We start from the raw sequence: 72,089 nt of genomic DNA, 5'->3' as shown, positions 1-72,089 counted from the left end.
TGTTCCATTACATATATGAATACATATGCAGCATATACAAATGTGTATATAGAAATGTCCACAATTATACCTATATATGTATGTGCATGTACTCGTGTACATGCTCCCACACCTATATAGATACATATCTATCTATGTAATTAACCACTCATAAATTTTTGGTTGTTATAGAGTTATGTATGTTATAGCATTTACTGTAGTTGTCCTTTATTCTTGTGTACCTCTTAATGGTTTCATTTACCTTGGCCACGTCTTGCTGACGTAAAACATACTCTTGATAGATATTTGTATACTAAAATTTTTGGCAGTACAGTATTATGTCTTGCATATTCTTAACATTTATGCCGATGTGCATTTTCATGAGTTTCTCTGGAGAATTTCTGTATTATGAGGAAAACATTGTCCACTTTATTTGAAAATGATGAAGTATTTTCTAAAGTAATTCTGAAAATTACACTACCTTTAGCAATGGGAAACGCTGGTGGTGTAGTGGTTAAGTGCTACAGCTGCTAACCAAGAGGTCAGCAGTTCAAATCCACCAGGCGCTCCTTGGAAACTTTATGGGGCAGTTCTACTCTGTCCTATATGGTCAGTATGAGTCAGAATCGACTCAATGGCAGTGGGTTTGGTTTTTTTTTTGTTTTTTTTTGGCTTTAGCAATGTGTGAAAGTTCCACATGCTGAGTAATGAATGATTTCTTTTTATTGTGGTAAGTATATTTATATATAAAACAAAACATGTACCATTTCATCATTTTTTACGTGTATAATTCCTTGACAAGTAATGGATGACTTTGACATCTACTTGTAGCAACATTTTATTGCAATTTTAATTTGTATTCCCTTAATTTTTAAAGTGATTGAGCTTTTGTTTATAGGCTATTTGTGTTTCTTTTGTGAAGCCTTATCAAGTCATTTGCCTGTCTTCATATTGGAATGTTTGTATAAATTTTAGGAGTTCTTTATATATTTTTGATATGAGTCCCTGTTAGCAATGCTACATTTCATTTTTCTGATTTTCAGTTTCCTCCTTTTGCTTTTTTATTTAATTATTTTAATGATATTTTCAATCCTAATGTAACCAAAATCATCAGTGATTCTTTTATTATTTCTATATTGGGTCAAAAGGATTCCCCCCCAGTTGTAAAAGCTGTATTGTTTGCCTTAACAAATTTAGTTACAACACTGTTGGAATTGATTTAGTGTTGTATGTAGTAAGAGATTAATGTTATTATTATTTTAATTTAATTTTTTCCTTGTTGATCCGGTTGTCCAAGAACAATTTATTGAAAAAATATTTTCCCATGATCTCTCATGCCACTTCTGTCTTAAATCATTTATCCATATGTGCACAGGATATGTTTTTATGCTCTTACTTCTGTTCTATTTTGTCTGTTTGTCCAACCCTATACCAACACCACGTTGTTTTCATTGCATGGAGGAAAATAATAAACAGACATTTGTAAATATACTTAGCCTTGTTTTTGATGTAGTTGTGTGCCACTGAGTTGATTCTAACTGAGAATGACCCTATAAGACAAAGTAGAAGTCCCTGATTGGGTTTTGTATGCTGAAATCTTTGCGAGAGAGGATTGCCTGGTCTTTTCTCCCATGGACTGGATAGTGGGTTCAAACTGCCCACCTTCCAGTTAGCAGCCAAGTGCTTAACCACTGCACCACTAGGGCTCCTTACAGTTAGCCTTAGGAGTGATAAAAAATGAATATAAAAATCAGTTAGGTGTCAATTGCTTATGAAAAAAGCCTTTAAAACCTTTTAATATGTTAATACATAATGCTGGTAAAATTGGCCCTCACAAGCACGGCTGACCATAAAGTAAATAATTTGACAATAATCTCCTAAGCCACAATATTCATGGTTTCTGCTATAGTATTGGTAAGTTAGGTGAACTTATTGTTTCATTGGTAAGTTAGGTGAACTTATTGTTAATAAGTCTTAAATATGGACTATTTCCCTGAGATAATCTTTAACCCTTAAATCAAAAATATTCCCTGAAGTCTTTTTAAACTGAACAGTAGTTTAGCTTAACTAGTAGAAAAATGTTTGCCTAGAGCATTATGCTCTTTTAAGAACTATTTGTATGGGATCAAATTGACAACAGCAACTGAAAAGATTAGATAGGAACCTTAGGGGGAAAGTAAGTTTATGTTAATGAGGGAGTAACAACTCAGAGAAGGAGGGTGAGAACGGTCAAACAACTAGAAGAATGTAATCAATGTCACTAAATTATACATGTAGAAAGTGATGAATTGTATGTTTTGCTGAGTATATTCTAAACAACCACAAATTTTTTTTTTAAGGTGTTAACTCAAGTGTTCCACATTTCTAGGGTGTGAGGTGTAGGGACAATTCTCTTTCAAGTTGTTTGGGAAGCTGCTACAGACCGGCTACTCTTACAGCAGAATTGTTGCCAAATACTAAGCTGAGCAAAGTTAGTAGGAGGTATTTCTTAGGAGTCCTAGCAGGATCACATAGAAGGGAACGAGTGGACTGAGCCACTGGCTCAAAAAGACTTTTCAGATAAGCCCAGCCTTTCTGTTTTTTTGATATGCCAAAATAGTATATATTTTCTGCTTCACACAGTCTATACTTGCTCCAACTTCGTTTTCATTGATTGCTATTAAACTGAAAGTTTTCCTGCATCCTCTCCCTCTCTCTCTCCCTCCTTTCCTTCCTTCCTTCCTTCCTTCCTTCCTTCCTTCCTTCCTTCCTTCCTTCCTTCCTTCCTTCCTTCCTTCCTTCCTTCCTTCCTTCCTCCCTCCCTCCCTCCCTCCCTCCCTCCCTCCCTCCCTCCCTCCCTCCCTCCCTTCCTCCCTCCGTCCCTCCCTCCTTTTCTTTCTAAATTTATGCTATATGCTATTAGTCTCTCTCTGGCCGTTCAGTGAATCTAAGTAGCAAATCAACAAGATATAAAATCTAGCATTAAGATTGTACAGTTTGGTAAATTTAAGTTTAAACTTAGTTTTTAACTTTGGTTTTAACCATATGTTCCTACTTCAAAATAACTCCACTTGGAGCTTTATTCCTTTGGTCAACAGAGAAGTTTGGAGTTGGACTTTATTCATTATATTTTAGGAGACAAACTGGTCAATTATCTACTCCTATAAAATGGGAGAATGGATTTCTATAAATTTGCAAAGAATATCCATTTTGAACCTTATTTCCCTGATTCCAAAGTTCTTGGATCCCTTGCACTGTCTATGGCATTGTATTAGCTATCTATTGTGGCATAACAAATTACGCTAAATCTTAGCAGCTTAACAAAAGATCATTTATTGTCTCACACGGTTTCTGAGAATCAGAGATCTGAAAGTGGCTTAGCTGTGCAGTCCTGGCTTGGGATTTCTCATGAGTGAAGCTGTTGGCCAGGGCTACACTCATCTGAAGGCTTGACTAGGCCTAGAGGGTCTGATTTTAAGATGGCTCCCTCACATGGCTGTTTGCAAGAGGCCTCAGTTCCTCATAACTACCTAAATGTCCACCAAACCGAAAACCAAACCAAAATGTCCACCAAAAAAAAAAAAAAACACTAAACTTATTGCCTATCGAGTCGATTCTGACTCATAACGACTCTATAGGACAGAGTAGAACTATCCCAAAGGGTTTCCAAGGAGTGGCTGGTAGATTTGAACTGCTGACCTTTTGGTTAGCAGCCAAGCTCTTAACTTCTGTGCCACTAGACCCCAGAATGCCCACGTATCTACTTAAGTATCCTCACAACATGGTGGCTGGCTTTCCCCAGAGTGAATGATCCAAGAAAGAGACTAAGCAAGAAGTCACGGAACCTTTCAAGACTCTCGTTTCCAAAGTCACACATCATGCTGCTTTTATTTTCTATTTGTTAGAAATGAGTCACTAAATTCAGGCCACACTCAATGCCCTGTGGGGCAGTTCTACTCTGTCCTGTAGGGTCACTAAGAGTTGGAATCAACTTGACAGCAGTGGGTTTGGTTTGGTTTTTGACATATGACAATATGATAATCTTATCAATTTATAGTATTTCTTACATTTACAGCATTAGGTGATAGAAAGAGAGTGAACACATACAAAGACTTATAAGTAATTATTCAAAGAAACATTATTCATAATACTACAAAACTGGAAACATCACAAATTACCTGCTATCTGATGAAAGAGTAAACACAATGTGGTATATTTATACAGTGGGGTATTATTCAGCAAAATGAAGGAGAAGACTATTTTTACGTGCTTTTTTTTTTTTACGGCATAGGTGAACCTCAAAAACATGAGGCTAAGTGAAAGAAGCCAAACTCAAAAGGCTACATATTGTATGATTCCATTGACATTAAGTGCTCAGAAAAGACAAATTAATAGACACAGAAAGCAGATGAGTGTTTGCCTGAAACTGAGAGTAGAAGTGAGTATTGATTGCAAATGGGCTCCATGGAAATTTTCGGGGTAATGAAAAGTTTTGAATTTTGGCAATGTTTGCACAACTGTATAAAATACTACATGTCATTAAATTGGCACTTACAACTGATGAATTTTACCATATGCAAATTATACTTCAATAAAGCTGTCCAAAAACAAAAAGGAAGTAGTCTCTCTACTGTATAGGAGAGAGGATATGCCAGCTGACTGGAATGTTTCAGCCCTACTTGACATGTATGTCTTTGTTAGCTGTTATAGAGTCGCCTCTGACTCATGGCAAACTTCCGTATAACAGAAGAAAACATTGTGATCCTACACCATCTGCATGATTGTTGCTATGTTTCAGCCCATTGCTGTGGCTATTGTATCCATTCATCTAATTGAGGGTTTCCCTCATTTCAACTCACTGGTTACTTTATCAAACGTGATGCCCTTTTCTAATAATTGATCTTTCCTAACAACATGCCCAAAATGAGTGAGCTCAATCTTGCCAATCTTTCATCTAAGCAGTATTCTGGTTGTATTTCTTCTAAGACTGAGTCATTTGTTTTTCTGGCAGTCCACAGCATATTTAATATTCTTCTCCAGTATCACAGTTGAAAATTATCAATTTTCCTTTTTTCTATATGGAGTCCCTGGGTAGTGTAAATGGTTAACTTGCTGGGCTGAACACCAAAAGGTTCGAGGCTTGAGTCTACCCAGAAGAGTCTTGGAAGAAAAGTGTGATGATCTACTTCCAAAATATCAGCCGTTGAAAGCCCTATGGAGAGAACCTTGATCAAAAAGGGGAAAATGCACAACATAACTTCAATTATTCATGGACTCCAGGGTTTCTGGAGCCATGAAGACTGGAAGAACCCCTGAAACTATTGCCCTGAGATAACCTTTAAGATTTTTTTTTTTTTTTTAATTGTGCTTTAGGTGAAAGTTTATAGTCCAGGTTCATTTCTTATACAAAAATTTATACATCTTGTTATGTGGTCCCTATAATGTGAAAGGACACTCCTCCTTCCCACTCCAGATTTCCCATGTCCATTCAGCCAGCTCATATCCCCTTCTGCCTTCTCATCTCGCCTCTGGACAGGAGGTGCCCATTTAGTCTCATGTATCTACTTGAATTATGAAGCACACTCTTCACGAGTATTGTTTCATGTCTTATAGTCCAACCTAATCTTTGTCTAAAGACTTGGCATCATGAACGGTTTTAGCTCTGGGTTAGCAAAGAGTCTGGGGACCATGTCTTCTGGGGTTCCTCCAGTCTTGGTCAGACCATTAAGTCCAATCTTTTTACTGGAATTTGAGTTCTACACTCCACTTTTCCCCTTCTCTGCCAGGGACTCTCTGTTGTGTTCCCTGTCAGTGCCATCATTGGTGGTAGCCAGGCACCATCTAGTTCTTCTGGTCTCAGCTAATGGACTCTTTGATTTATATGCCCCTTTTTGTTTCTTGGGCTAATATTTTCCTTGTGTCTTTAGTGTTCTTCATTCTCCTTTGCTCTAGGTGGGTTGGGAACAATTGATGCATCTAAGATAGCCACTCACTAGCTTTTAAGTCTCTAGACGCCACTCACCAAAGTGGGATGCAGAACATTTTCTTAATAAACTTTGTTATTCCAAATGACCTAGATGTCCCCTGAAACCATGGTCCGCATACCCCCACCCTTTCTACTCCGTCCCTTGAAGTGTTTGATTGTGTTCAGAAAAACTTAGGTTTTGGTTTAGTCCAGTTGTGCTGACTTCCCCTGTATTATGTGTTGTCCTAACCTTCACCTAAGATAATTCTTGTCTATTACCTAGTTAGTGAATTCCCCTCTCCCTCTCTCCCCATTCTCGTAACCATCAAAGAATGTTTTCTTCTGTGTTTAAACCTTTTCTTGAGTTCTTATAGTAGTTGTCTCATGCAATATTTGTTCTTTTGTGACTGCCTAGCTTCATTCAGCATCATGCCCTCTGTATTCATCCATGTTATGAGATGTTTTGAGGATTCATTGTTGTTCCTCAGAATACAAACCATAACATAGTATTCCATTGTGTGAATATGCCATAATTTGTTTATTCATTCATTCTTTGATAGACACCTAGGTTGTGCCCATCTTTTTGCTATTGTAAACAGTGCTGCAATGAACATGGGTGCACATATACCTATTCATGTGACAGCACCTATTTCTCTAAGATACATTCCAAAGAGTGGTATTTCCGGATCATATGGTACTTCTATTTCTAGCTTTTTAAGGAAGTGCCAAATCGATTGCCAAAGTGGTCATACCATTCTACGTTCCCATTAGCAGTGTATAAGTGTTCCAGTCTCTTTACAACCTCTTAAACATTTATTATTTTGTGTTTTTTGGACTTATGCTAGTGTTGCCAGTGTGAGATAGTATCTCATTGTAGTTTTGACATGCATTTCTCTAATGGCTAATGATTGTGAGCATTTCCTCATGTGTCTGTTAGCCACCTGAATGTCTTCTTTGGTGAAGTGTTTGTTCACATACTATGCCCATTTTTTGACCAGGTTATTTGTCTTTTTGTTGTTGAAATTCTGTAGTATCTTATAGACTTTAGAGGTTAGGCCCTGATCGGATATGTTGTAGCCAAAATTTTTTCCCCAGTTTTAGGATTCTTTTATACTCTTTTGGTGATGTCTTTGGATGAGCATAGATGTTTGATTTTTAGGAGCTTCCAGTTGCCTAGTTTCTCTTCTGGTGTTTGTGCATTGTTAGTTATGTTTTGTATTCTGTTTATGCCATATATTAGGGCTCCTAGCATTGTCCCTATTTTTCCTTCCATGATCTTTATCATTCTAGATTTTATATTAAGGTCTTTGATCCCTTTGCAGTTAGTTTTTGTGTGTGATGTGAGGTATGGATTTTATTTCATTTTCTTTCTTTCTTTTTTTTTTTTTGCAGATGGGTATCCAGTTATGCCAGCACCATTCATTAAAGAGACTGTCTTTTCCTCATTTAACAGGCTTTGGGCCTTTGTCAAATATCAGCTGCTCATAGGTGGATGAATTTATGTTTGGGTTCTCAATTCTGTCCTGTTGGTCTATATATCCCTTATGAAGTAAAGGCATGGAGAAGTGTAAGGCTTAGTAATAAGGTATTCATGCTAGATAATTTTAAATGTTTTGTTCATGTTTTTTAATAACGAATATATAAAAGGCAAAGATAAAATTATTTTATAGGGTAAATGAAATATAAACATGTAATTAAGAATAACAACAACAAAAGGAGGAGGAGAGCAATGGTGTAGACAGAATTTTTTGTTACTTAAATTATGTTGGTACCAACTTACCTTAGAATGTTATAAATACAAGCTCTTAAATGTAACATTCATGATAACCACTAAGAAAATATATAAAACATTTGCACAAAGGGAAAGGAGAAGGGAACAAAAAGGCTCACTATAATAAACCTAAAAAACAGGAAAGCAAGCACTGCTAAAGGACAAAGACAAAGAAGGCTAAGACACACACACACAAAGTAAAATGGCAGAAGTAAGTCACTTCTTATCAGTAATTACAGTGAATGTAAAATGGAATAAATGTTCCAATCAAAAGGCAGAGAGTGGCAGTATGGATTAGGAAAAAAAAAAAAAAAAAAGATCCAACTATATGTTTTTTTACAAGAGACACACCTTAAACCCAAGAACACAAATAGGTTGATAGTGAAAGGACGGGAAATTATATTCCATGCAAATAATACCAAAAGAGAGCTGGGGTGACAATCTTAATATCAGACAAAGCATACTTTAAGACAAAATCTGTCAGAAGAAATAAATATGGACATTATATAGTGATAAAAGTATTGATTAGTCAAGAAGATTTAGCAAGCCTAAATATATATGCACCCAATATTGGGGCACCTAAATATATAAGGCATGTACTGATAGAATTGAAGGGAGAAATAGATAATACTACAATAATAGTTGGAGACTTCAGTACACCACTTTCAATATCTGACTGAACATCTAAAAAGAAAATCAACAAGAAAGCAGTGGACCTGAATGACAGTATAAACCGACTTGACTTTACAGATATGTACAGAACACTTCACCCAGTAACAACACAATACATATTCCACTCAAGTGCACATTGATCATTCTCCAGGACGGACCACATGTTAGGTCACAAAGTAAGTTTCCATAAATTTAAAAAGGTTGAAATTAGACAAAGTGAAGATAGACATCAATAATAGAAAAAAAAAAAAAAAACAGAAAATACACAAACATAGGTAAATTAAACAAAATGCTTTTAAACTACCAATGGGTCAAGGAAGAAATCAGAAGAGAAATCACAAATTTCCTAGAGTTGTATGAAAACGAAACCACAACATATCAAAACTTATGGGTTGCAGTGAAGACAGTACTCAGAGGGAAACTTATAGCAATAAATGCCTACATAAAAAAGAGAAAATTTTCACATTAGCAGCCTAACTTAACAACTACAGAAATAGAAAGAGAAGAGCAAACTAAGCCTAAGCCTACCAGAAGAAAGGACATAACAAATACTAGAGCATAAATAGAATAAAAAAAGGAAAAACAATAGAATCAACTAAAACCAGAAGTTGGTTCTTTGAAATGATCAATAAAATTGACAAAGAATTAGCTAGACTAACAAATAGAAGAAGAGAAAATATGCATATAACCAAAATAAAAAATGAAAGAGAGTATTACAACTGAAAAACAACTGACCCAATAAAAATAAAGAGAATTATGACAGAATATTACGAACAACTGTATGGCAACAAACTGAATAACCTAGACAAACCGGCCAAATTCTCAGAAGCACACAACCTAACCAAACTGACTCAAGAGGAAATAGAAAGTCTCAACAGGGAGGCAAGGCCAAGATGGCAGAGTAGTTAGATGCTTCCTGTAGTCCCTCTTACAACAAAGACCTGAAAAAAACAAGTGAATTGAATATATATGACAATCTAGGAGCCCTGAACATCAAAGGCAAAGGTGTGGAATTGGACTGAGTGGCAGAGGGAGGGAGAAATGGTTCAGAAGCAACAAGGAGTTGCCAGATCTGACTCAGCTGGAACCAGCACCCTGCAGGCCAGATCCATTGACGTGAGCATGGTAAGACAAGTAGTGGTGTTCAATACACATTTTCCACATCGGGAGAGACCAAGTGGCAGAGAGTCCATTCACTCCTTCAGAATCAGCAAAAAGCGGCACTCTCAGCAAAAGATAACTACATGGATCTAATCTACTGTGTGGACCAAAAAACCCCTTTGGGGAAAAAAAATTCTCTCCCATTTTCCTGACTCCTCTCCTCTTGGCACTAGATCCTAAACCAGCTTCAGTGTTAGCCATTTTCCCTCGGCCGGAAGTAGGACCTATCAGTTATTCTGAGCCATTCTCTTGGCATTGGGGAAGGAACAAATTAAGAAACAGGGAAAAAAAAATCCACCAGCTCCCCTAAACTGGAAACTCAGGGCAGAAACAACTCCTTTGCGTAGGCACAGGCTTAACGGGTCCACAAACTTTGAATCCCTTTCACCCCTGCATACACCTGTGTGGGCCCATTTCAATAGCATAGGACCTCATTAGCATAGCACAATAGGTTATATACATGAAGTCTAACTTCAACTGTTTCAGCTATATGGTGGAGAGGCAGATTCCTGATGTTTGACACTGCTATGCCTATTAAGCAAGGTCCTCACCTACCCACATCAAGGACCTGAGGACTGGTGGCTCCAACCATGCCGCCTAGTGACCCTTGACAGGAGTCCAAAAATAAGTTTTGACTCCCAGTCCTTACAGCCAACAGCACTGGGATCCTGTAGTTCAGCTGCAAAATCCACACACCTATGTACTCTAGGGAACAGGGACATGGTTTCTTCACAGACATTCAGGGGCAGTTGTCAGCCCCCTGCCTTCCTCAGTGCATCGCACCTACTGCCACAAGATACCTGTGCCTACACCAATCACCCCTGCTTGTCTAAGACTGCAGGTGAGAGCCTGCATCACATACTTGGTGACCAACTACCTGGACACCTGAGTTGAACCCATACAGGAAAAGTAAATGGACTCCTGGGCTCATATACCCAGTAAAAGCTTTAACCACCGGGTGACAGGATGTTAGAGCTTCAGAGGTGCCAATAATCAAACTAGCGAACTCAAGCAGCCTATCTGGCCATATCAAAAACAAAACAAGAACTAGGACACAGTAAGCAAACATAAAATAAGTAAATACAGTAACTTATTGTTGCTCACAGACAACAATCATTGTCAAATCATACATTGAGGCAGATCATGATAGCTTCAACAAACTCCCAAAGGAAAGAATCAAAAATCTTCCAGATAAAGAAAACTTCCTGGAATTACAAGAGGTAGAATATAAACGATTAATACACAAAACTCTTCAAGAGATCAGGAAGGAGATCAGGCAAAACAAAACAAGCCAAGCAGCACACAGACAAAGCACTAGAGGAACTTAAGAAGAAGATAATGACAAATTTAACAGGCTGCAAAAATCCATAGAGAGACAGCAAAGAGAAATTCAGAAGATTAATAATAAAACTTCAGAATTAGATAACTCAATAGAAAGTCATAAGAGCAGAATCAAGGGAATGGCAGTCAGAATTAGTGAGATTGAAGACAAAACACTTGACACCAACATATTTGATGAAAAATCAGATAAAAGAATTTAAAAAAATGAGGAAACCCTAAGAATTACGTGGAACTCTATTTTTTTTTTTCTATCAAGATAAATAACCCACAAGAGATTGTAGTACCAGAACAGGGGGAATAACAGAAAATACAGAGAGAATTGTTAAAGATTTGTTGGCAGAAAAGTTCCAGGATATTGTGAAAGGTGAGAAGATAACTATCCAAGATGCTCATCAAACTCCACACAAGGCAGATCCCAAAAGAAAGTCACCAAGACATACTATAATCAAACTTGCCAAAACCAAAGATAGGGAAAGAATTTTAAGAGTGGCTAGGCATGATCAAAATGTCACCTACAAAGGAGAATCAATACAACTAAGCTCAGACTACACAGCAAAAACCATGCAAGCAAGAAAGCAGTGGGATGATATATATAATAAAACTCTGAAGGAAAAAAATTGTCAGCCAAGAATTATATATCCAGCAAAACTGTCTCTCAAATATGAAGGCAACATTAGGGCATTTCCAGAAAAACAGAAGTTTAGGGAATTTGCAAAAACTAAGCCAAAATTATAAGAAATACTAAAGGGAGTCCCCTGATTAGAAAATCAATAATAACATCAGATAACAACCTAAGACTAGAACACAGTGCATAGAAACCAGATATCAACCCAGATAGGGAAAACCCCAAAATAAATCAAAGCTAAAATGCTCAAAACAGGAAAACAGAGACACTTTATGTAAAAGATAACAACATTAAATCAAAAACAGAGATTAAAAAATATAGTCATAGATCTTTCACATGGAAAGGAAGTCAAGGGGATACAAAGAAATAAAAGATTGGTTTAAACTTGGAAAAATAGGGATAAATAGTAAGGCAACCACAAAGAAAATTAACATTCCTACACATCAAAATAAAAAACAAGAAAAACATGAAGACTCAGCAGATACAAAAGCAACAATAATGAAAAAGAGGAAAAGACGGTATATAAAGAAAAACTACTCAGCACAGAAAACTAAGTGGAAAAAAGAAACTGTTAGCAAGATACACACACAAAAAAGACATAAAAATGACAGCACTAAATTCATATTGATCAATAATTATGCTGAATGTAAATGGACTAAATGCACCAATAAAGAGACAGAAAGTGACAGAATGGATTAAAAAACATGATCCATCTATATACTGCCTACAAGAGATGCACCTTAGACTTAAAGACAAACAAACTAAAACTCAAAAGATGGGGGAAAAAAATATATCAAACAAACAACAATCAAAAAACTGCAGGAGGATTTTTGGGGGCCAAGATGGCGGACTAGGTGGACACTACCGCGGATCCCTCTTGCAACAAAGACTCGGAAAAACAAGTGAATCGATCACATACATAACAATCTACGAACTCTCAACAACAAACACAGACTTAGAGACAGAGAACGAACAAATACAGGCAGACAGTGATTGTTTTCAGAACTAGGAGCCAGTGTACCAGGCAGGTGACCTTCGGAGCCCGAGCTGGGGCAGAGCCCAGGGGGGCAGACGGCACAGACAAGGGGCCCAGCCCTACCCCCCCGAACCCATCCCGGGAAGGAGTCTAGCTAGTTGGCGCGGGCAGCGTAGCAGAGCAGCCGGTGGGAGAAGCACCCGGGAGACAGTGACTGATCTTGGAGCGGGGAGAGCAGCATCCCAGCCGGGGAGCCATACCACCGGGAGTTTGGCGGAAAGTGGGCGTGGCGCGAGCGGGGGGATCAGCTATATTTCCCTAAAGCGACTCCGAGTGGGCCCCAGACATTCCTGCAGGGGACGCCCACCCAGTTCGCGCGTGCGGCGTGGCACACCGGAGGGAGACGTCCCCGGGAGGAAGTGACTGGTCTCGGAGCAGGGAGAGTAGTATCCCAGCTGGGGGGCCGTCCCGCCGGGATTTTGGCAGACGGGGGCGGAGCGTGAACGCGGGGATCAGCTCTATATTCTATGGTGCTACACTCTTAGCTCTCTGATCCCTCCCCCACCCTTCCCAGGCGGCTCCATTAACATCCGAATAGCCTGAGCCAGAGGGAGAATTCAGATAGGGATCTGACTGCATTTTTTTTTAGCTGATTACCTGGAAAATTTAGTTTCCCAGTGATGGCTGGGAGACAGCAGTCCATATCAAACCACATAAAGAAGCAGACCATGACAGCTTCTCCAACCCCCCAAACAAAAGAATCAAAATCTTTCCCAAATGAAGATACAATCCTGGAATTATCAGATACAGAATATAAAAAACTAATTTACAGAATGCTTCAAGACATCACAAATGAAATTAGGATAACTGCAGAAAAAGCCAAGGAACACACTGATAAAACTGTTGAAGAACTCAAAAAGATTATTCAAGAACATAGTGGAAAAATTAATAAGTTGCAAGAATCCATAGAGAGACAGCATGTAGAAATCCAAAAGATTAACAATAAAATTACAGAATTAGACAACACAATAGAAAGTCAGAGGAGCAGACTCGAGCAATTAGAATGTAGACTGGGACTTCTGGAGGACCAGGGAATCAACACCAACATAGCTGAAAAAAAATTAGATAAAAGAATTAAAAAAAATGAAGAAACCCTAAGAATTATGTGGGACTCTATCAAGAAGGATAACTTGTGAGTGATTGCAGTCCCAGAACAGGGAGGGGGGACAGAAAAAACAGAGAAAATAGTTGAAGAACTCCTGACACAAAACTTCCCTGACATCATGAAAGACGAAAGGATATCTATCCAAGATGCTCACTGAACCCCATTTAAGATTGATCCAAAAAGAAAAACACCAAGACATATTATCATCAAACTTGCCAAAACCAAAGACAAACAGAAAATTTTAAAAGCAGCCAGGGAGAAAAGAAAGGTTTCCTTCCAGGGAGAATCAATAAGAATAAGTTCAGACTACTCAGCAGGAACCATGCAGGCAAGAAGGGAATGGGACGACGTATACAGAGCACTGAAAGAGAAAAACTGCCAACCAAGGATCATATATCCAGCAAAACTCTCTATGAAATATGAAGGAGAAATTAAGATATTTACAGATAAACACAAGTTTAGAGAATTTGCAAAAACTAAACCAAGACTGCAAGAAATGCTAAAGGAGATTGTTTGGCCTGATGACCAATAATATCAGGTACCAGCACAATACAAGGTCACAAAACAGAACGTCCTGATATCAACGCAACTCAAATAGGGAAAGCACAAAAACAAACAAATTAAGATTAATTCTAAAAAATAAATAAATAAACAAAATAATACACATAACAGGAAATCATGGAAATCAATAGATAAACGATCACAATAATCAAAAAGAGGGACTAAATATAGGAGGCATTGAACTGCCAGATGGAGAGTGATACAAGGCGATATAGAAGGATACAACTCAGGTTTTTAATTAGAAAAATAGGGGTAAATAATAAGGTAACCACAAAAAGGAATATCAACTCCATAACTCAAGAAAAAAGCCAAGAAAAACGTAACGACTCAACAAACATAAAGTTAAACATTATGAAAATGAGGATCTCACAATCTACTAAGAAAAACGTCTCACCAAAAAAAAGTATGTGGAAAAATGAAATGGCCAACAACACAAATGAAAAGGCATCAAAATGACAGCACTAAAAACTTATTTATCTATAATTACGCTGAATGTAAATGGACTAAATGCACCAATAAAGAGACAGAGAGTCACAGACTGGATGAAGAAACACGATCTATCTATATGCTGCCTACAAGAGACACACCTTAGACTTAGAGACACAAACAAACTAAAACTCAAAGGATGGAAAAAAATATATCAAGCAAATAATAAGGAAAAAAAGAAGAGGAGTAGCAATATTAATTTCTGACAAAATAGACTTTAGACTTAAATCCACCACAAAGGATAAAGAAGGACACTATATAATGATAAAAGGGACAATTGATCAGGAAGACATAACCATATTAAATATTTATGCACCCAATGACAGGGCTGCAAGATACATAAATCAAATTTTAACAGAATTGAAAAGTGAGATAGACACCTCCACGTGGATTTATAGTAGGAGACTTCAACACACCACTTTCGGAGAAGGACAGGACATCCAGTAAGAAGCTCAATAGAGACACGGAAGACCGACTTACAACAATCAACCAACTTGACCTCATAGACTTATACAGAACTCTCCACCCAACTGCTGCAAAATATAATTTTTTTTTTCTAGTGCACATGGAACATTCTCTAGAATAGACCACATATTAGGTCACAAAACAAATCTTTGCAGAATCCAAAACATCGAAATATTACAAAGCATCTTCTCAGACCACATGGCAATGAAACTAGAAATGAATAACAGAAAAACTAGGGAAAAGAAATCAAATACTTGGAAAATGAACAATACCCTCCTGAAAAAAGACTGGGTTATAGAAGACGTCAAGGAGGGAATAAGGAAATTCTTAGAAAGCAATGAGAATGAAAATACTTCCTATCAAAACCTATGGGACACAGCAAAAGCAGTGCTCAGAGGCCAATTTATACCGATAAATGCACACATACAAAAAGAAGAAAGAGCCAAAATCAGAGAACTGTCCCTACAACTTGAACAAATAGAAAGTGAGCAACAAAAGAACCCATCAGGCACCAGAAGAAAACAAATAATAAAAATTAGAGCTGAACTAAATGAATTAGAGAACAGAAAAACAATTGAAAGAATTAACAAAGCCAAAAGTTGGTTCTTTGAAAAAATTAACAAAATTGATAAACCGTTGGCTAGACTGACTAAAGAAAAACAGGAAAGGAAACAAATAACCCGAATAAGAAACGAGAAGGACCATATCACAACAGAGCCAAATGAAATTAAAAGAATCATTTCAGATTACTACGTAAAATTGTACTCTAACAAATTTGAAAACCTAGAAGAAATGGATAAATTCTTGGAAAATTACTACCTACCTAAACTAACACATTCAGAAGTAGAACAACTAAATAGACCCATAACAAAAAAAGAGATTGAAACGGTAATCAAAAAACTTCCAACAAAAAAAAGTCCTGGCCCAGACGGCTTCACTGCAGAGTTCTACTAAACCTTCAGAGAAGACCTAACACCACTACGACTGAAGGTATTTCAAAGCATAGAAAAAGACGGAATACTACCCAACTCATTCTATGAAGCTACCATCTCCCTGATACCAAAACCAGGTAAAGACATTACAAAAAAAGAAAATTTTAGACCTATATCCCTCATGAACATAGATGCAAAAATCCTCAACGAAATTATAGCCAATAGAATCCAACAACACATCAAAAAAATAATTCACCCTGATCAAGTGGGATTTATACCAGGTATGCAAGGCTGGTTTAATATCAGAAAAACCATTAATGTAATCCATCACATAAATAAAACAAAAGATAAAAACCACATGATCTTATCAATAGATGCAGAAAAGGCATTTGACAAAGTCCAACACCCATTTATGATAAAAACTCTTACCAAAATAGGATTTGAAGAAAAATTCCTCAACATAATAAAGGGCATCTATGCAAAGCCAACAGCCAATATCACTCTAAATGGAGAGAACCTGAAAGCACTTCCCTTGAGAACGGGAACCAGACAAGGATGTCCTTTATCACCACTCTTATTCAACATCGTACTTGAAGTCCTAGCCAGGGAAATTCGGCTAGACAAAGAAATAAAGGGTATCCAGATTGGCAAGGAGGAAGTAAAGCTATCACTATTTGCAGATGGCATGATCGTATTCGTGGAAAACCCTAAGGAATCCTCCAGAAAACTACTGAAACTAATAGAAGAGTTTGGAAGAGTCTCAGGTTATAAAATAAACATACAAAAATCACTTGGATTCCTCTACATCAACAAAAAGAACACCGAAGAGGAAATAACCAAATCAATACCATTCACAGTAGCCCCCATGAAGATAAAATACTTAGGAATAAATCTTACCAAGGATGTAAAAGACCTATACAAAGAAAACTATAAAACTCTGCTACAAGAAATTCAAAAGGACATACTTAAGTGGAAAAACATACCCTGCTCATGGATAGGAAGACTTAACATAGTAAAAATGTCTATTCTACCAAAAGCCATCTATACATATAACGCACTTCCAATCCAAATACCAATGTCATATTTTAAGGGGATAGAGAAACAAATCACTAATTTCATATGGAAGGGAAAGAACCCCCGGATAAGCAAAGCATTACTGAAAAAGAAGAAGAAAGTGGGAGGCCTCACTCTACCTGATTTCAGAACCTATTATACAGCTACAGTAGTCAAAACAGCCTGGTACTGGTACAACAACAGGCACATAGACCAATGGAACAGAATTGAGAACCCAGACATAAATCCATCCATGTATGAGCAGCTGATATTTGACAAAGGACCAGAGTCAGTCAATTGGGGAAATGATAGTCTTTTTAACAAATGGTGCTGGCATAACTGGATATCCATTTGCAAAAGAATGAAACAGGACCCATACCTCACACCATGCACAAAAACTAACTCCAAGTGGATCAAAGGCCTAAACATAAAGACTAAAACGATAAAGATCATGGAAGAAAAAATAGGATCAACTTTAGGAGCCCTAATACAGGGCATAAACAGAATACAAAACATTACCAAAAATGATGAAGAGAAACCAGATAACTGGGAGCTCCTAAAAATCAAACACCTATGCTCATCTAAAGACTTCACCAAAAGAGTGAAAAGACCACCTACAGACTGGGAAAGAATATTCAGCTATGACATCTCAGACCAGCGCCTGATCTCTAAAATCTACATGATTCTGTCAAAACTCAACCACAAAAAGACAAACAACCCAATCAAGAAGTGGGCAAAGGATATGAACACACATTTCACTAAAGAAGATATTCAGGCAGCCAACAGACACATGAGAAAATGCTCCCGATCATTAGCCATTAGAGAAATGCAAATTAAAACTACAATGAGATTCCATCTCACACCAACTAGACTGGCATTAATCCAAAAAGCACAAAATAATAAATGTTCGAGAGGCTGCGGAGAGATTTGAACTCTCATACACTGCTGGTGGGATTGTAAAATGGTACAACCACTTTGGAAATCCATCTGGCGTTATCTTAAACAGTTAGAAATAGAACTACCATACAACCCAGAAATCCCACTCCTCGGAATATACCCTAGAAATACAAGAGCCTTCACACAAACAGATATATGCACACCCATGTTTATTGCAGCTCTGTTTACAATAGCAAAAAGCTGGAAGCAACCAAGACGTCCGTCAACGGATGAATGGGTAAATAAATTGTGGTATATATATCCACACAATGGAATACTACGCATTGATAAAGAACAGTGACGAATCTCTGAAACATTTCATAACATGGAGGAATCTGGAAGGCATTATGCTGAGCGAAATGAGTCAGAGGCAAAAGGACGAATATTGTACAAGACCACTATTATAAGATCTTGAGAAATAGAAAAAAAGGAGAAGAACACATACTTTTGTGGTTACAAAGCGGGGAGGGAGGGAGGGAGGGAGGGAGGGTGAGGGTTTTATATTGATCAATCAGTAGATAAGAACTGCTTTGGGTGAAGGGAAAGACAACGCTCAATACAAAGAAGGTCAGCCTAACTGGACTGGACTAAAAGCAAAGAGGTTTCCCGGATAAAACGGCAGCTTCAAAGATCAGCGGAGCAGGGGCTGGGATCTGGGGAACTTGGTTTGAGGGGACTTCTAAGTTAATGGGCAAAATAATTCTATTATGAAAACATTTTGCATCCCACTTTGAATTGTGGCGCCTGGGGTCCTAAAAGCCAACAAGCGGCCATCTACAATACATCAATTGGTCTCAACCCACCTGGAGCAAAGGCAAAGGAAGAACACCAAGGTCACACGACAACTAAGAACCCAAGAGACAGAAAGGGCCACATGAACCAGAGACCTACATTATCCTGAGACCAGAAGAACTAGTTGGTGCCCGGCCACAATCGATGTCTGCCCTGTTAGGGAGCACAACAGACAACTCCTGAGGGAGCAGGAGACCAATGGGATACAGACCCCAAATTCTCATAAAAAGACCATACCTAATGGTATGACTGCGACTAGAGGAATCCCAGAGACAATGCTCCCCAGAACTTCTGATGGCACAGGACAGGAACCATCCCCGGAGACAGCTCATCAGGCATGAAAAGGACTGGTCAGCGGGGGGGAGAGAGATGCTGATGAAGAGTGAGCTAATTAAATCAGGTGGACACTGGAAAGAGTGTTGGCAACTCTTGACAGGAGGGGGGATGGGAAGATAGAGAGAGAGGGAAGACGGCAAAATTGGCACGAAACGAGAGACTGAAAGTGCTGACTCGACAAGGGGAGAGCAAGTGGGAAAAGGGAGTAAGATGTATGTAAACCTACATGTGACAGACTGATTGGAACAGTAAATGTTCACTTGAAGCTTAATAAAATTTAATTAAAAAAAAAAACCTGCAGGAGTGGCAATATTAATTTCTGACAAAATAGGCTTTAAGGTAAAATCCACCACAAAAGATAAGGAAGAACACTATATAATGATTAAAGGGTCAATATACCAGTAGAGGAAACACTGGTGGTGTAGTGGTTAAGTGCTATGACTGCTAACCAAAGGGTCGGCAGTTCGAATCTGCCAGGCACTCCTTGGAAACACTATGGGGCAGTTCTACTCTGTCCTATAAGTTCGCTATGAGTCGGAATCGACTTAAGAGCAGTAGGTTTGTACCAGTAGGATATAACCACAACAAATATTTACAAACCCAACAACAGGGCCCCAAAATATGTAAAATAAACTCTAACAGCATTGAAGACAGACATAGCTCCACAATAATAGTAGGAGACTTCAACACACCACTTTTGATGAAGGACAGAACATCCAGAAAGAAGCTCAAAAAAGACATGGAAGATCTAAATGCCACAATCAACCAACTTGACCTCATAGGCATACACAGAATGCTCCACCCAACAGCTGCCAAGTTTACTTTCTTTTCCAATGCATATGAAACATTCTCCAGAATAGGCCACATATTAGGCAAAAGCAAGCCTGAACAGAATCCAAAACATCAAAATATTACAAAGCATCTTTTCTGACCATAAAGTTATAAAAGTAGAAATCAATAACAGAAAAAAACAAGGAAAAAAGAAAATCAAATACATGGAAACTGAACAACATCTTGCTCAAAAACTACTGGGTTACAGAAAAAAATAAGGATGGAATAAAGAAATTCAGAAAATCAAATGAGATCAAAAACAAATTCTAACAGAACCTTTGAGACATAGCAAAGCAGGGCTCAAAGGTCAATATATAGCAATAAATGCACACATCCAAAAAGAAGAAAGGGCCAAAATCAAAGAATTATCCCTACGACTCAAACAAATAGAAAGAGAGCAGCAAAAGAAGACTTCAGGCACCAGAAGAAAGCAAATAACAAAAATTAGAGCAGAATTAAATGAAATAGAGAACAGAAAAACTATTGAAAAAGTTAACAAGACCAAAAGCTGGTTCCCTGAAAAGATCAACATCAATAAACCAATGGTCAAACTGACAAAAGAAAACAGGAGAGGAAACAAATAACCTGAATAAGAAATGAGATGGGCAATATCACAACAGACTCAACTGAAATTAAAAGAATCATAACAGAATACTAAGAAAAATTGTACTCTAAAAAATTAGAAAACGTAGTAGAAATGGACAAATTTCTAGAAACACACTACCTACCTAAACTAACACATAGGTAGAACAATGAAATAAACCTATAAAAAAAAAGATTGAAATTGAAATTAAAACACTCCCAACAATGACAACAAAAAAAAGCCCTGGCCCTGAGGGCTTCATTGGAGAATTCTACCAAACTTTCAGAGAAGACTTAGCACCACTACTACTAAAGGTATTTCAGAACATAGAAAAGGATGGAATACTGCCAAACTCATTCTATGACGTCAGCATAACCCTAATACCAGCACCAGGAAAACATACCAAAAAAAAACGAAACAAAACAAAACAAAATTACAGACCAATATCCCTCATGAACTTAGATGCAAAAATCCTCCACAAAATTCTAGCCAATAGAATTCAGCAACATATCAAAAAAATAATTCACCATGACAAAGTTGGATTCATACCAGTTACGCAGGGATGTTTCAACATTAGAAAAACAAACAATGCATTCCATCCCATAAATAAAACAAAAGACAACAACCACATGATCTTATCAATTGATGCAGAAAAGGCATTTGACAAAGTCCAACACCCATTCATGATAAAAAACTCTCAGCAAAATAGAAATAGAAAGAAAATTCCTCAACATAATAAAGGGCATTTATATAAAACCAACAGCCAACATTATCCCAAATGGAGGGAGTCTAAAATCATTCCCCTTCAAAACAGAAACCATAAAAAGATGCGCTTTATTACCACTCTTATTCAACATTGTGCTGGAGGTCCTAAGAGAGCAATTAGGCTAGAAAAAGAAATAAAGTGCATCCAAATTGGTAAGAAGGAAGTAAAAGTATCTCTATTTGCAAATGATATGATCTTATACACAGAAAACCCTAAAGATCCACAAGAAAACTACTGGAACTAATAGAAGATTTCAGCAAATTATTAGGCTAGAAGATAAACATACAAAAATCAGCTGGATTCCTTTACACCAACAAAAAGGACGTCGAAGAGGAAATCACCAAATCGATACCATTTACAGTAGCCCCAAGAAGATAAAATACTTAGCAATAAATCTAACCAGACACGTAAAAGACCTATACAGAGAAAACTACAAAACACTAACTGCAAGAAACCAAAAGAGGCTTACATAAACTTACCTTGCTCATGGATAGGAAGACTCAACATTCTGAAAATATCTATTCTACCCAAGCGATCTATAGATACAATGGGATCTCGATCCAATTTCCAATGGCATTTTTTAATGAGATGGAGAAACAAATCACCAAGTGCATATGGAAAAGGAAGAGGCCCTGGATAAGGAAAGCACTACTGAAAAAGAACAAAGTGGGAGGCCTCGCACTACTTAATTTTAGAGCCTATCATACTGCCGCAGTAGTCAAAACAGCCTGGTACTGGTACAACGACAGCTGCATAGACCAATGGAACAGAATTTAGAATCCATCCTATGAGCAGCTGATATTTTTCAAAGGCCCAAAGTCAATTAAATGGGAGAAAAAACAGTCTCTTTAACAAGTGGTAATGGCATAACTTGCAAAAAACTGAAACAAGACCCATACCCCACACCACGTGCAAAAAATAGCTCAAAATGGATCAAAGACCTAAATATAAAATATAAAACAATAAGGATCATGGAAGAAAAAATAGGGCCAACACTAGAAGCTCTAATGCATGGCATAAACAGTATACCTAACATTACTGACAATGCACAAACACCAGCAGAGAAAGTAGATAACTGGGAGCTCCTAAAAATCAAACACTTATGCTCGTCCAAAGGCTTCACGAAAAGAGTAAAAAGACAACCGATAGACTGAGAAAAAATTTTTGGCTATGACAAATTTGATCAGCGTCTAATCTGTAAAATCTTCAAGATACTGCAAAGCCTCAATAACAAAAAGATAAATAACCTAATTAAAAAATGGTCAAATGATATGAACAGGAACTTTACCAAAGAAGACATTCAGACAGCTAACAAATATATGAGGAAATGCTTATGATCATTAGCCATTAGAGAAATGCAAATCAAAACTACAATGAGACACCATCTCACCGCAACAAGGCGAGCATTAATCCAAAAAACACAAAATAATAAATGTTTGAGAGGTTGTGGAGAGACTGGAACAGTTATACACTGCTGGTGGGAATGTAAGATGGTACTACCACTTTGGAAATCAGTTTGACGCTTTCTTAAACAGCTAAATAGAAATAGAAGTACCATATGATCCACGAGTCCCACTCCTTGGAATATATTCTAGAGAAATAAGAACTGTCACATGAACAGATACATGCATACCCATGTTCACTGCAGCACTGTTCACAATATCAAAAAGTGGAAACCCCCAAGGTGCCCATCAAAGGACAAGTGGATAAACAAATTATGGTATATTCATACAATGATAAAGAACAATGATGAATCCTCAAAACATGTCATAACATGGATGAATCTGGAAGGCATTATGCTGAGTGAAATTAGTTGTAAAAGGACAAATATTATATGAGGCCACTATTATAAGAATTCAAGAAAAGTTTTAAAAACATAAGAAATCAGTCTTTGATGGTTCCAAGGGTGGGGAGGCAGGGAGAGGGAAATTCAGGAACTAGGTAATAGACAAGAACTATCTTAGGTGAAGGTTAGGACAACACATAATACAGGGAGAGTCAGCACAACTGAACTAAATAAAAAGCTAAGGTTACCTGAACACAATCAAATACTTCAAGGGACAGAGTAGCAGAGGCAGGGGCCTGGGGACCATGGTTTCCAGAGACATCTAGGTCAATTGGGATAATAAAGTTTATTAGGAAAGTGTTCTGCATCTCATTTTGGTAAGTGAAATCTGGGGTCTTAAAAGGTAGCAAGCGGCCATCTAAGATGCATCAATTGGTCCCAACCCATCTGGAGCAAAGGAGAATGAAGAACACCAAAGGCACAAGGAATACATGAGCCCAAGAGACAGAAAGGGCCACATAAACCAAAGGCTTCATCAGCCTGAGGCCAGAAGAATTAGATGGTACCTGGCTACCATCAGTGATCATCCTGACAGGGAACACAACAGAAAGTCCCTGACGGAGCAGGAGAAAAGTGGGGCACAGAACTGAAATTCTAGTAAAAAGACCAGACTTGATGGTCAGGCTGAGATTGGAGGGACTGACTCTCTGTTAACCCAGAACTGAATCCATTACCTAAGCCAACACTTCAAACAAGATTACACTGGAGTATAAGAAGGAAAATGATACTCCTGAAGAGAGTGCTTCATAGCTCAAGTGGATAGATGACACTAATGGGCATCTCCTGACTGGAGGCGAGATGAGAAGGCAAAAAGAGACAGAAGCTGGATGAACGGACACAGAAAATCTAGAGTGGAATGGAGGAGTGTGCTGTCACATTATACGGAGAGCAGCTAGGGTCACATAACAATGTGTGTATAAATTTTTGTATGAGAAACTAACTTGAATTGTAAATTTTACTTAAAGCACGATAAAAGAAAATAAACAAATAAATGAAGAGATTGAATCAGTGATCAAAAACTTCCCAATAAAACAAAGGTCCTGGCACACATGGTTTGACTGGGAAATCCTACCAAACATTTAGAGAGGAATTGACAACGATACTGTTTGAACTCTTCCAAAATATAGAGAAGGAAAGAATACTACTTTCTAATTCATTTTATGAAGCAAATATAACCCAGATACCAAAATCAGAGAAAGACACCGCACAAAAAATGAAAACTACAGGCCAGTATCTCTTATGGATATAAATGCAAAAATTTTCAACAAAATACTAGTGAACAGAATCCAACAGCACATTAAACGAGTAATACACCATGACCAAGTGGAATTTATTGCAGGAATGTAGGAAAGATTCAAATTAGAAAACGAACAATGCAATACACCGCATCAATAGAACAAAGAACCACATGATCGTCTCTATAGATGCAGAAAAGCATTTGATAAAATCCAACACCCCTTCCTGAAAACCCCAAAGAAGCTGGGGATAGAAGTGAAATTCCCCAATATGATTCAGGGCATATATGAAAAGCCAACAGCCAATGTTATACTTAAAGGACAAAGACTGAGAACTTTCCCCTTGAAACTGGGAACAAGACAAGGGTGCTCACTCTTAGCATTTCTATTCAATATTGTATTTAAAGTCCTGGCCAGAGCAATAAGACAAGCAAAAGAAACAAAAGATGTCCCGATTGGAAAAGAAGTGAAAATATTTCTATTGTAGGTGATATGGTTCTACACATAAAAAATCTCAAAGAGCCCACAAGAAAACTTCTAGAGCTAAGAGGAATTTAGCAAAGTTGCAGGGTACAAGGTTAATAAGCAAAAAATCAATTGAGTTTCTATACACCAGCAGTGAGAAGTCTGAAAGGGAAATTAGGGAAACAATTTCATTTGCAATAATATCTAAGATAACAAAATACCTAGGAATAAGATTATCCAGGGACTTGAAGGACTTAAAAAAAAAAAAATTGAAGGACTTATACAATGAAAATTATAAAACACTGTAGAAGGAGATTAAAGAAGACGAACAAATGGAAAGATGTTTCATGTTCATGAATTGGAAGACTTAATATTGTTGAGATGTCAATACCACCCAAAGTGATCTATAGATATGATGCAATTCCAGTCAAAATTCCAACAGCCTTCCTTATAGAAATAGAAAAACCAATCCTCAACTTTTTATGAAAAAAAAAACCCATTGGCATCAAGTCAATTCCGACACATAGTGACGCTATAGGACAGTGTAGAACTGCCCCATAGGGTTTCCAAGGAGCAGCTGGTGGATTTGAACTGCCATCTTTTTGGTTAGCAGCATTACCTCTTAACCACTGAGTCACCATATCTCCTATGGAAAAGCAAGAGACCCTGAATAGCTAAAACAATGTCGAAAGAGAACAAAATAGGAGGACTCATACGTCCTGATTTTGAAACATAATGTAGAGCTACAGTTATCAAAACAGCCTGCTACTGGTATAACAAAAAAAAAAAAAACATAGAACAATGGAATAAATTTGACTGTTCAGAAATAATTCACACACCTACTATTGCTGTTGTTAGGTGCTATGCAGTTAGTTCTGACTCACAGAGGCCCTACGTACAACAGAAGAAAACACTGCCCAGTTCTGCACCATTCTCACAATTGTTATGCTTAAGCCCATTGTTAACACTCACTGTGTCAATCTATCTCCTGAGTCTCTTCCTTTTTTTAGCTGGCACTCTACTTTACCAAGCATGATGTGCTTCTACAGGAACTAGTCCCTTCTGATAACATGTCCAAAGTACTTGAGACAAAGTCTCTCCATCCTTGCCTCTAATGAGCATTCTGGCTGTACTTCTTCCAAGACAATTTTTTTCATTTTGGAAGTCTATGGTATATTCAATATTCTTCACCAACATCATAATTCAAAGGTATCAATTCTTCTTTGGTCTTTCTTATTTATTGTCCAGCTTTGGCATGCATATGAGGCGAATGATACTACTATCGCTTGGGTCAGGTGCACCTTGGTTCTTAAAGTGACCTCTTTGCTTTTTAACACCTCTAAAGAGGTCTTTTGCAGCAGATCTGACCAATGCAATACGTTGTTTGATTTCTTGACTGCTGCTTCCATGGGCCTTGATTCTGGACCTAAGTAAAATGAAATCCTTCACGACTTCAATCTTTTCTGCATTTATCATGATGTTGCTCATTGGTTCAGTTGTGAGGACTTTTGTTTATGTTGAGGTGTAATCCATACTGAAGGCTGAGGTCTTTGATCTTCATCAGTAAGTGCTTCAAGTCCTCCTCACTTTCAGCAAGCAAGGTTGTGTCATCTGCATAGTGCAGGTTGTTAATGAATCTTCCTCTAATCCTTATGTCCCGTTTTTCTTCATAGAGTCCAGGTTATCAGATTATTTGCTAAGTATACAGATTGAATAATTATGGTGAAGGATATGACCCTGATGCACACCTTTCTTGACTTTAAATCACACAGTATCCCCTTGTTCTCTTTGAACAACTGCTTCTTGGTCCATGTACAGGTTCTTCATGAGCACAATAAAGTGTTCTGGAACTCCCATTCTTCGCAATGTTATCCATAATTTGTTATGATCCACAGAGTCGAACGCTTTTGATTAGTCAAAAAAAAAACAGGTAAACATCTTTCTGGTATTTTCTGCTCTAAGTCAAGATCCATTGACATCGTAAATGATATTCCTCATTCCACATTTTTTTCTGAATCTGGCTTGAATTTCTGGCAGTTCCTTGTCCATGCACTGTTGCAACTGCTTTTGGATGATCTTCAGCAAAATTTTATTTGTGTGTGATATTAATGATAATGTTTGATAATTTCTGTATTCTGTTGAATCATCTTTCTTTGGGATGGGAACAAATACGAATCTCTTCTAGGTGGCTGGCCAGGCAGCTGTCTCACAAATTTCTTAAGAGAGATGAGTGAGCACTTTTAGCGCTGCTTCTGTTTATTGAAACATCTCATTTGGTATTCTGTCAATTCCTAGAGGCTTGTTTTTCACCAATGTCTTCAGTGTAACTCAGGCTTCTTCCTTCAGTACCAGTGGTCTTGATCATATGCTACCTTCTGAAATGGTTGAACACTGCACAATACTTTTTGGTACAGTAACTGTGTATTTCTTCCATCTTCTTTTGATACTTCCCTCATCATTTAATATTTTCTCTGTAGAATTCTTCAATGTTGCATCTCAAGACTTGAATTTTTCTTAAGTTCTTTCAGCTTGTGAAATGCCAAGTGTGTTCTAACCTTTTGGTTTTCTAACTCCAGGTCTTTGCACATTTCATTGTAATACTTTACCTTTTTTCCTTGGGCCAGTCTTTGAAATCCTCTGTTCTGCTCCTTTATTTCATTTCCTCCTTTTGCTTTAACTACTCTATGTTCAAGAGCAAGTATCGGACCTCTTCTTCTGATGTCTATTTTGGCCTTTTCTTTCTTTTCTGTTTTTTTGATGACCTCTTGTTTTCTTCATGTATGATGTCGCTGATGTCATTCCACAACTCATCCGATCTTCTGTCATTAGCGTTCAATGCGTGAAATCTATTCTTGAGGTGGTCTCTAAATTCAGGTGGGATATACTCAAGGTTGTATATTGGCTCCCATGGACTTTGTCTAATTTCCTTCAGCTTCCCCTTGAACTTGCACATGAGCAATTGAGTGTCTGACTGATTTTTGACAAGAGTGCTAAGTCTATTCAATGGGGAAAGAAGAATCTCTTCAATAAGTGGTGCTGGGAAAATTAGAGTTCCACATACAGAAAAATGAAACAGGATCCTTGTGTCATGCAATACACAAAACCCGATTCCAAACAGATTAGGGACCTAAAACCATACAATTCTTAGAGGAACAAGCACGGGTATCACTGTAAGGCCTAGCTTTAAAAAGTTGATTATCTAATATAACAACAAAAGCACTAAGAGCAAAATACAAAATAAATAAACTGGACCTCATAAAAATTAAAAACTTTTGTTCATCAAAAGACTTTCTCCCAAAAATGAAAAGACAGGCTATCAACGCAAAGAATATCTTTGGAAACCATATATCCACCAAGAATCTAATAACCAAAATATATATAAAATTTTGACAACTTAACTAGAAAAAGGCAAACAACTCAATCATAAAATGAGGAAAGGACTTGAACAGACATTACACCAGAGAGGACATTCAAGTGGCCACCAAACACATGAAAAGATGCTCACATCATTAACTATCAAAGAGATGTAATCAAAACTGCAATAAGATACCATTACACTTGTACTAGGATGGCTCAGGCAAAAAAAAAAAAAAAAGCAAATAACAATTTTGGCGAGGATGTGGGGAAATTGGAACCCTTATCCTTTGCTGGTGGGAATGCAAAATGGTATAGCTACTGTGGAAAACAGTGTGGCAGTTCCTCAAAAAAATTAAAAATAAAACTACCATATGATCCAGCAGTTCCACTCCTAAGTTTATATCCAAAATACTAGAAAGCAGAGACTCTGCTTGTACACAGTGTTCATTGCAGCATTATTCACAGTAGCCAAAAGGTGGAAACAGCCTAACTGCCTGTGAACAGATGAATGGATAAACAAAACGTGGTACATACATACAATGGAATACTACTCACTCAGTAGGAGAAATGAAGTTTTGATACATGCTACACTCTGGATGGAAGTTGAAGACAATATGCTGAGTGAAATAAATCAATCACAAAAAAACCAAATATTTCATGACCTCATTTATATAAAGACAAGAACAGGAAAAAGCATAAAGACCAAAGTGTATAAACCTTGGTCTCTATACATTAGTGGTTACCAGGAGTGGGAGTGAAGGACAAATGGAGTGTTACTGCTTATAGAGTACTGACTATTGGTTTACAGTTATAGAAAAATCACGTTCATCAAGGGTAGGGTTGCATAGCCAATTCACGTAATTGCTGTAAATAAGTCATACACTTTTAAAAAGTTGAACTGACAAAAAGTTGTGTAATACATACATTTACAACCATGACAAAATAGTAGCTGCTTATGTAAAACCAAACTTAAAACTCAACAGTAGTTTAGGTGAACTTGTAAAAAAAGAAAGTTCTGCCTTGAGCATTAATCTTTTAAGAACATCTACATGATCAAATTGACAACAGCAGCTCAAAAGATTAGATAGGAACCTTAGGGGGCAGTGTGTTTATGTTGATGAGAGAGGAAGAACTCAGAAAAGGAGGGTGAGAATGGTTGCACATCTTGAAGAACGTAATTAAGGTCCTGAAATTTTACATGTAGAACCTGATGAACTGGCGTGTGTTTTGCTGTGTATAGTCTCAACAACAACAACAACAAAACACCAGTTGCTGTTGAGTCAATTCTGACTCATAGTGACCCTATGAGACAGAGTAAAACTGCCCAATAGGGTTTCCAAGGAATGGCTGCTAGATTCAAACTTCCAGCCTTTTGCTTAGCAGCCAAACTCTTAACCACTAGGCCACCAGGGTTCCGTATTCTCAACAACAACAATAAAATAAATAAAATTGGGAGAAAAAAAAATCTGAATACGCTAAAAGCAGTTACATTAACTATATTTTACTCCAAGAAGTAATGAGGTAGAGGCAATGGGGAAAAAGAAAGAAGGGGAGAAGAAAGGAAAGTCTCCACTCTAATTGGTCCCTCTGTTCTGCAGACATTCCAGTCAGGGTCCCTAGGGGAGAGGGTTCCAAAGGAACAGTGAAGATACTTATTCTCTCTTGAGGAGCTGATTGCTGCTCCTTCACTCAGGGGCCAGAAGCTGTGCTGGGTCTACATTTTTCAGGCCTGAGTAACTGAGTGCAGCAAAAATGACTGTTCAGCTATGGCCTCAGAGATTGGTCCTCCTGTTCCAGAGCATAGGAGGGCAAAGGAGACAATGAAGGGGTGGATCGGGTCTGGCTTTCAGCCAGTGTCAGCCATGTTTCCACTCTATAAGCACGTTTTCTCCAGAGTACTTTCTTCTCATCTTCCCTTCATCTTTGGACAGGTTGTATGCATTAGAGGAGAGTGGGAAGAGTGTGAGAATTAAATCTATTTGAGATTGGCCTGATGCTATCTTAGTTGACTCATGATATTTTCTTAAGATAGTCTCTGGTTAATGAAGCCTAACATCAAAAAACTTAATGATGATTGCATGTTTTCAGAAGCATTGCAGACATAATTGCTATTGAAAACTAAATTTTGTATTGAAAAAACATGGTTGTTTTTAATATAGATACTTGTGTGTCACCTTTTTTCTGCAATGAATATTGTTTTTCCATTTTGTTTTATTATATGCTCACTACAGAAATCTCCATTACCAGTTTTTCCAGCTGGTAAGGAAGAAAGCAGCTTTGCAGATTATTTGAGTCAAAAAGTTACCTCAGACACTATGAAGGCATTCACCTCAGTGAGGTTGTTCTTTAATCTTCCAGGACTGATTGGCCATGAAGATGAGGAACCACACTGCAGTTACTGAGTTCCTCCTGATGGGAATCCCTCATACAGAAGGGATGGAAAATGTGCTCTTGGTCTTCTTCCTGGGCTTGTACCTTCTCACTCTCGTGGGAAATCTGCTCATTCTTCTGGCCATCCTCTCTTCCCCTAACCTCCACACCCCCATGTATTTCTTCCTGGGAAACCTGTCAGTGTTTGACATGTTTTTCCCTTCAGTGAGTTCTCCCAAAATGATGCTCTGCCTAATGGGACACAGCCACACCATCTCCTTCCAGGGCTGTGCAACTCAGCTCTTCTTTTACCATTTCCTGGGCTGTACTGAGTGTTTTCTGTACACCGTGATGGCCTATGACCGCTTTGCAGCCATCTGCCACCCCTTGCGATACATGGTCATCATGAGCCATCGGGTGTGTGCCATCTTGACTCTGGGCACCTGGATGGGGAGCTGTGTGCACGCCTCTGTCCTCACATTCCTTGTCTTTAAGTTACCCTACTGTGGCCCCAATGAGGTGAACAATTTCTCCTGTGATATCCCCGTGATGCTGTCCCTAGCCTGTGCTGACACCTCTCTGGCTCAGACGGTGAGTTTCACCAATGTAGGTGTTGTTGCTCTCATGTGCTTCCTTCTTGTCCTCACTTCTTATACTCGCATTGTTATCTCAATATTGAGAATCAGCCCATCAGAAGGCAGGCGCAAAGCCTTCTCAAACTGCAGTGCCCACCTGACCTCCATCCTACTCTTCTATGGCCCGGTGGTGCTCATTTATCTGCGGCCTGCTTCCAGCCCGTGGCTGGATACTGTGGTCCAGGTGTTGAGTAATATTGTTACCCCTTCCCTTAATCCTTTGATTTACACCTTGAGAAACAAGGATGTGAAGTTGGCCCTGAGAAAAGTGCTAATCCCAGGAGGACACACTTGTTGAGAGTAAACTCTTAGCTTTTATATTTTATCTGCCTTTCCAATATTGACTTGTATTTACCTGGGGCAATTAGACTTATTCTTTTTTTGTGATTGTTAAGTGGATTTGATACTCAAAATATGAAGCTGAATAAGTTCTAGTGTGAATTTTGTTTTTACATTTATATAATTTTTGTTTAACAAAATCTCTCATAGTGCTTGCTACATGCCTGGCACTGTGCTATGTACTTTACAAATCTTGGCATATGTAATTACCACAACAATCCTATGAAGTAAGTAATACTATTAGTCCAATTTTTCCAAGGAGGAAATTAAGGCATTGAAAAGTTAAGAGACTTTCCCAGAGTCACAGAGTTAGAAAGTTGCCAGGCTGGAGTGTGGACCTTGGGTCTTACCCTTGTACACATGCTGCGTCTGCATTACAGAAATTGTAGCATAAATACTTCTTCCAGGAACAATCTTTTCTATTTATATGGATTCTTCTCCAACTTACTAAGAAAAAAAAATTGTAGTTAACTAAATTTGTTCTGTTTCTCTCATTTTGTAGTCTATATCATGATAGAGGGTTGTTTTAGAGTCTGATATGAAGAAAATCCCTTACATTTTAAAATCCAGGTGTTATTCATATATCTACCAACATATATTTAGTAAAGGGGTTATATTCTAGATGACTTGAATTCTTTCTTTATGACAGTGGTACGAATTCTTTAAGAAGGATTGCAGAATTCCATTCATTAAGTCAAGGACTAAATTTGAAATCCAAAATTCAGGTCCTTTAAAAACCATAATGATTTTTTATAGTATAAATAAATAGCTTTGAAGAAATTTAGGAAACTGCAAAAATGTAAAGTGAATAAAAATCACTCATTAATCCCATCACCCAAAGATAAACATTATTAATATTTTGCCTTTTTTCTACCTCTTTTTTAAAAATTTATTTTGTTGCCATTATTGCGAATATACACATCAAAACATATGCCTATTCAATCATTTCTAGTTGTATAATTCAGAGATATTGATTACCTTCTTTGAGTTGCATAACCATTCTCACCCTCCTTTTCTGAGTTGTTCCTCTGTCATTGACATAAACTCACTATCCTCTAAAGTTCCTATCTAATCTTTCAAGTTGTTTCTATCATTTCTATCCCATATAGTTCTTAAATGAGTTTAGTGCTCAAGGCAGACATTTTTTAATTAGTTAATCTAAATTATTGTTTGGTTTTAAGAAGACTTTCAGGAGATGTTTTTGGTTTAAGGTTTAAAGATTATCTCGAGGCAATAGTTTCAGGGGTTCATCTAGCCTCCATGGCTGCAGAAAGTCTGGAGTCCATGAGCATGTGAAATTCTGTTCTGCATTTTCCCCCTTTTGATCAGGATTCTTCTGTAGAATTTTTGATCAAATGTTCATTCCTGGTAACAGGGCACCATCTAATTCTTCTGGTCTCATGGCCAAGGAGGAAGTTGTTCATGGAGGCAATTAGCCACACATTCCATTTCCTTCTCCTATTCCTGACTTTTCTTGTCTGTGGCTTCAGGCAAATAGAGACCAATTGCCCTGCCTTGGATGGCTGCTTGCAAGATTTTAAGACCCCAGGCACTATCTAAGAAGCTAGGCGGTAGAAGAGGGCACTAAAAGTGTTAATAGGCCAGTTAACTGAGATGTCCCGTGAAACCATGACCCGAAATCTCCAGACCAAAACCCATGAGATTTTGGTTGTATATAAGCAACCTAGCAGCTACTTTTTTGTTGTTGTTGAAAATATATGTATCACACAATTTTTGCCAGTTCAACTTTTTCAGATGTATAAAGTATTGACAGCAATTACAATAATTGGCTGTGCAACTCTACCCTTAACCAATGTGATGTTTCCATCACCATTAACGCCTCCTTTTCCCCTCACTCCCACTCCTGGTAACCACTGATAAACTTTGGTCTCTACACATTTGCCTTCTCTTGTCTTTTTATATAAATGAGGTCATACAATGTTTATCATTTTGTGATTGACTTATTTCACTCAACATAATTTCTTCAAGCTCCATTCATATGTAGCATGTGTCAAGACTTTGTTTCTCCTCCTGGATAGTAGTATTCCCTTGTACGAATGTACCACATTTTGTTTATTCATTCATCTGTTGATGGGCATTTGGGTTATTTTCACCTTTTGGCTCTCTTATTAGTTACTAAATTGGAACTAGGCTCCAGGGTCTGTCTGTTTAGAATTTTTTTCATCTATGTCTCTAACCATATCTATATCTATATCATCTATCTATGCGTATGTGTATATAGATAGATGGATAGAAATATAAATCTTATTTATCTACATATATATACATGTTGAGAAGAATTATATAGTGATCATATTTTATATATATGATATCTTGTTTTAACATTGTTTCATGTATTTCAATTGCTGTAATTTTAAAAAGGCTCTGTAATTCATACAACAAAAAATTCACTCATTTGGGATGTAAAATTAAATAGTCTTTAGTATATTCACAAATATGTGCATAAATCACCACAATTTTCAGATATTTTCATCATCACAAAGAGAAACCACATGCCCTTTAGCTATCACCTGCCTCTGTTCCTGTCCCTCAGACCTATGATAGCACTAATCTGCTGTCTGTCTCTATAGATTTGCCTACTCTGGACATTCATGTAAATATATATATATAGTCTTTAACTCAGCCATAATGTTTTGAAAGTTCATTCATTTTGTATCATGTATCAGTATTTTACTCCTTGTTTATATCCATATAACATTCTATTGTATGAGTATACCACATTTTGTTTATCCACTCATCCATTGATAGACATTTGAGTTGTTTCTACCTTTTGGCTACTGAGAATACTGCTGCTCTGAACATTTGTGGTACTACTGGGTCAAGGAATATGAGGGTTTTTTTTTTTTTTTCCTTGTCTTTTTATACACATTGCCAAAATACTTTACAGAATTGCCTATAATCACTCTTAGTAATATATTTTCCCCTTCTTTTATTTATTTATTTATTTATTTATGTAAAGCACTGGCCTAAAACTTGTTAAACTAATAACTGCTGTTTGAGTAAACATTTTCATTTCAAATGAGGCAGGATATGTTTCACATATTTATTTGAGTATCTTCTTTAATATCAATCAGTCATTGTTCTTTTTCCGTATTAGTTATGTTATTATTTTGTGTTCTTCATAGATTTAGAATATTACCTTCTTCTCATGTGTTGCATTTTCCCTCAATTTTTAATTTATCCTTTTGTGTCATTTGTGATATTTTATTTATAGAAGTCTCTACTTTTTATGTAGTCAACTTTATCAATCTTTTCTTTCTATTTTCCCTCATGACATATAAATTTAGAAATTCCCATAATTCCTCTCCTATGAATATTTAATAATTTTTCTAGGTTTTTTAATAGACTCATTAATATACTTAAATTAACTTGATTCCAAGGTGGGAATTTAATTTCTGTTTAACTCTTCAGTAGTCAACTTCTCTTATTTTAATGCCTTCAAATGTAAACAATAACTTTAGGTTTCTTAATTAGAATTTTTTAAGCTTTACGACTTGTCTCTTATTTATTGTTCTATGATTTATCATAGAACAGTAGTTTTAGCCTTCTAAAACTTGATAATATTTAATTTGGAGCATAGACATTATTAACACATACGCTCATTGAGGAGAAATGAAGTCTTTAAATTTTACTATTGGATTTCTAGATGTGCATTCTTTTTCACCTCGACCAACTCCTTTCTCCTCCACACCTATTCTTTCTAGTGACTTCTTTTTCCTGTTACTACAGACCCTGGCTCTCTGCTTTTTGTCACCTATAGTACATTATTTACAGATGTTTTCTCTCTTTTCTCCCTTATCTCCAGCTATCCAGCTGTGTTGCATATTAAGAGCTGTCTCCAAAGAGTTGTAGAAAGTCACATTGATGGAGAAGTGTGGGTATAGGAGGATGCATAGTATTGGATGGCACTTGGGGCTAGACAATGATGGAGAGAAATGAACTTATATGTTCTTACTCTTCCTTCTTCCTCAATGTGAATTTGTGATCAGTGGTCAATTTATGCTAAGGCCATGCTTTCTTGTTTTCTCTCTCTCTTAAATAATCCCTAACTGCATTCACAATTATTCAGGATTTCTACTAATTATAATGTTTTATTAAAATTTATTTTCATATTATTGGATTCTGTTGTGATGACAAGTTTTGAACATCCTTATGGACAATTTAATTAAGAAAGATTGTATAAAGTATGACTAGTATCACACTAGATCATCTCAACTTTAATATAACGTCCCAATATAGAAAGGTATTATTAGAAAATTTACTTCCTCTTCATGGAGTCTCAATTGCGGGTGTATTTCACCTTAGTTTTGGTAGGTAACTTGCCCATTTTCAGTACCAGGGTGTAGGAAGCTTACTATTGGTAATATTTAGAGAGTTCCTTCCTGACCTACCACTAGATCTCTTACGCGTATGTGTATGTATATGTATATATCGGTATGTATGTATGGAATGGCCCTGCAGGTGCGTTGGTTAAGAGCTTGACTGCTAACTAAAAGGTCAGCAGTTTGAATCCACTAGCCACTCCTTGAAAAACCCGATGGGGCAGTTCTACTCTGTCCTATAAGCTTGCTATGAATCGGAATCACCTTGACGGCAACAGATTTGGTTTTGGTTATATATGTACATTATTCATTTAAAGAAAATGGAAAAAAAAAAACCTAATTCTTTCTGTTTCTTTAATAAGATATTACTTTCATATTTTTCATGTTTAGATTGAATTTCAACCTATTAATGAATTAAGCGCAATAAATGAAACTAAACTCACTATGAAAGGTCTGTCGCTGATTAAAATGACGTTGAAGGAGCTCATAAGCTAGATTACTTATCCTCTCTCAATCTGCAAGTGTTGATTTGTAATATAAGAATCTCAGCCATTTGTTCCTCTTTATCAGCAGTGTAAAAATTTTCTCTTATTTTCTTCCTTTTTCAGTAATCATTAGCAAAATTTTGCTGAATGTAAGGACAAATAGGTTTTCTTTCCCCAAGAGTATTCGAAACTTCAACTGTTTTCAAGACTGTACTCTTTTCTGTAAATAACATTAGAGTTAAACTGATACTTTTAGCAACATGCATAAAATTGTTCTGCATGATGTCTATTCATGAAAGGGAAAATTTCTATCTTTCACAATCACCTGGTCTTTGACACATTCTAGGGATTTCAGCTTCTGTTAACCTCAGTACTTCACAGGCTGAGCTGTTTTTCTCCTAGTCTTGCTAAGCCTCTAAAACCACCTGCATAAAGCCTTGTTGTAGTTGTTAGGTACCATCAAGTCAGTTCTGACTCATAATGACCCTATGTATAACAGTAGAAAACACTGCCCAGACCTGCACCATCCTTAAAATTGTTGTTATGCTTAAGCCCATTGTTGGAGCCACTATGTCAATCTATCTCATTGAGGGTCTTTCTCTTTTTTGCTGACCCTCTGCTTTACCAAGCATGACGTTCTTCTACAGGGTCTGATCCGTTCTGATAACATGTCCGAAGATGCGAGATGTAGTCTCGCCACCCTTTCTTCTAAGGAACATTCTGGTTGTACTTCTTCCAAGGCAGATTTATTTGTTCTTTTGGCAGTCCATGGTATATTCAATATTCTTTGCCAACACAATTCAAAGGTGTCAGTTCTTCTTCATTCTTCCTTATTGACCGTCCAGCTTTCACATGCACAGGAGGCGATTGAAAACACCATGGCTTGGGTCTGGTGCACCTCAGTCTTCAAGGAGACATCTTTGCTTTTCAACACTTTTGTAACAGATTTGCCGGATGCAATGTATTTTTTGATTTCTTGACTGCTGCTTCCACGGGTGTAGTTTGTGGAGACAAGTAAAATGACGTCTTTGATAACTTCAGTCTTTTCCCTGTTTATCATGATGTCGCTTATTGGTCAACTTGTGAGGATATTTGTTTTCTTTATGTTGAGGAGTAATCCATACTGAAGGCTTTAGTTGTTGATATTTGTCAGTAAGTGCTTTAAGTCCTCTTCACTTTCAGCAAGCAAGGTTGTATCATCTGCATATCACAGGTTGTTAACCAGTCTTCCTCCATTCCTGATACCCCCCATTCTTCCTCACATAGTCCAGCTTCTTGCATTATTTGCTCAGCATACAGATTGAATAGGTATAGTGAAAGGATACAACCCTGATGCACGCTTTCCTGACTTTAAGCCATGCAGTATCCCCTTGTTCTGTTCAAATGACTGGCTTCTTGGTCTATGGACAGGTTCATCATGAGCACAATTAAGTGTTCTGGAATTCCCATTCTTTGTAATGTTATGCATAATTTGTTCTAATCCACGTAGTCGAATGCCTTTGCATAGTCAATAAAACAGAAGAAAACATCTTTCTGGTATTCTCTGCTTTCAGCCAGGATCCATCTGACATCACCAGTGATTTCCCTGGTTTGGTTTCTGCTTCTGAATCCGGCTTGAATTTCTGGCAGCTCTCTGTCTATATACTGCTGCAGCTGCTTTTGAATGATCTTCAGCAAAATTTTACTTGCTTGTGATAATAGTGATATCGTTCGACAATTTCGCCATTCAGTTGGATCACCTTTCTTGGAAATAGGCATAAATATGGATCTCTTCCAGTAGGTTGGCCAGGTAGCTGTCTTCCAAATTTCTTGACATGGACAAGTGAGTACTTCCAGCACTGCATCCATTTCTTGAAACATCTCAATCGATATTCTGTCTGTTTTGGAGACTTGTTTTTCACCAATGCCTTCGCTGTAGCTTGGATCTCTTCCTTCAGTACGATTCGTATAGTGACTCTGTGTACTCCTTCCATCTTCTTTTCATGCTTCCTGAGTCATTTAATATTTTCCCCATAGACCCTTTCAGTATTGCACCTCAAGTTTTGAATTTTTTCTTCACTTCTTTCGTCTTGAGAAATGCAGAGCGTGTTCTTCCCTGTTGGTTTTCCATCCCCAGGTCTTTGCACATGTCATTATAATACTTTACTTTGTCTTCTTGATCCACCCTTTGAAATCTTCTATTCATATCTTTTAGTTCAATATTTCTTCCTTTTGCTTTAGCTACTCGATGTTCAAGAGCAAGTTTCAGAGTCTCTTCTGACACCTCTTCTGGTCTTTTCTTTCTTTCCTGTCTTTTTAATAACTCCTTGCATTCTTCACGTATGATGTGCTTGATGTCATTCCACAACTTGTCTAGTCTTCAGTCAGTAATGTTCAACCTGTCAAATCTGTTCTTGAGATGGTCTCTAAATTCAGGTGGGATATACTCAAGGTTGTACTTTGGCTCTCGTTGACTTATTCTAATTTCCTTCAGTTTCAACTTGAACTTGCGTATGAGAAATCGATGGTCTGTTCCAGTCTTCCCATGGCCTTGTTCTGTTTGATGATGTTGAGGTTTTCCATCACCTCTTTTCACAGATGTTATTGATTTGATTCCTGTGTATTCCATCTGGTGAGGTCCATGTGTATAGTCACCGTTTATGTTGGTGAAAAAGGTATTTGTAATGAAGATGTCATGGATCTTACAAGATTCTATCATGTGGTCTCTGGCATCGTTTCTATCACTTTGGCCATATTTTCCAATACTGATATTTCTTCTTTGTTTTCAACTTTTGTGTTCCAATCTCCAGTAATTATCAACACATCCTGATTGCATGTTTGATCAATTTCAGACTGCAGAAGTTGGTAAAAATTTTTGATTTCTTCATCTTTTGCCTTAGTGGTTGTTGAGTAAATTTGAGTTCTAGTCGTATTAACTGGTCTTCCTTCCAGGCATATGGACATTATCCTATCACTGACAGCATTGTACTTCAGGATAGATCTCAAAACATTCTTTTTGAAGATGAATGCAACGCTATTCCTCTTCAAGTTGTCATTCCTGGCATAGTAGACCATGCTATTGTCCAGTTCAAAAGATTGGCCAATAGCAGTCAATTTCAGCTCACTAATGCCTAGGGTATCAATGTTTATGAGTTTCATTTCATTTTTGATGACTTCCAATTTTTCTAGATTCATACTTCCTACACTCCACTTTTCGATTATTAGTGGATGTTTCCAGCTATTGCTTCTCATTTTGACTCATGCCACATCAGCAAATGAAGGTTTTGAAAGCTTTACTCCATCTACATCATTAAGGTTAACTCTGCTTTGAGGAGGCAGCTCTTCCCCAGTCGTCTTTTGAGTGCCTTACAACCTGAGGGTTTCATCTTCTGGCACTATATCAAACAATGTTCCACTGCTATTCATAAGGTTTTTGCTGGCTAAGTCTTTTCAGAAGTAGACTGCCAGTCCTTCTTCCTGGTCTTAGTCTGGAAGCACAGCTGAAATCTGTTCTCCATGGGTGACGCAGCTGGTATTTGAATGCCAATGGCATAGCTTCCAGCATCACAGCCACATGCAAGTCTCCACAGTATGACAAACTGGCAGACATTTAGGGACATGAAGCCTTAGGCCTCCTTAATCCCACCATGCATCCCATCCTGGCTATTATCAATCATAACCAAAAGTAAAAGTCCTCCCCTAACTCCATCCCTAAGTTCTGTACTTTCTTACATGTTCAAACTGTCCTATGCTTCATTCATAGTGGCCTCCCTCCTTGTCCTTCATATTTGTCTTCTGCAAGATCTTTTGGGGCAGAGACAATGCTACAGGTATACCATATCCCGTTTAATTTTTCTTTCCTAGGTAAAGATAGTGTTTCCCAGATTTCATGTCAATAGTGCCAGAATCACGTTATTGCGTTGTGACTAATGGAATGTGGGGTGAAGTGATGCAAACTCTCTGAAGGGAGCTACCTCATGGATAGCTCATAATATCATCCCGAGTGTCCTCATCTTACTCCCTCTGACATCGAGACATTCGAAGCTATTGAAACAGCCTTTATTTCCTAATCTTCACCTGAAGTACAGCTGCCCTGAAGAATTTTCCATCTCATTTAGGACTGTTCATGACTATGAATAAATATTTGTTGCCTTTAACCATTTAAATTTTGTATTTAGTTGTTATGACATAGCCTATCATACACTAATTAATGTAACTCTCTTATATTTTATTGTAAATCAGACATGTACATATGTACTTGCTTTAGAATGTTACCTACAATTTCTTGTCTTAACTGAAAGTATGCTAACCCTTTCAGCAAATTTGTATTTGTTTCAGCTGAAAGTTCTTTATACAGAAAAAGACCAGAAGTGGGAGTTGCTATATCGTGCCTCTGATATTTCAAATAATGAAGATTTATAGATGTTTATGTAAAGCTTCCCAATTTTTAAATGTTGCACCTAATTTAACAGAAAATGTAAATCTATAATCCAAAGACTACCTACAGAGTATCAAGTTTGAATCTTCTGCAGAAACTTTTCTTACTTGGAAGTACATCTAGCTCCTCTATCTTCTTTCTTTTTCATCAGCTATTCCCATAGCCATGCCTAAACATGACTAAAGCCTTTGGTAGAAAAAAAAAAAATTCTTCCTCCAACTCAAGCTCCACTCCAATGTTAGGTAATTTAAAGTCTTCAGTGATGACCTATACATCACCCTAACCTCAAATCTCTATCTAAGGTGTACTTACCTCTACTTAATTTCAAGTTCCCAACCCAGGGTTATTCTCTGGATCCTGCTATTATGTTTACCATCACTCTATTTGGCCCACTCCTGAAATATCAAACATGAATAACCCCACTCTGAATATAACCTCCTTGTGTTCCACATCTCTATTTCCATTTTCCCACTAGATTTCTCTTCTACCTCAATGGAATCTACTGTCCATAAGTTTTTCTTTGTCACTCTGTTTGTTCCTGGTTCTATATTCTTCTCCATTCAACTTTGAATTTATAACTCTTCTGGTTCTGCTTTTCTCTACATTCAGCATAGGCTTATTTGTGCTTATTCCCATCACCTTCAATGCTTTCTAAGACCTGGTTCACATATTAGAATTATGAAATAGACACCTGTCTAAAGAAATTTAGAAAGACAAAAATATAGGAAAAGAGGTCCAAGGCAAACTTAAAAAATAAATAAATTCTAGGGTCTTTATTTTACAAGTCAGCTGCAACATACCATTTATTGTGGGAACAAGCTTTCATGTCAGGTTTTAAGGGCTATGTATAGATTGTGCCAAAAGCTATAACTCATTCACCTTTCAATTTTTTCCAAACACCGATTATGTTCAAAAACTCCTTGAAAACCAAAGATTCTCATTTCAAAATTACACTGTAAAGTGCATACTTCTGGGGTTAGTAACCAACAGATAAAGCTAGTTGAAGAAAATACATGCTATTTTTATTTTATCTTTATTCCAACACTTACTGGATGTGGGCCTTGAGTAAGAAATGTAACTTCATGTGCTCCACTTTTAGTGTGACATGATCTCCGGAAAATTGCATTCGCCAGCCAATGACTTTTTTCATTGTGGTAAAGATATGTGTAACAACGCCTTTGCCATTTCAACATTCTTCACGTGTTCAATTCAGTGACATCAGTTGTATTCATCATGTTGTGCAGCCATCACCACTATCCATTTCCCACTTTTCCAGTACCCTTAAAAAAAAAAAAAATTTTTTTTTTTTTTTTTTTAACAGAAAGAGGCTCAGTGTCCTAAGCAAGGAGTCCCCCCTTTCCTCCTCGGTTCTTCTCGCCCCTGGTAACCACTAATAAACATAGGCCTATGAGTCAAAATCTACTCAATGCCAGCAGGTTTGATTTTATACACTTGCCTATTCTGGATATTTCAAATAAGTGGGATCTTAAAATATTTGTCCTTTTGTGACTGACATATTTCCCTCAATGTATGGTTTTCAAAGTTCTTTCATGTTGTAGCATATATCAAGACTTCATTATTCCTTATGGCTGAGTAATGTTTCAATGTATGTATATGCTACATTTTTTAAATCTATTCTCATCTATTGATGGACATGAGGCTGCTTCCACTTTTAGGTGACTGTGACTAGTACTGCAATGAGCGTTGTTGTAAAAATATCTCTTTGTGTTTCTGCTCTCAATACCTTTGAGTATCAGCCGCTGACATTTATTCACAAGTTAGCTCTGTAAGCTTTATAATTAGGGAATATCCTTCCAAAGTTTGACAGTAATTGAGTTGTCACTAGTATATATTAGCATTCCCAGGTATTGTCTGATTTCCGTCTTTTCATAAATATTATATGAGAAATCAGAAAAGGCTATTTTGGAGACTGCTATCCAAATATCATTTTAAATTACAAAGACATCCTTATAATTAACACAAAGAACAATAATCTATAGGATATGTTTTGTAGTCATGTATGATAGATCCAGAGAGAAAGTAAGAGGGTAGGAATATTTCCCCCAGTGGAACAGGTTGACTATACCTCCATGGTTTTGAATAATAGGAAAAGAGAAATAAATTATTGTACTGATGAAAATATTGCAGAAATACCATCAAATATTTCAGGGCATGAAAACAATTCTGGTATTTCTTTCTACCTATTGTAGCTTCTTATATAGCACTCTTTCTTCAGCTCCTGCCTTTCCACTTAATGAACTGCTTTAAGTCATATCCAAAGATGGGTATTCACCATACAGCAACATTGATTAAGATAGTTGGCATTAAAAGGTTATTAAAGGCTGTCCAGTACATATCGCCTCCCAATTGAGAAACCCACTCTACTTCACTCCGATATCTATTTAACTCCTTCAGAGAAACAGGCATCCTTGACCACCAGCCGGCTTGTGCCACAGTTTGCATATTCACTAAAAAGCTAAATTTATTTTGGAACAACATGGAGTTATAAATGAAATGGGGAGAAGGAGAAAAGAAAAGAAAGCCTCCAATCTAATTGGTCCCTCTGTTCTGCAGACTTTCTAGTTATGGCCCCTACAGGAGAGGATCCCAAAGGAATAGTCAAGATACTTAGTCTCTCTTAAGGAGTCGGTTGCTGCTCCTACACTCAGGGGCCAGAGGCCCGGCTGGGTCTACATTTTTCAGGCCTGAGTGACTGTGTCTAGCAAAGACAAGTGTTCAGGTATTACGGCCCCAGAGATTGGTCTTCCTGTTCCACAGCATCTAAAGGCAAAAGAGACAGTGATGGGGTGGATCGGGGTCTGGCTCTCAGCCTGTGTCAGCCATGTTTCCACTTTGTAAGCACCTTTTCTCTATAGCACTTTCTTCTCATGTTCCCCTCATCTTTGGATAGGTTGTATGCACTAGAGGAGAGTGGATGAATACGTGAACTGGATCTATTGGAGTGTGGACTGATATTATCTTAGCTGACCCCATGACGTTTTCTTAAGATATTCCCAGGTAAAGGAAGCCTAACCTCAAAAACCATGATGATAATTGCACCTATTCAGAAACATTGCAAGTGTAATTGCTATTGAGAGACTAAATTTTGTATTGAAAGAACATGGTTATTTTTAATATTGGTACTTGTCTGTCGCTTTTTCCTACATTGAATATTCTTTTTCTATTTTGCTTTATTATATGCCTACTACTATATACTCATTGTCAGTTGTTCCAGCTGGTGAGTAAGAAAGAAGTTTTGCAGATTACTGGATTCAATAGGTTATCCCAGACACAATGAAAATATACCAACCCAAACTAAGAGAAATATGTGAAATAAAGGCCCATTAAAATCAGAATAATATCTTGAATGAATTTTTAACAAGTGTAGAGAGGACAAACATTACACAGGGCATTTTATACATATTAAAGCATTAATCTTCACAAGAATCATGAAAGAGATTACCACTATTTACACAGGCACAGAGGAGATTTAGACATTTTATTAGTATTATCTGAAGCCACAGAGTAAGGGGCAGACACAGGATTTAAGCTCAGATGTATCTGACGGTATAGTTTATTCTCTGTCCTCTATTCTATACTGCCTAGAGTGTTATCCCCACATTTTACTTATGAGGAAACAAATGCAGAACAATTATATGGCTTACCTAATGCCACTCATGAATTAACAACTGAATTGGATGGGCTCTTATTTAAGTTTCTGCACAGTACAGAGGTATGATCAGTTCCAGCGGGTTCTACGAAGGTACTCAACTCAGTGAGGTCCTTCTTTGATCTTCCAGGACTAAGTGGTCATGAAGATGAGGAATCACACTGCAGTTACTGAGTTCCTCCTGATGGGAATCCCTCATGCGGAAGGGATGGAAAATGTGCTTTTTGTTTTATTCCTGGGCTTGTACCTTCTCACTCTCGTGGGGAACCTGCTCATTCTTCTGGCCATCCTCTCTTCCCCTAACCTCCACACCCCCATGTATTTCTTCCTGGGAAACCTGTCAGTGTTTGACATATTTTTCCCTTCAGTGAGTTCTCCCAAAATGATGCTCTGCCTAATGGGACACAGCCACACCATCTCCTTCCAGGGCTGTGCAACTCAGCTCTTCTTTTACCATTTCCTGGGCTGCACTGAGTGTTTTCTGTACACTGTGATGGCCTATGACCGCTTTGCAGCCATCTGCCACCCCTTGCGATACACGGTCATCATGAGCCACCGGGTGTGCGCCATCTTGACTCTGGGAACCTGGTTGGGGAGCTGTGTGCACGCCTCTGTCCTCACATTCCTTGTCTTTAAGTTACCCTACTGTGGCCCCAATGAGGTGAACAATTTCTCCTGTGATATCCCCATGATGCTGTCCCTAGCCTGTGCCGATACTTCTCTGGCTCAGACGGTGAGTTTCACCAATGTAGGTGTTGTTGCTCTCATGTGTTTCCTTCTTGTCCTCACTTCTTATACTCGCATTGTTATCTCAATATTGAGAATCAGCTCATCAGAAGGCAGGCACAGAGCCTTCTCAAACTGCAGTGCCCACCTGACCTCCGTCCTGCTCTTCTATGGCCCGGTGGTGCTCATTTATCTGCGGCCTGCTTCCAGCCCGTGGCTGGATACTGTGGTTCAGGTGTTGAGTAATATTGTTACCCCTTCCCTTAATCCTTTGATTTACACCCTGAGAAACAAGGCTGTGAAGTTGGCTCTGAGAAAAGTGCTAATCCCAGAAGGACCTACTTGTTGAAAGTAAGCTTTTATATCATTATCTGCCTTTCCAATGTTGTCTCATATTTCTCTGGGGCAATTAGGTGTTCTTTTTTTTTGTGATTGCTAAGTGGGTGTAGTGGGTTTAACACTGAGAATATGAATTTGAAGATGTTCTAGTGTAAATTTTGTTTCTGTTTTTATGTAATTTTCGATTCAACGAAATCTCTCACAGCCTTTACTAAATGCCTGGCGCTATTCTATGCACTTTAGGAATCCTGACGTACGTAATTACCACAACAATACCATGAAGTAGATAATATCATTATCCCGGGTTTCCTGAGGAGGAAATTAAGGCACTGAAAAGTTAAGAAACTTTCCCAGTGTCACATAGTTAGCAAGTTGCCAAGCTGGAATGTGAACCTTGTGCCTATTCAACCATTTCTGCTTGAAGAATTCAGAGATATTGATTACATTTTTTGAGTTGTGTATCCATAATCACCCTCCTTTTCTGAGTTGGTCCTCCATCATTGACATAATCTCATTGTCCTCTAAAGTTCCTATCGAATTTTTCAAGTTGTTGTCGTCACTTCTGTCTCATATAGATCATTCTTCAATGAGTCTAATGCTCAAAGCAGACAATTTTTCCTAGTTAATCTAAAATACTGTTTTTGTTTTAAGAAGGCTTCAGGGGATGTGTTTGGTTTAAGGTTTAAAGATTATCTCAATGCAGTAGTTTCAGGGGTTCATCTAGGCTCCATGGCTCCAGAAAGTCTGGAGTCCATGAGAATGTGAAATTCTGTTCTACATTTTCCCCATTTTGATCAGGATTCTTCTGCAGAATCTTTGATCAAATGTTCAGTCCTGGTGGCTGGGCATCATCTAGTTCTGGTTTCATGGCCAAGGAGGCAGTTTTTCAAGGAGGCAATTGCCACACATTCCATTTCCTGCTCCTATTCCTGCCTCTCTTTCTCAGTGGCTCCAGGCAAATAGAGACAAATTGCCTTGCCTTCGATGGCCACTTGTAAGATTTTAAGACCCCAGGCACTATGCAACAAACTAGGAGGTAGAATAGAGCACTAATCACGTTGTTAGGTCCGTTATCTGGGGTGTCGCATGAAACCATAACCCTAAACCCCAAACCAAGGAACCAAATCCCATGAGGTTTTTGGTTGTACATAAGCAGCCTCAGCAGCTACTCTTTTGTTGTTGTTGTAAATATATGTATCACACAACTTATGGAAGCTCAACTTTTTGTGGATGTAGAACTTACTGATAGCAATTACAATAATTGTCTGTGCAACCCTACATTTAATCAGTGTGATGTTTCTATCGCCGTTAAGCCCTCCTTTCCCCCTCATTCTCACTGTTAGTAACCACTAATAAACTTTAGTCTCTGTACATTCTCTTTTCTTGTCTTTTTATATAAGCGAGGTCATACAATATTTGTAATTTTGTGATTGACTTATTTCATCAGCATAATTTCTCCAAGCTTCATCCATATATAGTATATATCGAGACTTTGTTTTTCCTCCTGGATGAGCAGTATTTCATTGCACATATGTACCACATTTTGTTTATTCATTCATCTCTGTTGGTGGGCATTTAGGTTATTTCCACCTTTCAGTGCTCTTATTAGAGACTAGATTGGAACTGGACTCCAGAGTGTGCCTGTTTAGAATTTTTTTACCTGTATCATCTATCTACAAGTATGTGTATCGATAGATAGATGATAGATAGATAGATAGATAGATAGATAGATGATAGATAGATAGATAGATAAAAATGGAGATTTTAATCTTATCTATCTACATGTGTATATGTTAAGAAGAATTATATAGTTGTGATCATATTTCATATGTGTACTTTCTTCTTTTATCATTGTTTGAAGTATTTCAATTGCTGTAATTTTTAAAAATAGCTCTATAATTCATATAACTTAAAATTGACCCATTTAAAATGTAAAAGTAAATGGTTTTTAGTATGTCGACAAATAAGTGCATACATCACCATAACTTTTGAATATTTTCATCATCACAAAGAGAAACCACATGCCCTTTAGCTATCACCCCTCTATTCACACTCCTTAGCCCTATGATATCACTAATCTGCTGTTTGTCTCTATAGATTTGTCTGGTGTAGACATTTTGTAGAGATTTGCTTACTCTGGATATTTTATGTAAATTTTTTTTTATCTATATATATATATGTAGTTTTAACTCTGATAATGTTTTCAAGGTTCATTCATTTTGCAGCATGTATAGTACTTTATTCCTTGTTTATATCTATATGACATTCTATTGTATGAGCATACCACATTTTGTTTATCCAATCATACGTTGATAGGCATTTGGGTTGTTTCCACCTTTTGGCTACTGAGAATACTGCTGCTCTGAACATCTGTAGTACTACTAGGGTAAGGAATATGAAGTTTTTTTTTGGTCTTTTTAATACACATTGCCAAAATACTTTACAGAATTGTCTATAATCACTCCTATTTTTTTTTTTTAGTAGTATAGTTTATTTTCCCCTGCATTGTGTAAAGCACTGGCTTAAAAGTTGTTAAATTAATAACTGTTGTTTGAATGCACATTTTCATTTCAAGTGAGGCAGGATATGTTTCACATATTTATTTGATTATCTTCTTTAATATGAACCAGTCATTGTTCTTTCTCCATGTTTAATGGAATCATGGGAATTTTGTTATTTTTTTGTGTTCTCCATAGATTTAGAATATTAACTTCTCATATGTGTGCATTTTCCCTCAATTTTTAATTTATCCTTTTGTGTCATTTGTGATATTTTATTTATAGAAGTCTTTAATTTTTAGGTAGTCAAATTTATCAATCTTTTCTTTCTCTTCACCCCCCCCCCATTGCTTATAAACTTAGAATTAATTCCTATCTGATAAATATTTAATAATTTTTCTAGGTTTTTTTTAGTAGGCTCATTAGTATACCTGAAATTTACTTAATTCCTAGATGGGAATTTAATTTATGTGTAACTCTGTAGTAGTGAACTTCTTCTCTTATTTTAATGCCTTCAAATGTAAACAATAACTTTAGTTTTCTTAATAAGAATTTTTTAAGCTTCATGACTTTTATCACAGAACAGTGGTTCTATCATTTATTGTAGAATAGTGGTTTTAACCTTCTAAAATTTGATGATATGTAATTTGGAGCATAGACATTATTAACACTTATAAGCTCACTACTATTGGATTTCTAGATGTGCATTCTTTTTTTACCTCAACCAGCTCCTTTCTCTTCCACACCTGTTCTCTCTATTGACTACTTTTTCCTGTTACTGGAGACCCTGGCTTTCAGTTCTTTCTCAACTACAGCACATTATTTACAGATGTTTTCTCTCCTTTCTCCCATTATCTCCAGCTATCCAGTGGTGTTGCATGTTAAGAGCTGTCTCCAAAGAGTTGTAGAAAGGCACATTGATGGAGAAGTGTGGGTATAGGAGGATGCATAGTACTGGAGGGCAATAGGGGCTAGACTATAATGGGGAGAGATGAACTTATATTTCCTCACTCTTCCTTCTTCCTCAACCTGAATTTTTGATCACAGGTCAATTTATGCTTAGGCCATGCTTTCTTGTTTTCTCTGTCTCTTAAATAATCTTCATCTGCATTCACTGTTATTCAAGATTTCTACTAAATTGTAACATTTTATTAAAATTTATTATCATATTTTTGTATGCTGTTGTGATGACAAGTTTGAACATCCTTATGGACATTTTAATTAGGAAAGATCATATAAAGTGTGGCTAATATGACACCAGACCAACTCAACTTTAATATAACCTCCCCATATAGAAAGGTATTATTAGAAAATTTACTTCCTGTTCATGGAATCTTAATTTCGGTTGCATTTCATCTTAGTTTTGGTAGGTAACTTGCCAAGTTTTGGTACCAGCATGTAGAAAGTTAACTACTGGTTATATTTAGAGAATTTCTTCCTGACCCACCACCAGATCCCTTATGTATTTGTGTGTGAATATATATATACATAAATATAAAAATAAAAACAAAAATTATATATATAGATACACATACACATACACATTGGGGCCCTGGTGGAGCAGTGGTTAAGAACTTGACTCCTAGCTCCAAGGTCGGCAGTTTGAATCCACCAGCCACTCCTTGGAAACTCTATGGGGCAGTTCCACTCTGTCCTATATGGTCACTATGAGTTGGCTCGATGGTAAAGGATTTGGTTTTGGTTATATGTATATTCATTTAAAGAAAATGAAAAACAAACTAATTCTTTCTGATTTTTTTTTTAATGTACTTTAGATGAAGGTTTACAGAACTAGTTTCTCATCAAACAGTATACACATTTTTTCTACGACATCAGTTAACAACCCCACGACATGTCAACATTCTCAATTCTCAACCCTAGATTCCCTATTACCAGTTTCCTTGTCCCTCCTGCTTTCCAGTCCCTGTCCTAGGGCTGGTGTGCCTCTTTAGCCTTGATTTGTTCCATGGGCCTATTCAATCTTTGGCTGAAGGGTGAACCTCAGGAGTGACCTCATTACTGAGCTGAAAGGGTGTCCAGGAACCATACTCTCAGAGTTTCTCCAGTCTCTGTCAGACCAGCAAGTCTGGTTTTTCTTCTTGAGTTAGAATTTGTTCTATATTTTTCTCCAGCTCTATTTGGGACCTTCTATTTTGATCCCTATGAAAGCAGTCAATGGTGGTACCCGGCCACCAGATAGCTTTACTGGACTCAGTCTGGTGGAGGCCATGGTAGATGTGGTCCATTAGTCCTTTGGACTACTCTTTCCCTTGTATCTTTAGTTGTCTTCATTCTCCTTGCTTCTGAAGGGGTGAGACCCATGGAGTATCCTAGATAGCCTCTTACAGGCTTTTAAGTCTCCAGACACTGCTCACCAAAGTAGAATGTAGAATATTTTCTTTATAAACTTTGTTATGCCAATTGAGCTAGATGTTCCCCAAGATCATGATACCCACAGCCTTCAGCCCAGCAATTCGATCTCTCAAGGAGTTTGGATATTATCTGTGAAGCTACCATGACCTTGCTTGCACAGGTTGTACTGGCTTCCCCAGTATTGTGCACCCATTCCCAAAGTTTCCACATATTTATTGTCAATTAAGTGTTTTTTCATTCCCACCCCTCCTCTCCCTTGTAACCATCAGAGATCTTTTCTTTTTGTACGTAAACCTTTCCATGAGTATTTAGAGTAGTGGTCTCATACAATATTTGTCCTTCTGTGACTGACATATTTCATTCAGCATAATGTCCTCCAGATTCATCCCTGTTATGAGATGCTTCACAGATTCATCATTGTTCTTTACCGTTGTGTAATACTCCATTGTGTGTATGTACCACAGTTTGTTTATCCATTCATCTGTGGATGGGCATCTAGGTTGTTTCCATCTTTTTGCTATTGTGAACAATGCTGCAGTGAACATGAGGTGCATATGTTTATTCATGTGATGACTCCTATTTCTCTAGGATATATTCATAGGAGTGGGATTGCTGGATCATATGGTATTTCTATTTCTACCTTTCTAAGGAAGTGCCATACCATTTTCCAAGATGGTTGTATCATTTTGCTTTCCCACCAGCAGTGCATAAAAGTTCCAATTTCCTGCAGTCTCTCCAACATTTGTTATTTCCTGTTTTATTGATTCTTGCCAAAAATGCTGGGGTGAGGTGGTATTTCATTGTGGTTTTTATTTGTATTTCTCTAATGGCTAGAGTTCATGCGCATTTCCTCATGTGTCTGTCAACCACCTGAATGTCTTCCTTGGTGAAGTGTCTGTTGATTTCCTTTGCCCATTTTTTAATTGGATTATTTTGTTGTTGTTGTTGTTGTGGAGGTGTTGGACTTTCTTGCAGATTTTAGAGATTAGATCTTTGTTTGATTCGTAACAGCAAAAAAAATTTTCCCAGTCTGTAGGTTCTCTTTTTACTCTTTTGGTGAAGTCTTTTGAGAACCATAAGTGTTTAAATTTTAGAAGATCCCATTATCTAGCTTATCCTCTGGAGTTTGTGTGTTTTTGGTTGTGATTTGTATCCTGTTAATTAATGCTGTGTATTTTATTAGGACCTCTAGCATTGATCCTATTTTTTTTTTTCTATGAACTTCATAGTTTTTGGCTTTATATTTAGGTCTTTGATCCATTTTGAGTTAGTTTTTGAATATGGTGTGAGGTATGGTCTTGTTTCATTTTTTTACAGATGAACATTCAGTTTTGTCTTTTCCTCATTTGATGGATTTAGGGCCCTCTTTCATTTTTTTTTTTTTTTCTGTTTTATTAACAAACTATCATCTTCACATTTTTCATAATTAGATTGAATTTCAACATATTAATTAATTAGGTGCAATCAATGAAAGTAAACTCACTAAAAGGTCTGTCATTGATTAAAAAGACACTAAAGGAGGTATATAACGTAAACTAGGTTAGTTACCCTCTCTCAATCTGTGAGTGTTGATCTGTAATATAAGTAAGAATCTCAGCCATTTGTCACTCTTTACCAGTAGTGTAAAAAGTTTTCTGTTATTTTCTTCCCTTTTCAATATTTGCTGAATGTAAAAACAAATGTTTTCTTCACCCAATAGTGTTCAAAACTTCAACTGTTTTTAAGACTATACTGTTTTCTGTAAATAATGTTAGAGTTAAACTGATGCATTTAGCAATATGCGTGAAATTATTTTGCATGATATCTATGAGTCAAAGGGAAGATGTCTATCTTTCAGAATCACCTGGTCTTTTACACATTCTAGGAAATTCACCTTTTGTTAACTTCACTTTTTCACAGGCCAAGCAGTTTTTCTTAAGTCTCTAAAAATATCTGTTTGCACCTTCCGTACATAAAGCCTAAAGTTTCCTTAATCCTACTATGCTTCTTAACCTGGCTATTCTCAGTCAAGAACATAAATCAAAGCATTCCCTAACTCCATCCGTAAGTTCTGTACTTTCTAACATCTTCATATTGCGCTATGCTTCTTTCAAAAGAGCCTCCCTCCTAGTCCTTCCTATTTCTCTCCTGCAAAAACTTGGAGCAGAGAAAATGCTATATGGACACCATATCCTGTTTTATTTTTCTGTCCTTGCCACAGATAATAGAGTATCTCCCAGATTCATATTAGTTGTGTCAAGACCATGATATTGTGTTATGAATAATGGAATGAGGGCAGAAGTGATGCAAACTCTCCTTTGTATTGAAGTGAGCTATCTCAGGATAGCTCATAACATCATCCTGAGTAATCTTTCTTTTCTCACTCCCCTTGACAGGAAGACTTTGGAAGCCAGTGAAGCAGCCTGGATTTCTTAATATCCACCTGTAGTACAGCTGCCTTGAAGAATGTCCATCCCATGTAGGACTGTTCATAATTAAGAATATTTGTTGTATTTAACCACTGAAAGTTTGGATTTAGTTGTTATTATGACATAGAATATTGTCTTAGTTACCTAGTGCTGCTGTAACAGAAATACCACAAGTAGATGGCTTAACAAAGAGAAATTTGCTCTCTCACAGTCTAGGAGGATAGAAGTCAAATTCAGGGTGCCAACTCCAGGGAAAGTCTTTCTCTCTGTGTTGACTCTGGAGGAAAGTCCTTGTCATCAGTCTTTTCTTGGTCTAGGAGCTTCTCAGTGCAGGGAACTTGAATCCAAAGGACATATCCCCCTCCTGGTTCTTTATTCTTGGTGGTAGGAGGTCCCTCTCCTCTCTGCTGTATTCTCTCTTTTATATCTCAAAAAGATTGACTTAAGATAAAACCTAATCCTGTAGATTTAGTCCTGCCTCATTAACATAACTGCCCCTAATCATGTCTCATTAACATCATATAGGTAGAATTTACAACACCTAGGAAAATCACATCAGATAACAAAATGGTAGACAATCACACAATATTGGAAATTGTGGCCTAGCCAAACTGACACATATTTTTGGAGACGTGATTCAATCCATAACACCTATTCTATACTGATTAATATAACTCTCTTATATTTTGTTGTAAATAAGACTTGTACATACTTACTCTCTTAAGAATGTTTCCTGTCTGAACTGAAAACATACTATTCCTTTCAGCAGATTTGTATTTACTTCATCTGAAAGCTCTTTATATAGCAAAAGACTAGGTGTGTGAGTTGTTGTTTTGAAAGGCAAATCAATTGTTAATCATGTCTTTGAAATTTCAAGTAACCAAGATATACAGATTTTTATGTAAAGTTTCCCAGTTTTTAAATGTTGTAAAGAATTTAATAGAAAATGTAAATCTATAATCCAAAGGTTGCCCGCGGAGTGTCAAGTTGGAATCTTCTGCAGAACCTCTTCTAACCTGGAGGTTCATCCAGCTCTTCTATCTTCTTCCCTTATCATCAGTTATTCCTGTAACATGCCTAAACATTCACTAAAGTCTTTGGAAGAAACAGAACACCCTTCCTCCAACCCAAGCACTGCTCCAATATTAGGAGATTTAAAAGTCCTCAATGATGACCTGTACATCACCCTACCTTCAAAGCTTTATCTCAGGTGCCCTTATAAAAAAAAAAAAAAAAAAAAAGCTTTATCTCAGGTGCCCTTACCTCCACTTAATTTCAAAATCCCAACCAAGGGTTATTCCCTGGATCCTGCCATAATCTTTCCCATCAATCTATTTGGCCCACTCCTGAAATATCAGATATGAATAATCCCACTCTGAATATAGACCCATTGTCTTCCATCTCTCATTCCATTTTCCCTCTAGATTTTCTCTTCTCCATGGAATCTACTGTCCATAGTTTTTCTTTGTCACTGTTTTCTCCTGGTTCTACCTTCCTTTCTATTCAATTCTGAATATTTAACTCTTCTGGTTCTCCTTTCCTCTACATTCAGCGCAGGCTTGTTGATACCTATTCTCATCACCCTCAATGCCCTCTAAAACTTGATTCGCTTATTGGAAGTGTTCAAAAGACACCTGGCTGAAGGAAGTTTAAAAGACAAGAACATGGGAACAGAGGCAATCCTAAACCATACATAAATTCTAGGGTCTTTATTTTACAAGTCAGCTGCGCCATAGCACTGATTGTGGGGAAAAGTTTTTATGTCAAATTTTAGGGGATCAATGAGATAGCTCTTGCACCTTTCAAAAATTTTGAAACACTAATTATATTCAGAAATTCCTTGAAGACCAAAGATTCTCATTTCAAAATTACATTATAAAATGCATTTTTTCTGGGGTTAGTAACCAATAGATAAATTCTAGTTGAAGAAAATACATGCTATTTTCCCTTATCTTTATTCCAACACTTAGTGGATATGGGCCTTGAGTAAGAAATATAACATCATGATTCCCACTTTTGGTGTGTCATGATCTCTAGAAAATTGCCTTTGCCATCCAATGATTTTTTTTCATTGTGGTAAAGATATATTTAACAAGGCCTTTGCCATTTCAACATTCTTCACATGTACTATTCAGTGATACTGTGTTCACTGATATTAATTATATTCATCATATTGTGTAACTATCACCACTACTTGTTTTCACATCTGTTGATGGACATGAAGTTGCTTCAACTTTTTGGCTACTGTGACTAGTACTGCAGTAACATTGTTGTGAATGTATCTGTTCATGTTTCTGCTTTCAGTTCTTTTGAGCATCACCCACTGATTCTGACTCACAGTTTAGCTCTGGCAAGAATTGAGATGTCACAAGTATATGCATGTGTTCCTAGGTATCATCTGATTTCTGAGTTTTCATAAATATTATATGGGAAATCAGGAAAGGCTATTTTGGAGACTGCTATCCAAGTATCATTTTAAATTACAGAGACATCCTTATAATTATCACAAAGAATAATAATCTATAGGACATGTTTTCTAGTCTTGTATGATAGATCTACAAAGAGCGTGAGAGGGAAGGAATATTTCCCCAGTGGAAAAGGATGACTATATCTCCATGGTTTTGAATAAGAGGAAAAGAAAAATAAATTATTGTTCTGATCAAAATCTTGCAGAAATGTCATCAAATATTTCAGGGCATGAAAACAATTCTGGTGTCATTTCTTTCTACCTATTTTTGATTACATATAGCACTCTTTCCTCAGCTCCTGCCTCCCCACTTAATGAACTGCTTTAAGTCATATCCAAAGATGAGTATTCAACATGCAGGAAAATTGATTAAGATACTTGGTATTAAAAGGTTATTAAAGGCTGTCTAGTACATATTGCTTCCCAACTGAGAATCCCACTCCACTTCACTCTGATATCTATTTAACTCCTTCAGAAAAGCAGGCATCCTTGGCCACCAGCTAGCTTGTGCCACAGTTCGCATATTCACTAAAAAGCTACATTTACTTTGGAACAAAATGGAGTTATAAATGCATTGGGAAAAAGGAGGACAGAAAGGAAACTCTCTACCCTAATTGCTCCCTATGTTCTGCAGACTTTCCAGTCAGGGCCCCTAGGAGAGAGCATCCCAAAGGAACAGTAAAGATACTTATTCTCTCCTAAGGAGTTGATTGCTGCTCCTTCACTCAGGGGCCAGAAGCTCTGCTGGGTCAACATTTTCCAGGCCTGAGTGACTGAGTCTAGCAAAGATGAGTGTTCAGCTATTATGGCCCCAGAGGTTGGTCTTCCTGTTCCACAGCATCTAAAGGCAAAGGAGTCAGTGATGGGGTGGAAGCGGGGTCTGGCTCTCAGCCTGTGTCAGCCATGTTTCCATTCTGTAAGCAGCTTTTCTCTAGAGCACTTTCTTCTCATCTTCCCCTCATCTTTGGACAGGTTGTATGCACTAGAGGAGAGTGGGAAGAATGTGAGAATTGGATTGGATTTGAGTTTGAGCCTGATACTATCTTAGATGACTCATGATATTTTCTTCAGATATTCCCTGGTTAACGAAGCCTAACAGCAAAAACCTTAATGATGATTGCATCTATTCAGAATCATTGCAGACATAATTGCTGTTGAGAGACTAAATTTTGTATTGAAGGAACATAGCCATTTTTAATACTGGTACTTGTCTGTTGCTTTCTCCTACATTGAATATTATTTTTCCATTTTGTTTTACTATATGCCCACTATAAAAATCTCCATTGCCAGTTGTTCCAGCTGGTAAGGAAGAAAGTAGGTTTACAGGTGATGCAAGTCAATAGTTATCCCAGACACAATGAAACTACACCAAGTCAAACTAAGAGAAATATGTGGAATAAAGGCTCATTAAAATCAGAATATTAATATCTGAATGAATTTTTAACAACTGTTTTTTTTGTAGGTAGGCACAAACATTACACTAGTTATTTTATACACACCAAAGCATTGATTGTCTCAAGGACCACGAGAGATGTTATTATCACTGCTTATACAGGTACAGAGGAGGTTTAGAGATTTTGTTAAAATTATCGGAAGCCACAGAGTAAGGGGCAGATACAGCATTAAAACTCAGATATATTTCACTGTGTAGTTAATTCTCTGCCCTCTATTCTATATTGTTTCTAGTGTTATCCCTTCATTTTACTTAGGAGAGAACAAATATATGGTTTACCTAATGCCACTTATGAATTAACAACTGAATTGGACTGACCCGTATTTAAATTTCTTCACAGTACAGAGGTGTTATCAGTTTCAATGAGTTTTATGAAGGCATTCACCTCACTTGGCCATTCTTTGATCTTCCAGGACTAAAGAGCCATGACAATGAGGAACCACACTCCAATTACTGAGTTCCTCCTGATGGGAATCCCTCATACAGAAGGGATGGAAAATGTGCTCTTGGTCTTATTCCTGGGCTTGTACCTTCTCACTCTGCTTGGGAACCTGCTCATTCTTCTGGCCATCCTAGCTTCCTCTAACCTCCACACCCCCATGTATTTCTTTCTGGGAAACCTGTCAGTGTTTGACATATTTTTCCCTTCAGTGAGTTCTCCCAAAATGATGCTCTGCCTAATGGGGCACAGCCACACCATCTCCTTCCAGGGCTGTGCAACTCAGCTCTTCTTTTACCATTTCCTGGGCTGTACTGAGTGTTTTCTGTACACCGTGATGGCCTATGACCGCTTTGCAGCCATCTGCCACCCCTTGCGATACATGGTCATCATGAGCCATCGGGTGTGTGCCATCTTGACTCTGGGCACCTGGATGGGGAGCTGTGTGCATGCCTCTGTCCTCACATTTCTCGTCTTTAAGTTACCCTACTGTGGCCCCAATGAGGTGGACAATTTCTTCTGTGATATCCCCATGATGCTGTCCCTAGCCTGTGCTGACATCTCTCTGGCTCAGACGGTGAGTTTTACCAATGTAGGTATTGTTGCTCTCATGTGTTTCCTTCTTATCCTCACTTCTTATACTCGCATTGTTATCTCAGTATTGAAAATCAGCTCACCAGAAGGCAGGCGCAGAGCCTTCTCAACCTGCAGTGCCCACCTGACCTCTATCCTGCTCTTCTATGGTCCTGTGGTGCTCATTTATCTGCGGCCTGCTTCCAGCCCGTGGCTGGATACTGTGGTTCAGGTGTTGAATAATATTGTTACCCCTTCCCTTAATCCTTTGATTTACACCTTGAGAAACAAGGCTGTGAAGTTGGCTCTGAGAAAAGTGCTAATCCCAGGGGGAAGTGTTTGTTGAGAGTAAAATTTTATTTCACTCTCTGCCTTTCCAATGGTGTCTTGTATTTCTCTGGTGCAATTAAACTCATACTTTTTGTGATTACTAAGTGGGTATGACCTTCAAAATACGAAGTCGAATAAGTTCTTGGGTGAATTATGTTTAAAAAATAAATACTTTTTTTATGTTTTTATACTTATGTAATTTTTTAATCAACAAAATCTCTCACATTGCTTACCACACATCTGGCACTATCCTATGCACTTTACAAATGCTGACATATGTTATTACCATAATAATCTTATGAAGTAGATAATATCATTAGCCCAGTTTTACTGAGGAGGAAACTAAGGCACTGAGAATTTAAGACACTTCCCCAGTGTCGCAGATTCACCAAACTGAGATGTAAACCTTGTGCTGTACCTGCCTCTGATTGCAGAAATTGTAACATAAATACTTCTTATGGGCTTCTTTTCTATCATACATGGAATGTTCTCCAACTTGCTAAAAGAAAAAAAACAGTAATTCATTAAATTCACTGCATTTATTTCTCTCATTTTGTAGTCTGTCTTTTGATGGAGGACATGTGTTAAAGTGTGATATAAAGAAAATCTCTTACATTTTAAAATCAAGGTGTTATCCATGTATCTACCAACATATACTTAGCGTAAAGGCTCTACTTCAGGTGCTTGAATTCTTTCTTTATGACAATGGTATGAATTCTCTAAGAAGAATTACAGATTTCCATTCATTAAGTCCAGGACTAAATTTGAGATCCAGAATCCAGGCCTTTTAAAAACAATAATAATTTTTTATGATATAAATATATTGCTTTGAAGAAAATTAGGAAACTTCAGAAAAGTAAAGTAAATAAAAGTCACTCATTAATCCCACCAGCCAAAGATAAACACTATTAAAAACACGCCTTGTCAACCATTTCTGCACGTACAATTCAGAGACATCAGTTATATTCTTTGAGTTGTTCTTTTCTTGTCCATTAACATAAACTTAAACTCACTGCCCCATAAGATTCCTATCTAATATTTCAAGTTACCATTGTTGCTCTGTTTCCATGTAGATATATCTTAAAATAGTTTCATGCTCAAGGCAGACTTTTTTTTTTTTTTTTTTTCACTAATTATTCTAAAATATTGTTTGGTTTTAAGAAAACTTCAGGGGATATTTTTGGTTTAAGGTTTAAAGATTATCTCAGAACAATTGTTTCAGTGGTTCATCTAGCCTTCATGGCTCCAGAAAGCCTGGAATCCATGACAGTTTGAAATCCTATTCTGCATTTCCCCCCTTTTGATCAGGATCCTTCTGTAGAATCTTTGATCCAATGTTCAGTACTGGTAGTCGGGCACCATCCAGTTCTTCTGGTCTCATGACCAAGGAAGTGGCTGCTCATGGAGGCAATTAGCCACACATTCCATTTTCTCCACCTATTCCTGACTCTCCTTTCTCTGTTGTTCAAGGTAAATAGAGACCAATTATTGTGCCTTGGATGGCCACTTGCAATCTTTTAAGACCTCAGACACTATGCAACAAACTAGGAGGTAGAGCAGAGCACTAAACCTGTTAATAGGCCAGTTAATTGGGATGTCCCACGAAACCATGACCCCAAACCTCCAAACCGAGGAACCAAATCCTGTGAAGTTTTTTATTGTACGTAAGCAGCCTCAGCATCTACTCTTTTTGTGGTTGTTGTTGTAACTATATGTATCACACAACTTTTTCCAGTTCAACTTTTTACAGCTGTGCAACTTATTGACAGCAATTACAATAATCAGCTGTGCAACCCTAACCTTAATCAATCTGATTTTTCCATCACCATTAACCCCTACTTTCCCCCTCACTCCCACCCCTGATAACCGCTAATAAACTTTGGTCTCTATACATTTGCCTTTTCTTGTCTTTCTGTACGAGTGAGGTCAAACAGTATTTGTCCTTTTGTAACTGACTTATTTTATTCAGTATAATGTCTTCAAGCTCCATCCATATTGTTGCATGTATCGACACTTTGTTTCTCCTACTGGCTGAGTAGCTTTCCATTTTATGTATGTACCACATTTTGTTTATGCATTCATCTATTGATGGGCATTTAGGTTGTTTCTCCCTTTTGGCTCTCTTATTAGTGACTAAATAGGAACTAGGCTCCAGGGTCTTCCTTAGAATTTTTTTTATCTGTATCTATAACCATATCTATATGTTCATCATCTATCTATGAATATGTATGGAAACATACATACATATACACACAGAGAGAGATCTTATCTATTTACCTATGTATATATGTTGAGAATTGAATAGTTGTGTTCATATTTTGTATATATACTAGCTTGTTTTAACATTCTTTGAAGCATTTCAATTGCTGCAAATTTTAAAAACAGTTCTATAATTCATATAGCATAAAATTGACAGGTTCATCATGAGCATAATTAAGTGTTGTGGAATCCCCATTTTCCACAATTTTATGCATAATTTGTAATGATCCACATAGTCGAATGCCTTTATATAGTCAATAAAACACAGGTAAACATCTTTCTGGTATTCTCCGCTTTCAGCCAGGATCCATCTGACATCAGCAATGATATCCCTGGTTCCCTGTCCTGTTCTGAATCCAGCTTGAATTTCTGGCAGTTCCTTGTTTATATACTGCTGCAGCTGCTTTTGAATGATCTTCAGCAAAATTTTCTTGTGTGTGATATTAATGATATTGTTCAATAATTTCCCCATTCAGTTCATCACCTTTCTTGGGAATAGGCATAAATATGGATCTCTTACAGTAGGTTGGCCAGGTAGCTGTCTTCCCTATTTCTTGGCATAGACTAGTGAGTACTTCCAGCGCTGCATCCATTTCTTGAAACATCTCAATTAGTATTCTGTCACTTTTGGAACCGTGTTTTTCACCACTGCCTTCGGTGTAGCTTAGACTTCTTCCTTCAGTACCATTTGTTCCTGATCATATGGTATCTCTTGAAATGGTTGAATGTCGACCAATGTTTTTTGGTGTAGTGACTCTGTGTATACCTTCCATCATCTTTTGATGCTTCCTGAGCCATTTAATATTTTCCCCATAGAATCCTTCAATATTGCAACTCTGGGCTTGAATTTTTTCTTCAGCTCTTTCAGCTTAAGAAATGCAGAGCATGTTCTTCCCTTTTGGTTTTCCATCCCCAAGTTTTGCACATGTCATTATAATACTTTGTCTTCTCAAGCCCTCCTTTGAAATCTGTTCAACTCTTTTAGTTCATCATTTCTTCCTTTTGCTTTAGTCACTTGACGTTCAAGAGCAAGTTTCAGAGTCTCTTCTGACATCTGTTCTGGTCTTTTCTTTCTTTTCTGTCTTTTTAGTGACCTCTTGCTTTCCTCATGTATGATGTCCTTAAAGTCATTCCACAATATGTCTGGTCTTGAGACATTAGTGTTCAATGGGTTAAATCTATTCTTAAGATGGTCTCTAAATTCAGGTGTGATATATTCAAGGTTGTACTTTGGCTCTTGTCGACTTGTTCTCATTTTCTTCAGTTTCAACTTGAACTTGCTTATGAGGAACTGATGGCCTATTCCAAAGTTGGCCCCTGGCCTTGTTCTGACTGATGATATTGAGCTTTCCATCATCTCTTCCCACAGATGTAGTCAATTTGATTTCTGTGTATTCCATCTGGTGAGGTCCACGTATGTAGTCACCATTTATGTTGGTGAAAAAAAGTATTTACATGGAAGAAGAAGTCATTGATCTTGCAAGATTCTATCATATGATCCCTGGAGTCGTTTCTATCACTGATGCCATATTTTCTAGCTACTGATCCCTCTTCTTTGTTTCTAACTTTTGCATTCCAATCTCCAGAAATTATCAATGTATCCTGATTGCATGCTCAATCAATTTCAAACTGTAGAAGTTGGTAAAAATCTTAAATTTTTTCATCTTTTCCCTTAATGGTCTGTGAATAAATTTGAATAATTTTGTCATATTAATTGGTCTTCCTTGTAGTTGTGTGGATATTATCCTATCAGTGACAGCCTTGTACCTTAGGATAGATTTTGAAATGTTCTTTTTGACCATTGTCTTAGTTTTCTAGGGCTGCTATAACAAAAATACCAGAGCTGGATGGCGTTAACAAGGAGAAGCGTATTCTCTCATAGTCCAATAGGATAGAAGTCCAAATTCAGGGGAAGGCTTTCCTTCTCTGTCAGCCCCAGAGGAAGTCCTTGTCATCAGTCTTCCATTGGTCTGGGAGCATCTCAGGGCAGGAACCTCAGGTACAAAGGATGTGCTCTGCTCCTGGCACTGCTTTCTTGGTGGTGTGAGGTCCCCAACTCTCTGCTTGCTTCCCTTTCCTTTTTATCTCTTGAGAGATAAAAGGCAGTGCAGGCCACACCCCAGGGAAACTCCTCTTACATTGGATCAGGGATGTGGCCCAGGTGAGGGTGGTGTCACAATCCCACCCAAATCCTTTTTAACATAAAATTACAATTACAAAATGGAGGACAACCACACAATGCTGGAAATCATGGCACAGCCAAATTGATACGCACATTTCTGTGGGCCATAATTCAATCTATGACAATGATGAATGCAATGTCATTCATCTTCAACTTGTCATTCCTGGCATAGTAGACCATGTGATTGTCCAATTCAAAATGGCCAGCACAGGTCAATTTCAGCTCACTAATGCCTAGGATATCAATGTTTATGCATTCCATTTCATTTTTGATGACTTTCAGTTTTCCTAGATTCATACTTCCTAACTCCACTTTCCAATTATTAATGTATGTTTACATCTATTTCTTCTCGTTTTGACTAATGCCACATCAGCAAATGAAGGTTCCAAAAGCTTGATGCCATCCCTGTCCTTATGGTAGACTCTACTTTGAGGAGGCAGCTCTTCCCAAGTCATTAAAAGAGTGCCTTGCAACCTGAGCGGCTCATCTTCTTGGACTATATCAAACAATGTTCCACTGCTATTTATAAGGTTTTCATTGGCTAAATCTTTTCAGAAGTAGACTGCTGGCTTGTTCTTCCTACTCTGTCTTAGTCTGGAAGCACAGATGAAATCTTTTCGCCATGGGTATTCCTGCTGGTATTTTAATATCGGTGGCATAGCATCACAGCAACACACAAGCCTTCATAGTACAGTAAACTGATGGACATATAGGGGCATAAAGCCTTAGGCCTCCTTAATCCCACCATGCATCTCATCCTGGCTATTATCAATCATAGCCATAAACACAAGTCCTCCCTTAACTCCACCCCTAAATTCTGTACTTTCTCACACGTTCAAACTGTTCATAGTGGCCTCCCTCCTTGTCCTTCCTATTTGTCTTCTGCAAGACCTCTTGGGGCAGAGACAATGCTACATGTACACCATATCCTGTTTTATTTTTCTTTCCTAGGCACAGAATAAGATAGTATTTCCTAGATTTCATGTTAATTGTGCCACAATCATATTATTGTGCTGTGGCTCATGGAATATGGGCTGAAGTGATACAAACTCTCATTTGTACTGAAGTGAGCTGTCTCAGGGATAGCTCATACCATCATCCTGAATGACCTTCCTCTTTTTGCTCCACCTGACATGGAGACTTGGGAAGCCATTGAAGCAGCCTGGATTTCCTAATCTTCACCTGAAGTACAGCTACCCTGAAGAATTTTCCATCTCATTTAGGACTGTTCATGACTATGAATAAATATTTATTTTGTTTAACCATTTAAAGTTTGGGTTTAGTTGTTATTATGGCATAGCCTATCCTGCACTAATTAATGTAACTCTTATATTTTATCATAAATAAGACGTTTACATACTTACTTTCTTTAGAATGTTACCTACATTTCTTGTCTTAACTGAAAGGATGCTGATTCAGCAAATTTGTATTTGCTTCAGCTGAAAGTTCTTTATATAGAAAAAGACTAGGAGTGTGAGTTGCTATATTGAAAGGCAAGTTAATTGTTGACCGTGGCTCTGATATGTAGATGTTTATGTAAAGTCTCCCAATTTTTAAATGTTGCAACTAATTTTATAGAAAATGTAAATCTATAATCCAAAGACTACCTGCAGAGTGTCAAGTTTGAATCTTCTGCAGAAACTTTTCTTACTTGGAAGTACATCTAGCTCCTCTATCCCCTTCTTTTATCATCAGCTATTCTTAGCCATGCCTAAACATGCACTAAAATCTTTGGTAGAAAAAGAACATTCTTCCTCCAACACAAGCTTCACTCCAATGTTAGGTAATTTAAAGTCTTCGATGATGACCTATACATCACCCTAGCCTCAAGCCTCTATCTCAGGTACCCTTACTTCCACTTAATTTCAAGATCTCAACCAAGGGTTATTCCTGGATCCTGTCATCACCTTTAGCATCACTCTATTTGGCCCACTCCTGAAATATCAAACATAAATAACCCCGCTCTGAATATAGACTCCTTGTTTTCCACATTTCTCGTTTCATTTTCTCACTAGGCTTTCTCTTCTACCTCAGTGGAGTCTACTGTCCATAAATTTTTCTTTTTCACTCTTTTTTTCCTGGTTCTGCCTTCTTCTCTATTCAATTTTGAGTATCTATCTCTTTTGGTTCTGCTTTCTGCTACATTCAGCATAGGCTTATTTGTGCCTATTCCCATCACCTTTAATGCTAAGACTTGATTCACATATTAGAATTGTTGAAAAGGCACCTGGCTAAAGAAAGAAAGATAAGAACATGGGAAAAGAGGCCCAAGGCAAATCTAAAACATAAATAAATTCTAGGGTCTTTATTTTTACAAGTCAGCTGCACCATACCATTGATTGTGGGAACAACATTTCATGTCAGGTTTTAAGGGCTAGATATATATTGTGCCCAAAAAGATAGCTCTTGCACCTGTCAAAATTTTCCAAACACTGATTATGTTAAAAATTCCTTGGAAACCAAAGATTCTCATTTCAAAATTACAGTGTGAAATGCATACTTCTGGTATTAGCGACCAATACATAAACCTAGTTGAAGAAAATACATGCTATTTTTATTTTATCTTTATTCCAACACTTACTGGATGTGGGCCCTTTTGTAAGAAAAGTAACAACATGACTCCCACTTTTAGTGTGACATGATTTCTGGAAAATTGCATTTATCGGCCAATGACTTTTTTCATTGTGGTAAAGATATGTGTACCAAGGCCTTTGCCATTTCAACATTCTTCACGTGTTCAATTCAGTGACATCAGTTGTGTTCATCATGTTGTGCAGCCATCGCCACTATCCATTTCCCAGTTTTCTGGTCCCCTTAACAGAAGCTCAGTGCCCTAAGTGAGGAGTTCCTCTTTCCTCCTCGCTCCTTCCCACCCCTGGTAATCACTAATAAACATAGTCCTATGAGTCAGAATCGACTTGATGGAAGCGGGTTTGGGTTTGTTTTTTTTTTTTTGGTAATATACACTTACCTTTTCTAGATGTTTCGTAAAAGTGGGATTATAAAATATTTGTCTTTTGTGACTGCCTCATTTGACTCAACATAATGTTTTCAAGGTTCTTTCGTGTTGTAGCATGTATCAGGATTTCATTATTCCTTATGGCTAAGTAATATTTCAATGTATGTATATGCTATGTTTTGTTTATCCATTCATCTGTTGATGGATATTGTTTCCACTTTTTGGCTACTGTAAATAGTACTATAATAAGCATTGTTGTAAAAGTATCTGTGTTTCTGCTTTCAATACTTTTGAGTATCAGCCACTGATATCAATTCATAATTTAGCTCTGTAAATTTTATAATTGGGGAATATTCTTCCAAACCCTGACAATAATTAAGATGTCACTAGTATATATTAGTGTTCCTAGGTATTATCTGATTTCGGACTTTTCATAAATATTATATGGGAAATCAGAAAAGGCTAATTCAGAGACTGGTATCCAGATATTTTAAATCACAGAGATGTACTTATAATTAACACAAAGAATAATAATGTATAGGATATGTTTTGTAGTCCTGTGTGACAGATCTAGAGAGAAGGTCAGAGGGAAGAAATATCTCCCCCGGGGGAACAGGATGACTGTACCCCCATGGTTTTGAATAAGAGGAAAAGAGAAATTATTGTACTGATCAAAATCTTACAGAAATGTCATCAAACATCTCAGGGCATAAAAACCATTCTGTCATTTATTTCTTTCTACCTATTTTCAATTATCATATAGCATTCTTTCCTCAGCTCCTGCCTCCCCACTTAATGTACTGCTTTAAGTCATATCCAAAGATGAGTATTCACCGTGCAAGAAAATTGCTTATGATAGTTGGCATTAAAAGGTTATTAAAGGCTTCCTAGTTCATATTGCCTCCTAGTTGAGAAACCCACTCTGTTTCATCTCTGATATCTATTTAACTCCTTCAGAGAAAGAGGCATTTTCACTACCATCTAGTTTGTGCCACAGTTTGCATATTCACTAAAAAGCTCCATTTATATTGGACCAAAATGGAGTTATAAATGAATTAGGAAGAAGGAGGGAAAAAAGGAAAGTCTCCACTAATGGCTCCCTCTGTGCTGCAGACTTTCTACTCAGGGCCCCTAGGGGAGAGGGTCCCAAAGGAACAGTAAAGATAGTTGTTTTCTCTTAAGGAGTCGATTGCTGCTCCTTCACTCAAGGGCCAGAGCCACCGCAGGGTCTCATTTTTCAGGCCGAGTGACTGAGTTTAGCAAAGATGAGTGCTCAGCTATTCTGGCATCAGAGATTAGTCCTCCTATTCCACAGCATCTAAAGGCAAAGGAGACAGTGATGGGGTGGATCAGGGTCTGGTTCTCAGCCTGTGTCAGCCATGTTTCCATTCTGTAAGCACCTTTTCTCTAGAGCACTTTCTTCTCATCTTCCCCTCATCTTTGGACAGGTTGTATACACTAGAGTGGGAAGAATGTGAGAATTGGAACTCTTTGAGTTTGGGCCTGATATTATCTTAGTTGACTCATGATATTTTCTTAAGATATTCCCTGGTTAATGAAGCCTAACAGCAAAAACCTTAATGATGATTGCATCTATTCAGAAACATTGCAGACATAATTGCTGTTGAGAGACTAAATTTTGTATTGAAAGAACATAGCCATTTTTAATACTGGTACTTGTCTGTTGCTTTTTCCTACATTGAATATTATTTTTCCATTTTGTTTTATTATATGCCCACTATAGAAATCTCCACTGTCTGTTGTTCCAGCTAGTGAAGAAGAAAGCAGGTCTGCAGATTATTTGATTCAGTAGCTTATCCCAGACACAATGAAACTATACCAAGCCAAACTGAGAGAAGTATGTGGAATAAAAGCCCATTAAAATCAGAATAATATCTTGAATGAATTTTTAACAAGTGTAGGTAGGAGCAGCCATTATTCTAGGTATTTCCTACATATTAACTCATTAATCTTCACAAGAATAATGAGAGATACTATTATCATTCTTTACACAGGTACAGAGGAAATTGAGAGATTTTGTTAAAATTACCTGAAATCACAGAGTCAGGGGGGCAGATATGGCATGTAAACCCAGATATATTTGACTGTGTAGTTTATTCTCTGCCCTCTATTCTATACTGCCTTTAGTGTTATTCCCTCATTTACTTATGAGGAAACAGATGCAAAACAACTCCATGGCTTATCTGATGTCACCCATGAACTGTCAACAGAATAGGACTGACTTTTATTTAAATTTCTTCACATTACAGAGGTATCATCAGTTTCAGTGGGTCCGATGAAGGCATTCACCTCAGCGAGGCCATTCTTTGATCTTCTAGGACTAAGTGGCCACGACGATGAGGAATCACACTCCAGTTACTGAATTCCTCCTGATGGGAATCCCTCATACAGAAGGGATGGAAAATGTGCTTTTGGTCTTATTCCTGGGCTTGTACCTTCTCACTCTGCTTGGGAACCTACTCATTCTTCTGGCCATCCTAGCTTCCTCTAACCTCCACACCCCCATGTATTTCTTTCTGGGAAACCTGCAGTGTTGGACATATTTTTCCCTTCAGTGAGTTCTCCCAAAATGATGCTCTGCCTAACGGGGCACAGCCACGCACCATCTCCTTCCAGGACTGTGCAACCCAGCTCTTCTTTTACCATTTCCTGGGCTGCACTGAGTGTTTTCTGTACACCGTGATGGCCTATGACCGCTTTGCAGCCATCTGCCACCCCTTGCGATACATGGTCCTCATGAAGCATCAAGTGTGCGCCATCTTGGCTGTGGTTACCTGGATGGGGAGCTGTGTGCATGCTTCTGTCCTCACATTCCTTGTCTTTAAGTTACCCTACTGTGGCCCCAATGAGGTGGACAATTTCTTCTGTGATATCCCCGTGATGCTGTCCCTAGCCTGTGCTGACACCTCTCTGGCTCAGACGGTGAGTTTCACCAATGTAGGTGTTGTTGCTCTCATGTGTTTCCTTCTTATCCTCACTTCTTATACTCGCATTGTTATCTCAATATTGAGAATCAGCTCATCAGAAGGCAGGCGCAGAGCGTCCTCAACCTGCAGTGCCCACCTGACCTCTATCCTGCTCTTCTATGGTCCTGTGGTGCGCATTTACCTGCGGCCTGCTTCCAGCCTGTGGCTGGATACTGTGGTTCAGGTATTGAATAATATTGTTACCCCTTCCCTTAATCCCTTGATTTACACACTGAGGAACAAGGATGTGAAGTTAGCTCTGAGAAAAGTGCAAATATAGGAGGAAATACTTGTTGGGAGTAAGCTTTTATGTCACAATATTGCTTTTGTTTATTTGACGCAATTAGACTTATACTTTTTTTGTGATTACTAGGTGGATTTAACACTCAAAATAGAAGGTTGAATAAGTTCTAGAGTGAATTTTTTTTAATATATATATGTAATTATTTCTTCAGCAAAATGCCTCACATTGCTTACCACAGGTTTGGCACTTTTCTATGCACTTTACAAATCTTGACATATGCAGTTACCACGACAATCCTATGAAGTAGATAATATTATTATCCCAGTTTTTCCTGATGAGGAAATTAAGGCACTGAAAAGGTGAGAAACTTTTCCAGTGTCACAGAGTTAGAAAGTTGCCTAGCTGGGATGTGAGCTTTGGGTCTTACCCTTGTACTAATGCTGCCTGTGTGTTACAGGAACTGTAACATAAATATTTCTCCCAGAAACTTCTTTTGTATTTACATGGAATGTTCTCCAACTTGCAAAAAAAAAAAAAAAAAATCTGGAGCTATATGCAGTAAACTAGGTCTCCTCTCAACCTGTGAGTCTGGATTTACAAGGTAAGTAAGAATCTCAGCCATTTGTTACTCTTTATCAGCAGTATAAAAATTTTATTTTCTTCCTTTTTCAGTAATCATAAGCAAAAATTTGCTGAATACAAATCAAATGTTTTCTTAACCTAATAGTATTCAAAATTTCAACCATTTTCAAGACTATATTTTCTATAAATAATACTAGAGTTAAATTGATACTTTTAGCGACATGCATAAAATTATTCTGTGTGATATCTATGCATGCAAGGAAAGATTTCTATCTTTCAGAGTCACCTGGTCTTTTGCACACTCCAAGGATTTCAGCTTCTGTTAACCTCAGCAAAATGGAGTTATAAATAAATTTATTCATACAAAAAATGAGGCTATTACTCTTTTTTTTCACTCTATTTAGTTCTGAGATATTTATTCACTGAAGGCGTTAGGATGCTCTTGTTAGAATAGGAAAAGTTCAAAGTAAAGATTATAATTATTGTTTAATAATTTTTATTTTCATAGGTTTTCCAACTTTTAGAGTGTTTTATTTGTTTCAGGAAGATTTCTGATTTAAGGAGAACACTTTTTTGTGACAATGTGCATGTGTGTGTATGTGTGTGACTTTACTGTTCCTAAGGCAGAGGGGTGTACCCTATTTTTGTGTAAATAAGGCATGCCTTCTACATTTGTTTGCTAACCTCTCCTTCTACCCCCAGCAAGTATTTTTGTAAGTGTGCTATCCTAATATTTTACAGCAACATATAAAAAAGTCACCATGGCAGCACTTATGAAAATGAAGAGGGGAGGAAGCTTTTAGCAAACAAACATAGAAGGTGTGTGCTATTTGCGTACAATATGGTACACAGTGTAACAGTGATCTTGTATAGTGGTCTCAGATGAGAAAGCTAGAAAGACTAGAAATGCCTTTTCCCATATGGTGTAATGCAAAAAGCAGTTAATTATGAATTAGCAAAATACCAAGGTACTAACAGTGGTTCCACTAATAATACTCTGTGTGGCCCCAGACAAGTCATAGTACTTGGATGGCCTTGGTTTCCAACATTTATAAAACAAAGAGATAAGACCAGAACATGGGTTGGGAACATCTAAAAATTTTTCACAGCTCTAGAAACTTATTTTTTTTTTAGTAACTTATTTAGAGGAAGCTGACCGTAGTTGGGAGACGGGCATGTACAGGGACCTTCTAATTTCTGATTTTGGTGAGGCAATTACTTTTATTTCCAGTACTACTTTAGGTTTTGAATCCTGCCTTCAGATTGGCTTCTAAATCACAGTGAAACCCCCCACACTGGCCAGCAGATGTCACTATCAGGGTGAACACAACCTAGATTCCTCTATGAACTGTTTAAAACAAAAAAAAAATCCAAACCTGTTGCTGTCAAATAGATTCTGACTGAGTTGGCAGCAATAAAGATTCTGGGACTGAACTGATGGGGGAAAGAATGGTTGAAATGATGATTAGACCGTGTGAGCAAAATCTGTGATGCTCTGGTTTTCTGATGGCACCACTATGTGTGAATGTCTTTTGAGAGCAACAGCTTCAAATAGCTAGTCACGATCACTTTAAAATGGGGGGTGCCACTATATATAGGAGGCCCAATGTAGCACAAACAATTAAGTGCTCAAGAACTACAGCTGCTAACTTGAAGGTTGGCAGTTCAAATACACCAGCTGCTCCTGTCCTATGGAGTTGCTGTGAGCCAGACTTGATGGCAACAGTTTTGATTTTGAGTATCAAAAATAATCAAAACTCACTGAAATTTGAACATAAGCTTTATTCTGAGCAGCTATTCTATATGCATATAGGAAGGACATTTTGACTCCAGAAAAAGCAAATGGCTCAAAGAAGGTAGGTACAATGAGTCTTAGAAAGAGAAGATGAGGAAGAAATATAGATCAACCTTTGGCTAGTTTTAACATGATTGAACCCTACCCTCCCTCTTTTACTGACATCAGTGGGTTTCAGTTCACAAGGTAGTCTCTACCTCTCCACCCAACCATATCTTTTGAGATTCAAATTTAGTAAGCCTGGCTTCAAACAGAAAAGAAAGGATTTGCAACTTAGGGTGAACCAAAAATTGGCTGGTGGACTGATTTTGGCCAGGAATTTCTTTAAAAGAGAATGTTTGATTTCATGGGTAAGAAAAATCTTAAAATCAAAATAAGACACCTGTTATTAATTTTTCTGTTCAACACCAGACAAAAAGGTTTGGCTCGAAGACAGGTTTGGCCATCTGCTTCCGAAAGGTCACAGCCTGGAAAACTCTATGGAGCAGCTCTACTCTGTACACGTGGGGTCGCCATGATTCAGAATCAAGTTAAAGGCAACCACCACCACCACCAGCCAGCCACTAGTTTCTGTGTGTGTGATAGCAGAGATTGGATGCAAGAAGTAATTTAGGTAGCAAAAAACTTGATGGAAATATGAATTGTGAAGGTCACAGGACAATGCATTACACTTACAGACTGCAAATGAGCTGCTCCTATGCTATTGCCCACTGTCTGCTCCAGCACATACCCTCATTACTCCCCTCTCTGTTACTAAAAACCATGGAGTTGATGCCAATTCATAGCGATACTAGAGAAGGGAATAAAGCATTTTCTTCATCACAGAATGAGCTTGACCTCCTTTATCAAGGAGCCCCAGTAATTTTAGCCTAGAAAATTGTGTGATGATAATATGATAAATATGATATGAATTTTAGCTTCAATAAAAGGAAACAGAA

The 72,089-nt window shown here is 37.5% G+C and overlaps 3 protein-coding genes and 1 pseudogene across 3 annotated transcripts; all 4 read left to right on the top strand.

The window, feature by feature from the left end:
* The first annotated feature begins 30,311 nt into the window (after positions 1-30,311).
* Positions 30,312-31,581, top strand: LOC100670075 (putative olfactory receptor 10D4). The gene has a single exon (XM_003418289.3). It carries the CDS (start codon positions 30,649-30,651, stop codon positions 31,579-31,581), a length of 933 nt encoding a protein of 310 aa, XP_003418337.2. The 5' UTR covers positions 30,312-30,648.
* A 13,058-nt stretch (positions 31,582-44,639) lies between these two features.
* LOC100670365 (olfactory receptor 10D3-like) lies at positions 44,640-45,612 on the top strand. Its single transcript, XM_003418290.4, has one exon. The coding sequence runs from the start codon at positions 44,680-44,682 to the stop codon at positions 45,610-45,612; it is 933 nt and encodes a 310-aa protein (XP_003418338.4). The 5' UTR covers positions 44,640-44,679.
* Positions 45,613-56,945: 11,333 nt separating this feature from the next.
* Positions 56,946-58,159, top strand: LOC100670645 (putative olfactory receptor 10D4). The gene has a single exon (XM_003418291.4). The coding sequence runs from the start codon at positions 57,227-57,229 to the stop codon at positions 58,157-58,159; it is 933 nt and encodes a 310-aa protein (XP_003418339.2). The 5' UTR covers positions 56,946-57,226.
* Positions 58,160-67,900: 9,741 nt separating this feature from the next.
* On the top strand, positions 67,901-68,810 carry LOC100670928 (olfactory receptor 10D3-like; annotated as a pseudogene).
* Positions 68,811-72,089: the final 3,279 nt, after the last annotated feature.

The sequence above is a fragment of the Loxodonta africana genome, chromosome 15 (genome assembly GCF_030014295.1).
Source record: "Loxodonta africana isolate mLoxAfr1 chromosome 15, mLoxAfr1.hap2, whole genome shotgun sequence".
NCBI classification, from domain to species: Eukaryota; Metazoa; Chordata; class Mammalia; order Proboscidea; family Elephantidae; genus Loxodonta; species Loxodonta africana.
The sequence above is the reverse complement of the archived record's forward strand: the minus strand, read 5'-3'. Positions and strand labels throughout refer to the sequence as shown.

Coding starts and splice junctions, on each gene's coding strand:
- LOC100670645 (XM_003418291.4), top strand. CDS start 57,227: ATGACAATGAGGAACCACACTCCAATTACTGAGTTCCTCCTGATGGGA.
- LOC100670075 (XM_003418289.3), top strand. CDS start 30,649: ATGAAGATGAGGAACCACACTGCAGTTACTGAGTTCCTCCTGATGGGA.
- LOC100670365 (XM_003418290.4), top strand. CDS start 44,680: ATGAAGATGAGGAATCACACTGCAGTTACTGAGTTCCTCCTGATGGGA.